Consider the following 72,089-nt stretch of genomic DNA (forward strand, 5'->3'; position numbering starts at 1 on the left):
CTCACACCTCGGAATCTCCCTCCTACATACTGCTACAACATGACCATGAACTTGGCACCTGAAGCACTGTAGTGGGTTCGGAACAAAAGCTCTCTCAAGGAACAACTTATATACCCTAGTATGACTTTATCCGTCAAACACTCAAAACTCAGAAAGACAGACAGGGTCTCCTCAATCATGCGCTCGCCATCAAACGGCGTGCATCATAGACGCCAGGGATCCCCAACTTCAGTTGATTCACCTTAACACATATCCCAGTTATCACTCATTTCAGCTGCACTCTGCACCTGAGAGCAAATTTTTGAAATATTTAGATTTTGTCAGTGGGGGGCAATCTATCCAGATCAATAATCATACAACGTATCCAGATACCATCAAAGATATTAGCTAGCAAATTTAAGTTTAGTAGTAATTTAAAAAGAGAACAGATCTTATTTTGTACTGGTAGGCATGTGTTTTCATTAAGCTAGATAAGTCTAACAATTGTCCTTTATTTTCTGTTTAAACAGAATTTAAATGTTTTTAGTACCCAAATATGATGAAAATGTGGAGGCAATTTAGGCAACAACAAAAAAATAGCACCATAGACTTGTAAAATAAATGCTAATGTAAAGGAAAGATCAACATTTACACGATAGTTACCCCAGAGGAAAATGGGAGAAGGTTTAGTATTTGTTTTATTTAGTCCAGGGTCATGTCATTTGTTATCCATGTAAATGTCATATTGCTCAGGGTTTGGAAATGAGTTGCTTATTATAGTACAGTATCTCATGTGTGCCTCATGATGCCCCTCATCCCTGATTCTCTGCTGGGCGCTCCATATCAAATGTGCCTAGTGTGATCTCAGTAAAATGATCCATAGCCTATAGACCTAGGCTATACTAAGAGCATGCTTGGAGAAGCACAGGGCAAACTGATATTTCTAAGAAAATGTACTTCCTTTTTTCACTGCTAGGCCTACTGATATCCTGATCTGTTTGAGATGGAGAGCGTGAAGATCAGGAGGACCGAAGGTATTTAAAAAATATATATATTATTCCCCATTAGCTGTTGCCAAGGCAGCTAATGAGGGGGCCCAAAGCTTGCTACTGATATAATTGATTTTTAATACAAATTAAATGGACCTGATTATATAAAACAATCTGACTGGAGCATGGAGCGAGATTCCCAAAGGCTGGAGCATCGGCCAAGGCCGCTCCAATTTCACTCCAATAGCACTCACTTCACCAGGTCAGGGCAAGCCCGTCCCAGAATGCTTTTGTAGTCTATTTGTGTGCTGCTATAGCCCCTTGCTTTAGCTACTGTCATGGAGTTCCCAAAATATTTTCATAAAGAAAACACACTCTTTGGCCCCTCTTTGGCACTGTGTTAACTAACCTCCAGACGAGCTTCAATGCCATACAACTCTCCTTCCGTGGCCTCCAACTGCTCTTAAACGCAAGTAAAACTAAATGCATGCTATTCAATCGATCACTGCCCGCACCTGCTCACCCGTCCAGCATCACTACTCTGGACGGCTCTGACTTAGAATACGTGGACAACTACAAATACCTGGGTGTCTGGTTAGACTGTAAACTCTCCTTCCAGACTCACATTAAGCATCTCCAATCCAAAATTAAATCTAGAATCGGCTTCCTATATCGCAACAAAGAATCCTTCACTCATGCTTCCAAGCATACCCTCGTAAAACTGACCATCCTACTGATCCTCTACTTCGGTGATGTCATCTATAAAATAGCCTCCAACACTCTACTCAACAAACTGGATGCAGTCTATCACAGTGCCATCCGTTTTGTCACCAAAGCCCCATACACTACCCACCATTGCGACCTGTATGCTCTCGTTGGTTGGCCCTCGCTTCATACTCGTCGCCAAACCCACTGGTTCCAGGTTATCTACAAGTCTCTGCTAGGTAAAGCCCCGCCTTATCTCAGCTCACTGGTCACCATAGCAGCACCCACTCGTAGCACGCGCCCCAGCAGGTATATCTCACTGGTCACCCCCAAAGCCAATTCCTCCTTTGGTCGCCTTTCCTTCCAGTTCTCTGCTGCCAATGACTGGAACGAACTGCAAAAATCTCTGAAGCTGGAGACTCATATCTCCCTCACTAGCTTTAAGCACCAGCTGTCAGAGCAGCTCACAGATCACTGCACCTGTACATAGCCCATCTGTAAACAACCCATCTATCTACCTACCTCATCCCCATACTATATTTATTTATTTATCTTGCTCCTTTCTACCCGAGTATCTCTACTTGCACATTCATCTTCTGCACATCCACCATTCCAGTGTTCAATTGCTATATTTTAATTACTTCACCACCATTGCCTATTTATTGCCTTAACTTACCTCATTTGCACTCACTGTATATATACTTTTTGTTTTCTTTTGTTCTACTGTATTATTGACTGTGTTTTGTTTATTCCATGTGTAACTCTGTGTTGTTGTATGTGTCGAATTGCTATGCTTTATCTTGGCCAGGTCGCAGTTGCAAATGAGAACTTGTTCTCAACTAGCCTAACTGGTTAAATAAAGGTGAAATTTAAAAATAATTTTTAAAAAACACAGAAGGTAACTTACAAAGACAAGGACCAAGAGCAAGAGAGGGAATGTAGTGATGAAGTGTCCACGACTAAAGAATAATTGTTGAATCTGAAAAGACACCTTTCATAAAAAGTATGTTGGTGTTGTTACATGCACATACAAAAGGAAGGAACTAGGTGGGTAGCTATCTAAGTCTGTCATTGTAGCAAATGATTTATAAACAAAAAAATCTGATCTCTTAAAAGTTATTCATTTTGTTCTATTATCTATACAATAGGTCAAAAATAGATTTTGGCCCAATATACCTGACATATTCCCACTTTCAAGGACCTTTCCGGTTTGAACGGGTTATTTTGCCTAAAAACCTTTAGGCCTACCTAAATGTTAAAAAAAAATTAACATTTGCATCTCTGCCCAACCTGGCAAGTGTGGCCAGAGAGATGTTTATCACCTGCTCTCCAGCTGTAGTAGGAACCCCTGGCTCCGTGCTGCTGACCCATCATACTCCCTGGGAAGGGAGAGACCCATCCCACTGGGACTGGATCCAGGAGGGACGGGTAGAGGTAACCCCGGTTGCACTGGTCGAGGCGCTGGAGAGACTTCCTGTCTCTCCCAGCGGTCCATGGTCTGGACAACACGATCCATCGTGGCACTGAGATGTTGCAACATTGCCGAGTGTTCCCGGATGCGCTCCTCGACTCCTCTGACCGGGGTACCTTCTCCTGCTTACTCCATGGATGGTGTGAAATTCTGTCAAGGTGTGCGCTACTGGTGGAGAAGTCAGGTGCAGGAGAGCAGAGAGTTGTGAACAGAGTTGTGAAGAGGCGCACACTTTATTCAGGCAGAGGCAATAAAACAGACAGACGCCACTGCGTCAAAACCTCCAGCCAAAGGTAAAAGTGCTATGCGCGAAACAGTCACAAAAAATTAGCAAATGTTGTACAATAAACATCCCTCGTGAAAAGCCACGGAATAACGGGGAAAAAACCCAGCCTGGCGCGTACACACGAACATGTAACAAAAACAATTTCACACAAAGACATGGAGGGGAACTGTAAGGGGTGTGTAACTGGTGGCAAGGAAGTCAAACGCAGGAGAGCAGAACTTGGAGAATAGCTGGAGCACTTTAATATATAAAACTAACTGCATACAAAACAAACACATGGGTACAAAACCCGTAGCGCACCAGTAACACATAGCACGTGTACTTACAAATAAACAATTCCCGACAAGGACATGGGGGAAACAGAGGGAAAATATACAACATGTAATTAGGGAATTGAAACCAGGTGTGTGTGAAAACAAGACAAAACAAATGGAACATGAAAAATGGATCGGCGATGGCTAGAAGACCGCCGAACACTGCCCGAACAAGGAGAGGAACCATGACAGTACCCCCCCCTCCCCCCCTTTTGACGCACAGCTCCAGCAGCGCGCCGACACCGGCCTGGGGGACGACCCGGAGGGCGAGGTGCAGGGCGATCAGGACGGAGACGGTGGAAATCCCGCAGCATAGAAGGGTCCAACATGTCCTCCTTCGGACCGTACCCCTCCCAGTCCACGAGGTACTGAAGGCCCCTCGCCCGAAATCTCGAATCCAGGATGGATCGAACGGAGTACGCCGGGGCCCCCTCGATGTCTAGAGGTGGCGGAGGAACCTCCCGCACCTCAGATTCCTGGAGCGGGCCAGCCACCACCGGCCTGAGGAGAGACACAAGAACGAGGGGTTAATGCGGTAATCGGGGGGAAGCTGTAACCTATAACATACCTCGTTCACTCTCCTCAGGACTTTAAATGGCCCCACAAACTGCGGACCCAGCTTCCGACAGGGCAGGCGGACAGGGCAGGCGGAGAGGCCCCAGTGCGAACACCGGGGCCTCACTGCGGTGACGGTCTGCGCCAACTTTCTGGCACAGCACGGCGCGCTGAAGATGGACATGTTTCCTCCGCGCGCCGGAGCCAGTCATCCACTGCAGGAGCCTCGGTCTGACTCTGATGCCAAGGAGCCAGAACCGGCTGATACCCCAATACACACTGGAAAGGAGAGAGGTTAGTGGAGGAGTGGCGGAGTGAGTTCTGGGCCATCTCTGCCCAGGGCACGGTCCTGGCAATAAGACCTCAGAATCCTACCCACATCCTGTTTAACTCTCTCCACCTACCCATTACTCTCGGGGTGAAAACCTGAGGTAAGGCTGACTGAGAACCCCAGACGTTCCATGAACGCCCTCCAGACCCTCAACGTGAACTGGGGACCCCAATCAGACACTATATCCTCAGGCACCCCATAGTGCCTGTAGACGTGAGTAAACAGGGCCTCCGTAGTCTGTAGGACCGTAAGAGACCGGGCAAAGGGAGGAGATGACAGGACTTAGAAAAGCAATCCACAATGACCAGGATCATGGTGTTACCTTGTGAAGGTGGAAGATCGGTTATGAAATCCACCGACAGGTGCGACCACGGCCGTTGTGAAACAGGTAAGGGTTGTAACTTACCTCTGGGCAGGTGCCTAGGAGCCTTACTGGGCGCACACCGAGCAGGAGGAAACATAAACCCTCACATCCTTAGCCAAAGTGGGCCACCAGTATTTCCCACTAAGACGGCGCACCGTCCGACCGATCCCAGGATGACCAGAGGAGGGTGACGTGTGGGCCCAATAGATCAGCCGATCGCGGACAGCAGATGGAACATACAGACGCCCAGCTGGACACTGAGGGGGAGCGGGCTCTGCACGTGATGCCCGCTCAATGTCCGCGTCCAGCTCCCATACTACCGGTGCCACCAAGCAAGAGGCGGGGAGTATGGGAGTGGGATCCATGGGCCGCTCCTCTGTGTCATACAGCCGGGACAGTGCGTCTGCCTTAATGTTCTGGGAACCTGGTCTGTACGAAAGGGTGAAACCAAACGGGTAAAAAACATGGCCCACCTTGCCTGGTGAGGGTTCAGTCTCCTCGCTGCCCGGATGGACTCCAGATTGCGATGGTCAGTCCAGATGAGAAAGGGGTGTTTATCCCCCTCAAGCCAATGTCTCCATGCTCTCAAGGCCTTGACGACAGCCAACAGCTCCTGTTCCCCCACGTCAAAGTTTTGCTCCACGGGCTGAGCTTCTTCGAGAAGAAGGCACAGGGGAGGAGCTTTGGTGGCGTACCCGAGCGCTTATAGAGCACCGCTCCAATCCCAGCCTCGGACGTGTCCACCTCCACTATGAACGCCAAAGAGGGATCCGGATGGGCCAGCACGGGCGCCGAGGTAAAGAGAACACTAAGTTGCCCAAAAGCCCTGTCCGCCTCAACTGACCACTGCCGACATACAGGACCCCCTTCAGCAGTGAGGTAATGGGAGCAGCCACCTGACCAAAACCCGGGAGTCGGTCAATTACGCACGGCTGAAATGCGGTCACTCTCCATCTCCACCCCTGATGTGGAAATGCGATACCCTAGGAAGGAGACGGCTTGCTGAAAGAACAGGCATTTCTCAGCCTTGATGTACAGGTCATGCTCCAACAGTCGTCCAAGTACCCTGCGCACCAAAGACACATGCTCGGCGCTTGTAGCGTAGTATATCAGAATGTCATCGATATACACCACTACACCTTGCCCGTGCAGGTCCCTGAAAATCTCGTCTACAAAGGATTGGAAGACTGATGGAGCATTCATCAACCCGTATGGCATGACGAGGTACTCATAATGCCCTGAGGTGGTACTAAACGCCGTCTTCCACTCGTCTCCCTCCTGGATACGCACCAGGTGGTATGCGCTCCTGAGATCCAGTTTTGTGAAGAAGCGCACCCCGTGCATTGACTCAATAGCCATGGCGATAAGAGGTAGTGGGTAACTGTACCTCACAGTGATTTTATTGAGACCTCGATAGTCAATGCACGGGCGCAGACCTCCATCCTTCTTCTTCACAAAAAAGAAACTCGAGGAGACGGGTGAAGTGGAGGACCAAATGTACCCCTGACGCAGGGTATTTGCACATCCCCCCCGTCGATGGGATGGTAATTGAGTCGCCTTCTTTTTACAGAAGGCGAGAGCCAAATCAGCATATTCGGGAGGATGCGCACAGTGGAGACCTGGTCTGGACTTTCTACCATAGTAGCACCAACGGAAACCCCTACACACCTCCCCGAGCACACTCGCGACCACCCCGTGAGAGCCCTCTGTTGCCATGAAATGGTGGGGTCATGACGAGCCAACCAGGGAAGGCCCAGTACCACGGGAAACGCAGGAGAGTCAATGAGAAAGAGACTAATTTTCTCCTCATGACTCCCCTGCGTCACCATGGCCAGGGAGATAGTGGCTTCCCTGATTAGCCCGGACCCCAATGGTCGACTATCCAGAGCGTGTACTGGGAAAGGTCTAACCACAGGAATAATGGGGATCACTAAACTAAGAGCGAGCGCTCTGTCAATAAAATTCCCAGCTGCGCCTGAATCGACGAGCGCCTTATGTTGGGAATGCGGGGAACAATCAGGAAAACAAACAGGTACAAACAGTTGGACAACAGAGGACTCTGGATGAGAGTGGTGCAGACTCACCTGGGGTGACGCCAGAGTGCCCTGCCTGCTGCCTCGACTCCCAGAGGGACCAACCCGGCACCGACCGGCAGTGTGCCCTCTGCAGCCACAGATGGTGCACGAACTGGAACCCCCTCCGGTCTCCCTATGCACCGCCCCTCCCAGCTCCATAGGTTCAGGAGAGGGGGTGCGAGGGGATGGAACCACCAGACCCCGATCTGAACGTCCGTGGGTAGCCAGCAGGTTGTCCAGCCGGATGGACAGGTCCACCAGCTGATCCAACGTGAGGGTGGTGGCTCTGCAGGCCAACTCCCGACGGACGTCCTCGCGCAGACTGCAACGGTAGTGGTCGATCAGGGCCCTGTCGTTCAATCCTGCGCCAGCAGCCAGGGTTCTAAACTCCAGGGCAAACTCCTGGGTGCTCCTCATCTCCTACCTCAGCTGGAAGAGGCGCTCACCCGCCGCTATACCTTCAGGCGGGTGGTCGGCAGGTGAACTCTGTGAAGTCCTCCAACGCTGCATCTCCTTCTCCCCACACGGCGTTGGCCCACTCCAGAGCTCTCCCTGGGAGGCACGAGATGAGGGCGGACACAGTCTCCCTTCCCGAGGGAGCCGGGTAAACGGTGCCCAGGTATAGGTCCAGCTGTAACAGGAAACCCTGGCGAATAGCCGAAGCAGTTTAATATATAAAACTAACTAACAAATAAACAATTCCCGACAAGGACATGGGGGAAACAGAGGGAAAATATACAACATGTAATTAGGGAATTGAAACCAGGTGTGTGTGAAAACAAGACAAAACAAATGGAACATAAAAAATGGATCGGCGATGGCTAGAAGACCGGTGACGTTGACCGCCGAACTCCACCCAAACAAGAAGAGGAACCGACTTCGGCAGAAGTCATGACAGGAACAGAGGAATAAATACATGCAGTGTGATTAGGGAATGAAAACCAGGTGTGCAGGGAACAAGACAAAACAAATGGAACAATGGAAAAATGGAGCGGCGATGGCTAGAAAGCCGGTGACGTCGACCGTCGAACGCCGCCCGAACAAGGAGAGGAGCCGACTTCGGCGGAAGTCGTGACAGTGGAGTGCTGGATGGGGTGCGCAAGCACTACTCCTGAGGTATGAGCGGGATTTCTGACCACGCAACTCGCTCACATTATCTTACTCATTATCTGCATATGGAATATCTTTGGTTTGTCTCTATGACGTTGTGCTACAACCTACAGCTGAGGAGCAGTGGTGAAGTGCTATTCTATTTAGGTGAGGGAGTCCCCAAAAAATATTAAATTACATCATCATTTCTCAATCAAAGTTTGTACAGACATATTGAATATAATTATAGAAAAGGTGCATAAAATGCATCCTCCAATTGCAACGTCTGCCTATATGCCCACACATCTTCTCTCAAGAAAATGTTATGTTTTTAATACCCTCAAACACCAAGTTAGGCATACCAAATTTCAAAACAGGCCATTATCACTGTGAATATTCTTGAAGGATAATTATTCACATTTTACTGGTAAAATGTCCAAACTGCCACGCCAATCATTTGATCTCAATCAATTTCATGGGAAGGAATTAGGTCTATAACAACTGTTTTGCTGGTGAATTAAAGCAGATGGTGTTTACAAACGATTTGCCTTTTCTTATCGGGCCTATTTTGTTTCAGTCAAAGCATATCCTGCGGCGCACGCTGTATAATTTTGACTATTCAGCTTCAGATAAGAAATGCCTGAGGAGGTGTTTTTGATGTAACACATTACACAAAAAAAAAATGCTGTGTTGTTTAAATGAACTCAACTGCTGGGTTGCAGGCATTGGGTCACTTAAAAGCGCTTGACGGCCAATCCGACGTCTGCATTTGGCCGTGCAGCATTTATGGTGATTATGGCCTCTGCAGAAGTCAAGGCATTCATACTTCTTGTGCTTCGTTGCCAAACGGCGCAGATCTGTTTTGAAGGAAATTGTCAAGGAAGTGAGTTTGTGTTTATACAGGACCTCCCGCCCTCACTTACTGTCAACCAATCAGGTCAACGCAGAGCTATACAGGGCCCTGTTACAACATTTGATAGGCCAATTTGCCCTCCGCATGCATCCAGAGGCCCCGCAATTGCATCACACCATCCAAATGGTGCCTCCAACCCAGTGAATGGGTAAAGTAACTGGGGAAACCACAACCTACACCGTATGTATTGTGATAATTGCGTTGTTTTCTGTTAATTCATATTCCTTGCGTCCGTAATATATAGGCCGAGACAATAAGAAGACAATGGCAGAATAAATTTAACTATCCGGTTTTATCACAAAAAACGGATAGCAACCTCTGCCTGGTGAAGTCCACCATGCATATTGCATGAAACAGACAGTTACATGACCTACAGCATGGTTTAAGCAAGTTCATGTTTCAGACATTTTCGGACCACTGAACTACTATTGATTTAGAACCACAGAGAGTTATACTGCAAGTCGCAAAGAAAACAGGAGCTGCCTCCATTATTCCAGCACCATTTCAACATCATCAAATTACATCTGCTTAGTCTATTTTAAAAAAATGTTTTATTTACCTTCATTTAACTAGGCAAATCAGTAAAGAACAAATTATTACTTTCAATGACAGCCTAGGAACAGTGGGTTAACTGCTTTGTTGAGGGGCAGAACGAGAGATTTTTACCTTGTCGGCTCAGGATTCAATCTTGCAACCTTGCGGTTACTAGTCCAACGCTCTAACCACCTGCAGCCCCAATTCTGTCAAATACAGTGACAACTAAAATATACCAAAAACGATTTAGTCCAATCAACATAAGCTAAATATGATGTGGCTGTCCATGGTTCTGTGTGTGTGTGTGTGTGTGTGTGTGTGTGTGTGTGTGTGTGTGTGTGTGTGTGCAAGTAGAAAAACATAGAGAAACAGAGAAATACCAATGCCTTCCTCCTGTCTTTCATATCTATGAAATAGTCTCTCACTCTGTCATACAGTACAAGCTTCTATATTTTGTTGTCCTAGGCTACCTGGCTAAAATGATTACTCGCTAGCCTAACTTCCATTCATGGGCAACGTTAGCTAGTTAACATTAGCCTTCTACATCTAGCTACCGTACATATTGAACTTCCATCCTCTTAGGCCAGGGGCACAACAATGTAGGAATTCATTGTTGGATCAGAATTGGCGTTATAATCATTGTCCAGTACGGAGAATTAAGTAAAACCACAAGTCCAAATCCCTATCTCCATCCATGGCTAATTTAGGAAAGGGACAATTTTAGCTCGTTAGCTAGCCACCGGAGGACAACAACACAACGAGATGCAACAATTCAAGTTGTTTCTGTTAAACATTTGATAGAAGAGACGCCAAATCCAAGATGGCTTCCCTTGACACATCATCGTCTAGAATGTCATTGTATGATGTCTAGCCCGAACCATGAAAAATAGCCCCAGACCATTATTCCTCCTCCACCAAACTTTACAGTTCGCACTATGCATTCCAGTAGGTAGCGTTCTCCTGGTATCTGCCTAACCCATATTAATACACTGGACAGCCAGATGGTGAAGCGTGATTCATCACTCCAGAAAATGTGTTTCTACTACTCCAGAAAACCAATTTCATGAAACTCCTGACAAAAAGTTATTGTGCTGACGTTGCTTCCAGAGGCAGTTTGGAACTTGGTAGTGATTGTTGCAACCGAGGACAGACGATTTTTACGCGCTGCGTGCTTCAGCACTTGGCAGTCCGGTTCTGTGAGCTTGTGTGGCTTCCAGGCTGAGCCATTGTTGCTCCTAGATGTTTCCACTTCACAATAACAGCACTTACAGTTGACCCCATCCCCCCCCCCCCCCGTCCGTCCGTCCGTCCGTCCGTCCGTGGTGGTCTGCGAATCAACAAACCTTCTGGCTAATTTGCCATGTCATGCTTACAAAAAGAAGAACATTTTCTAAAACTGCATATCTAAGGCTCTGGTCTGTCCTATGAGTGAGGGTAAATGGTAGGCATGTTCTCTGCTATCCAGTTATGTTTTAATTATTATTTTGGGTAGAGTGGAGTTTTTTTGGGGGTGGGGGTTGCGTTCTGGGTGGATCAGGTAAAATATATACACTAGTCATTTAGAAATGTTCTTGTTTTTGAAAGAAAAGCAGATTTTTTGTCCATTAAAATATCAACAAATTAATCAGAAATACAGTTTAGACATTGTTAATGTTTAAATGACTATTGTAGCTGGAAACTGCTTATCTTTTTATGGAATATCTACATAGGCGTACAGAGGCCCATTATCAGCAACCATCACTTCTGTGTTCCAATGGCACGTTGTGTTAGCTAATCCAAGTTTCTCATTTTAAAAGGCTAATTGATCATTAGAAAACCCTTTTGCAATTATGTTAGCACAGCTGAAAACTGTTGTTTTGATTAAAGAAGCAATACAACTGGCCTTCTTTAGACTAGTTGAGTATTTGGAGCATCAGCATTTGTGGATTCGATTACAGGCTCAAAATGGCCAGAAACAAAGAACTTTCTTCTGAAACTCGTCAGTCTATTCTTGTTGCTAAAGATCTCGTACAACACTTTGTCCTACTCCCTTCACAGAACAGCGCAAACTGGCTCTAACCAGAATAGAAAGAGGAGTGGGAGGCCCCAGTGCACAACTGAGCAAGAGGACAAGTACATTAGAGTGTCTAGTTTGAGAAACAGATGCCTCACAAGTCCTCAACTGGCAGCTTCATTAAATTGTACCCGCAAAACACCAGTCTCAACGTCAACAGTGAAGAGGTGACTCCGGGATGCTGGCCTTCTAGGCAGAGTTGCAAAGAAAAAGCCATATCTCAGACTGGCCAATAAAAATAAAAGATTAAGATGAGCAAAAGAACACAGACACTGGACAAAGTAAGAAAAGCGTTATTGACAGACAAATCTAAGTTTGAGGTGTTCGGATCACAAAGAAGAACATTCGTGAGACGTAGAAAAAATTGAAAGATGCTGGAGGAGTGCTTGACGCCATCTGTCAAGCATGGTGGAGGCAATGTGATGGTCTGGGGGTGATTTGGTGGTGGTAAAGTGGGAGATTTGTACAGGGTCAAAGGGATATTGAAGAAGGAAGGCTATAACTCCATTTTGTAACGCCATGCCATACCCTGTGGACGGCGCTTAATTGGAGCCAATTTCCTCCTACAGCAGGACAACGACCCAAAGCACAGCTTCAAACTATGCAAGAACTATTTAGGGAAGAAGCAGTCAGCTGGTATTCTGTCTATAATGGAGTGACCAGCACAGTCACCTGATCTTAACCCTTTTGAGCTGTTGTGGGAGCAGCTTGACCATATGGTACGTATGAAGTGGCCATCAAGCCAATCCAATTTGTGGGAGGTGCTTCAGGAAGCATGGGGTGAAATCTCTTCAGATTACCTCAACAAATTGACAACTAGAATGCCAAAGGTCTGCAAGGCTGTAATTGCTGCAAATGGAGGATTCTTTGATGAAGGCAAAGGACACAATTATTATGTCAATTAAAAATTAATTATTTATAACCTTGTCAACATCTTGGCTATATTTCCTAATCATTTTGCAGCTCATTTCATGTATGTTTTCATGGAAAACAAGGACATTTCTAAGTGACCCCAAACTTTTGAATGGTAGTGTATTTTACTGAAGGGAGGGCCATCCATTTTCATTTCTGAGAGATCCGATTTTCTCCATGTATCACTCATTATAAATAACGTGGATTCCCTAAAATGTGACAGGGTGTGCTCTTATAATCCATAGGATTAAGTGAAGTTGTTTTAAATTCCTTGCAATTTAACCTTTATTCTAAATCAAAATTGTGAGAAGCGGCCGATTTACACCCCAAAAAATCTCTCCTATTAAAAGCGTTTCCTGATGACACAGTAGTCACTTGTGGTTTTCTACCTCATCAGACTTCTGCGCGCTTTTTACGCGCACAAGCTACAGTAGATATCTGACTCCTTCAATCTCGCAGGGGGGTCCAACGTCAGAGTAGTGTTTAAAACGCAGATTATTCCTTGGGCATGGGGGTCAGTGTAATGCATTTTGACTTGAGTTATTGGTTTTATCCAGCGCTCTGTCTTGTATTCTGCACCATGGCGAACTCTTAAATGCTGTACTTTTGGCTACTACGGTGTATTTATTCCGCCTGCCCCAAATCTGACAAAGATCTAACCCTTCGAAGGGTTTCAAACTCTATTTTTTTTAAGTCAACGAAAACCTACAGAAACTCGCGCTTTGGAACTCTGTGGAGACGCCATTTGGCAATGACATCGCTCCCGTGCGCTCTGTGCATAATATGGATATGTCTGGTCTGTCATTCTACGGGAACGGGATTTATTTACCAGTTTCCCGGAGTGACTGGTCAAAGCGTCAACTCGGAGCAGAGGGCGACCACAGGTTCACCAGGCAGCGGATCAAACATTCACCTCAGGTGAGCACACCATGACGCACTGAGACAATCCATTGTGAGGATGGACAGAATTTGCCAAAATGAAACATAATTTATTTACAATGTCACCATTGATAGAGAAATGTTTGACTAAAACTATTGATTATCAGCCCTGGTATCAGATTTCTGGGGGGAAAAGGTTAAGAGCTGATGCTTGCTGTTATTGTAGGGTTTACATCTTCTATAGTGGATGAAGGGATGAATAAAATAAATACAGGAGACGTTTTTAGAGTATTTAACAACCTTACATTGTGACCTGTGTTAGATGTTATGATAACAAGGTACATATGGTCTGTCTGTGATTACAGGAACTGGTGCCAGTACAATGTGTTGAGGACCGTGAAGTGCCAGGTGCACAATGGGACAGAGACCATGGTACAGAGAGTGTTCCAAGGCTGCCGCTGGCCAGGACCCTGCACCAAACTCATCAGGTAGGACTTGACCAGACGACCCCAGAGTACTGTTTTGATATAAATGCCATCTTATAGTGTATATAGTAGCAATAGTCCACATGAAGATGTTCCTGTGTTGACCCTGTCCGTCCGTCAGCTACAGGACCGTGGTCAGGCCGTCTTATAAGGTGGCCTATCGGCAGGTCACAGCTCGGGAGTGGAGGTGTTGTCCTGGGTTTGTAGGAGATGAATGTCGAGAAGGTGAGAATTCACACTCATAATCATGCCCTCTGTCTTTCTTCACCCTAATGTAAACCCCTATAACCCTCTATCTTTCCACGTCATAATGTAAAACCATATAATCAGTGCTGAAGTGGTAAATAAAATAGGTGGGTAAACTCTGATCGCCGGTCACAGTGAAAAAAAGTAACGCTTCCTATACTTTCAATGCATTTTCTTTTCTCTCAAACGCCTTATAAACTGTTGGGAAAATAAATAACGAGGGAAAACTGTGTTTACTTGGCGTTTATCCTCCACTACACCACTGGTTATAATCCTCTACCTTTTCTCCATTTCCTCAGGCGATAATCTTAGTTTGGCAAAGCAAACATTCTTAAATGCTGTATGTATTTGGTCAGAGTAATGTTTAATATACCGAGGGAAGGTCTTTTTAAAGGTGTTAGCCAGTTGCTGTTCAATGGAGACTGTAACAGACTGTAACGGACTGTAACGGACTGTAACGGACTGTAACGGACTGTAACGGACTGTAACAGACTGTAACGGACTGTAACAGGAATACGTACATAGTTAGAGACGTTACCTGCTACGTGAGTGAGAAAAGTAACTATTGAAAGTACTGTAGCTATGGTCAACTGTTGATTGATATACTACTACATTACTGTAGGTTTGGGAACTTAAGGTGTGTTGAATTAAAGGTTGGGACTAAGGAGCCTGTTTTTGATTACATTTAGGAACATGTTCCACAATAAAAAAAAAAGGGGGGGAGTTGAAAGGGCTGCTGAGGCTCTGCGGTTGTGTACATGCTCCTCAGGCCTTTAATCAAGATGCTTTTGTGTCTGAGCGAGAAAGAGAGATGAGGTTGTCAGCTATTGTAGGCGCAGTAGATTAGCCAAAATGAAACATCATTTATTTACAATGTCACCATTGATAGAGAAATGTTTAATGTATGACTAAAACTATTGATTATCAGCCCTGGTATCAGATTTCTGGGGGGAAAAGGGTAAGAGCTGATGCTTGCTGTTATTGTAGGATTTACATCTTCTATAGTGGATGAAGGGATGAATAAAATAAATACAGGAGACGTTTTTAGAGTATTTAACAACCTTACATTGTGACCTGTGTTAGATGTTATGATAACAAGGTCCATATGGTCTGTCTGTGATTACAGGAACTGGTCAGGAGGAGCGAGAGATGTTTCTCTTACTCTCCCCCCTCCCCCTCCCCCTCCCCCACCCCCATATTTCCCCATTATAGTGAAAGGGTTGAAAAATAGGCTCTATGAAACATATAAAAACGAGGTAGAGAGTATTGTAAAGCGTGAGGCCATAGGGAGGCAGGGCACCACAAACCTCAGGCTCCCAGTCCAGTAAAGAGAGGTTGGACTGGGGGGAATGACTAGACTCCCTGCCCAGTAAAGAGAGAGGTTGGACTGGGGGGAACGACTAGACTCCCTGCCCAGTAAAGAGAGAGGTTGGACTGGGGGGAACGACTAGACTCCCTGCCCAGTAAAGAGAGAGGTTGGACTGGGGGGGACCACTAGACTCCCAGTCCAGTAAAGAGAGGTTGGACTGGGGGGAACCACTAGAGAATCCCTGCCCAGTAAAGAGAGAGGTTGGACTGGGGGGAACCACTAGACTCCCTGCCCAGTAAAGAGAGGTTGGACTGGGGGGAACCACTAGACTCCCAGTCCAGTAAAGAGAGAGTTTGGACTGGGGGGAATCACTAGACTCCCTGCCCAGTAAAGAGAGGTTGGACTGGGGGAACGACTAGACTCCCTGCCCAGTAAAGAGAGGTTGGACTGGGGGGAACCACTAGACTCCCAGTCCAGTAAAGAGAGGTTGGACTGGGGGGAACCACTAGACTCCCTGCACAGTAAAGAGAGAGGTTGGACTGGGGGGAACGACTAGACTCCCTGCCCAGTAAAGAGAGGTTGGACTGGGGGAACGACTAGACTCCCTGCCCAGTAAAGAGAGAGGTTGGACTGGGGGGAACCACTAGACTGCCTGCCCGGTAAAGAGAGAGGTTGGACTGGGGGGAACCACTAGACTGCCTGCCCAGTAAAGAGAGAGGTTGGACTGGGGGGAACCACTAGACTCCCTGCCCAGTAAAGAGAGGTTGGACTGGGGGAAACGGCTAGACTCCCTGCCCAGTAAAGAGAGGTTGGACTGGGGGGAACCACTAGACTCCCTGCCCAGTAAAGAGAGGTTGGACTGGGGGGAACGACTAGACTCCCTGCCCAGTAAAGAGAGGTTGGACTGGGGGGAACGACTAGACTGCCTGCCCAGTAAAGAGAGAGGTTGGACTGGGGGGAACCACTAGACTGCCTGCCCAGTTAAGAGAGAGGTTGGACTGGGGGGAACGACTAGACTCCCTGCCCAGTAAAGAGAGGTTGGACTGGGGGGAACCACTAGACTCCCTGCCCAGTAAAGAGAGAGGTTGGACTGGGGGAAACCACTAGACTCCCTGCCCAGTAAAGAGAGGTTGGACTGGGGGGAACGACTAGACTCCCTGCCCAGTAAAGAGAGGTTGGACTGGGGGGAACCACTAGACTCCCTGCCCAGTAAAGAGAGGTTGGACTGGGGGGAACGACTAGACTCCCTGCCCAGTAAAGAGAGGTTGGACTGGGGGGAACGACTAGACTCCCTGCCCAGTAAAGAGAGGTTGGACTGGGGGGAACGACTAGACTCCCTGCCCAGTAAAGAGAGAGTTTGGACTGGGGGGAACCACTAGACTGCCTGCCCAGTAAAGAGAGAGTTTGGACTGGGGGGAACCACTAGACTGCCTGCCCAGTAAAGAGAGAGTTTGGACTGGGGGGAACCACTAGACTCCCTGCCCAGTAAAGAGAGGTTGGACTGGGGGGAACGACTAGACTGCCTGCCCAGTAAAGAGAGAGGTTGGACTGGGGGGAACGACTAGACTCCCTGCCCAGTAAAGAGAGAGGTTGGACTGGGGGGAACCACTAGAAGCGGTCAGCCTGACTGAAAACAGAGTGGGAGGATGTGGAATGTAAGCCCCAGCTCTCTGGTCTCCAGAGTTTAGTCTACTAAATATACCTTCACACTTTGGCAAGCACCACACTCACTTACTGCACACACAGAGCCTTCAGAAAGTATACATACCCCTTGATTTATTCCACATTTTGTTGTGTTACCAGCCTAAATTCTAAATTGATTAAAAAAAAAACATTCACTCATCTACACACAATACCCCATAATGACAAAGTAAAAACATGTTTTTAGACATTTGAGTTAATTTATTGAAAATTGAATACAAAAAATATCTAATTATATAAGTATTCACACCCCTGAGTCAATACACGTTAGAATCACCTTTGGCAGCGATTACAGCTGTGAGTCTTTCTGGGTAAGTCTCTAAGAGCTTTGCTTTGTACAATATTTGCACATTATTCTTTAAAGAATTCTTCAAGTTCTGTTAAGTTTATTGTTGATCATTGCCATAGATTTTCAAGCCGATTTAAGTCAAAGTGTTACTTGGCCAGTCAAGAACATTCAATGCTTCCGAGTGGCGCAACGGTCTAAGGCACTGCATCTCAGTGCTAGAGGCGTCACTACAGACCCTGGTTCCATTCCAGGCTGTATCACAGCGGTCTAATGCACTGCATCTCAGTGCTAGAGGCGTCACTACAGACCCTGGTTCCATTCCAGGCTGTATCACAGCAGTCTAAGGCACTGCATCTCAGTGCTAGAGGCGTCACTACAGACCCTGGTTCCATTCCAGGCTGTATCACAGCGGTCTAAGGCACTGCATCTCAGTGCTAGAGGCGTCACTACAGACCCTGGTTCCATTCCAGGCTGTATCAGAGCGGTCTAAGGCACTGCATCTCAGTGCTAGAGGCGTCAATACAGACACCTTGGTTCCATTCCAGGCTGTATCACAGCGGTCTAAGGCACTGCATCTCAGTGCTAGAGGCGTCACTACAGACCCTGGTTCCATTCCAGGCTGTATCACAGCGGTCTAATGCACTGCATCTCAGTGCTAGAGGCGTCACTACAGACCCTGGTTCCATTCCAGGCTGTATCACAGCGGTCTAAGGCACTGCATCTCAGTGCTAGAGGCGTCACTACAGACCCTGGTTCCATTCCAGGCTGTATCACAGCGGTCTAATGCACTGCATCTCAGTGCTAGAGGCGTCACTACAGACCCTGGTTCCATTCCAGGCTGTGTCACAGCGGTCTAATGCACTGCATCTCAGTGCTAGAGGCGTCACTACAGACCCTGGTTCCATTCCAGGCTGTGTCACAGCGGTCTAATGCACTGCATCTCAGTGCTAGAGGCGTCACTACAGACCCGGGTTCGGTTCCAGGCTGTGTCACAGCGGTCTAAGGCACTGCATCTCAGTGCTAGAGGCGTCACTACAGACCCTGGTTCCATTCCAGGCTGTATCACAGCGGTCTAAGGCACTGCATCTCAGTGCTAGAGGCGTCACTACAGACCCTGGTTCCATTCCAGGCTGTATCACAGCGGTCTAAGGCACTGCATCTCAGTGCTAGAGGCGTCACTACAGACCCTGGTTCCATTCCAGGCTGTATCACAGCGGTCTAAGGCACTGCATCTCAGTGCTAGAGGCGTCACTACAGACCCTGGTTCCATTCCAGGCTGTATCACAGCGGTCTAATGCACTGCATCGAAGTGCTTGAGGCGTCACTACAGACCCGGGTTCGGTTCCAGGCTGTGTCACAGCGGTCTAAGGTACTGCATCGAAGTGCTTGAGGCGTCACTACAGACCCGGGTTCGGTTCCAGGCTGTGTCACAGCGGTCTAAGGTACTGCATCTCAGTGCTAGAGGCGTCACTACAGACCCTGGTTCCATTCCAGGCTGTATCACAGCGGTCTAATGCACTGCATCTCAGTGCTAGAGGCGTCACTACAGACCCTGGTTCCATTCCAGGCTGTATCACAGCGGTCTAAGGCACTGCATCTCAGTGCTAGAGGCGTCACTACAGACCCTGGTTCCATTCCAGGCTGTATCACAGCGGTCTAAGGCACTGCATCTCAGTGCTAGAGGCGTCACTACAGACCCTGGTTCCATTCCAGGCTGTATCACAGCGGTCTAAGGCACTGCATCTCAGTGCTAGAGGCGTCACTACAGACACCCTGGTTCCATTCCAGGCTGTATCACAGCGGTCTAAGGCACTGCATCTCAGTGCTAGAGGCGTCACTACAGACACCCTGGTTCCATTCCAGGCTGTATCACAGCGGTCTAAGGCACTGCATCTCAGTGCTAGAGGCGTCACTACAGACACCCTGGTTCCATTCCAGGCTGTATCACAGCCGGCTGTAATTGTGAGTCTCATAGGGCGGCGCACATTTGGCCAGCGTCGTCCGGGTAGGCCGTCATTAAAAATAATAATTTGTTCTGAACTGACTTTCCTAGTTAAATAAAGGTTAAATAATACAAACTTTAAAAAATGTAATCTTGGTAAGCAACTCCAGTGTATATTTGGACTTGTGTTTTAGGTTATTGTCCTGTTGAAGGGTGAATTTGTCTCCCAAAGTCTGTTGGAAAGCAGACTGAACCAGGTTTTCCTCTAGAATTTTGACTGTGCTTAGCTCTATCCTGTTTCTTTCTTATCCTAAAAAACTCCCTAGTCCTTGCCGATGACAAACATACCCATAACATGATGCAGCCACCACCATGCTTGAAAATATGAAGAATGGTACTCATTGATGTGTTGTGTTGGATTTGCCCCAAACATAACACTTCATATTCAGGACATAAGGCTAATTTCTTTACCACATTTTTTGCAGTTTTACTTTAGTGCCGTATTGCAAACAGGATGAATGTTTTCACTCGTCATTTAGGTTAGTATTGTGGAGTAACTACAATGTTGATCCATCCTCAGTTTTCTCCTATCACAGTCATTAAACTCTGTAACTATTTTAAAGTCATCATTGGTCTCATGGTGAAATCCCTGACCGGTTTCCTTCCTCTCTGGCAACTGAGTTAGGAACGACACCTGTATCTCTGTAGTGACTGGGTGTATTGATACACCATCCAAAGTGTGATTAATAACTTCACCATGCTCAAAGGGATATTCAACGTCTGCTTATAGTAATTTTTACCCATCTACCAATACATGTCCTTCTTTGCGAGGCATTGGGAGACCTCTCTGGTCTTTGTGGTTGAATCTGTGTTTGAAATTCACTGCTCGACTGAGGGACCTTAGAGACAATTGATAATAAGGTAGTAATTCAAAACTTATTTTAAACACTATTATTTCACACAGAGTTCATGTAACGTATTATGTGACTTGTTAAGCAAATGTTTACTCCTGAACTGATGTAGGCTTGCCATAACTTATTGACTCAAGACATTTCTGCTTTACGTTTTTTATTTAATTTGAAAGCATTTCTAAAAACATAATTCGTCTATGACATTATAGGGTATTGTTTTTGTGACAAAACATCTCAATTTAATCCATTTTAAATTCAGGCTGTAAAACAACAAAATGTGGGAAAAGTCAAGCGGTGTGAATACTTTCTGAAGGCAGTGTACATACATCATCATACAATGAACATGAACGTAATGCTCCAGGGGTACCTTGCATCTTAGATACGCATGCACGTGCACACACACACACACACTCACACACTCACACACTCACACTCACACACACACAATCACACACACACACACACACACACACACACACACACACACACACACACACACACACACACACACACACACACACACACACACACACACTCTCACACACACACTCTCACACACACAATCACACACACACACAATCACACACACAATCTCACACACACACACACACACAATCACACACACACACAATCTCACACACACACACACACACACACACACCTTAACTGCATGGTGGCCCATTTCAAGGCAGGGCAGTGTCCATTTTGTCAGGCCTCTCTGTCCACCTCTCTCCAAGACCAACAGCCTCGTGAATGAGAGAGGTGTGTTTTGAAGTCATAATAACCAATAGTGATTGTGTCATTTAGCAACGTTAGACATTAAACATCTCACTGGGCCAAAAACTGGTTGAATCAACTTTGTTTCCACGTCATCACATTGCATTTTGATGTTGAAATGACGTAGAAACAACATTGATTCAACCAGTTTTTGGTCCAGTGGGATGTCTAACGTTGCTATGTTTTACAGCTACATTTCCTGCAAATCTACACATTTTGCCATAGGGTGGAGGCAATTTTTTGCACTTTTTTGTATGATAACTTATTATCATGCTTACTACAGGTTTAGACAGTTGCCGGCTAGTCTAACTTAACAATCTAAAATAAAATAGCTAACTAGGGCTAATTCAGTGACTGCTGATGAACAACCAAATGTCTAAATTCCACCTTGTGTATTCTACTATTCTAACTCTCAACAGTAAGTTGAGATCCAGACTGAGTTCCTAAAACAATACGTTATTAATATTTCGTTTTTTTTGTGAATTTGGTCAGTGGGTCTACAAAAGGGGGGGGGGGGGGCAGGCTGTCAGTTGCCTAGACGATGGTTCATTGGAAAACAAAATGGTTTCAGGAGTGTAAGGAAGTAGTTGAGTTGTATAACCTTTGTTGAAATGTGTTTTCATCTACGAGGACAATCCTATCCATATGTAGAGAACTGGCCAATTCTCCTCTTCCCTGAGATGAGGTGTAAACCTGCCAGGACTGAGGGAGGGATTTCACTCACAGTCTGTTCCGCATTCAGGAGAGATGGGGTGTGAAGGAGAGATGGGGTGAGACTGATTAAAGAGGGAGTTTGGAGCGTGGGGTGATAGAGACAACGATGTCTTTCTCTATCGGTACTCGGCTCCATCATGGCTCATTCATCAAAAAGCCCACTGATATTGCCAACTACTTAATGACTTTTTCATTGGCAAGATAAGAAAACTTAGGCATGACATGCCAGCAACAAATGCTGACACTACACATCCAAGTATATCGGACCAAATTATGAAAGACAAGAATTGTAATTCCATAAAGTCAGTGTGGAAGAGGTGAAAAACGTATTGTTGTCTATCAACAATGACAAGCCACCGGGGTCTGACAACTTGGATGGAAAATTACTGAGGATAATAGTGGATGATATTGCCACTCCTATTTGCCACATCTTCAATTTAATCCTACTAGAAAGTGTGTGCCCTCAGGCCTCGAGGGAAGCAAAAGTAATTCAGCTACCCAAGAATAGTAAAGCCCCCTTTACTGGCTCAAATAGCCGACCAATCAGCCTGTTACCAACCCTTATTACACTTCTGGAAAAAATTCTGTTTCCTTTTGTAGTCCTTTTTGGTTGTCTGTAGTCCTTTTGGTTGTCTGTAGTCCTTTTGGTTGTCTGTAGTCCTTTTTGGTTGTCTGTAGTCCTTTTGGTTGTCTGTAGTCCTTTTTGGTTGTCTGTAGTCCTTTTGGTTGTCTGTAGTCCTTTTTGGTTGTCTGTAGTCCTTTTTGGTTGTCTGTAGTCCTTTTGGTTGTCTGTAGTCCTTTTTGGTTGTCTGTAGTCCTTTTTGGTTGTCTGTAGTCCTTTTGGTTGTCTGTAGTCCTTTTTGGTTGTCTGTAGTCCTTTTGGTTGTCTGTAGTCCTTTTTGGTTGTCTGTAGTCCTTTTGGTTGTCTCTGTAGTCTTTTTGGTTGTGTCTGTAGTCCTTTTGGTTGTCTGTAGTCCTTTTTGGTTGTCTGTAGTCCTTTTGGTTGGCTGTAGTCCTTTTTGGTTGTCTGTAGTCCTTTTGGTTGTCTCTGTAGTCCTTTTGGTTGTGTCTGTAGTCCTTTTGGTTGTCTGTAGTCCTTTTGGTTGTCTGTAGTCCTTTTTGGTTGTCTGTAGTCCTTTTGGTTGTCTGTAGTCCTTTTGGTTGTCTCTGTAGTCCTTTTGGTTGTCTCTGTAGTCCTTTTGGTTGTCTCTGTAGTCCTTTTGGTTGTCTCTGTAGTCATTTTTGGTTGTGTCTGTAGTCCTGTTGGTTGTCTGTAGTCCTTTTGGTTGTGTCTGTAGTCCTGTTGGTTGTCTCTGTAGTCATTTTTGGTTGTGTCTGTAGTCCTGTTGGTTGTCTCTGTAGTCATTTTTGGTTGTCTCTGTAGTCTTTTTGGTTGTGTCTGTAGTCCTTTTGGTTGTGTCTGTAGTCCTGTTGGTTGTGTCTGTAGTCATTTTTGGTTGTCTCTGTAGTCTTTTTGGTTGTGTCTGTAGTCCTTTTGGTTGTGTCTGTAGTCCTTTTGGTTGTGTCTGTAGTCCTGTTGGTTGTGTCTGTAGTCCTGTTGGTTGTGTCTGTAGTCCTGTTGGTTGTGTCTGTAGTCCTTTTGGTTGTGTCTGTAGTCCTGTTGGTTGTCTGTAGTCCTTTTGGTTGTGTCTGTAGTCCTGTTGGTTGTGTCTGTAGTCCTGTTGGTTGTGTCTGTAGTCCTGTTGGTTGTGTCTGTAGTCCTTTTGGTTGTGTCTGTAGTCCTGTTGGTTGTCTGTAGTCTTTTTGGTTGTGTCTGTAGTCCTTTTGGTTGTCTCTATAGTCCAGAAGTAATCCAAAATGGTTTTGGTTCGATGTCATTCTCTATGGATTAACTTTACAGACCAGCCACCTTCCTTAGTTGCATAGGAGGATTAGGTAGTCCCAACACATTGATTTAAAGCGGCAATCAGCAGTAGAAACAATAACAAAGAGGTACTGCCCGCCCCTGTTTCGGTAAACAGCTGATTGTGTTGGAGAGAGTGATTGTGTTGGAGAAATGTAACCACTTGAGGCTATAGTGTTTGTTTACATTTACTTTGTTTACAAACATTGGGCACCAACTTTAATGGATGGAGCAACTGAACATTTCCCCTGTAGGGTCAGTCTGGCATATCCCCACCCTAATGGTTACGTAAAGGTTTTGGGAAGGTAAGGTGATCCTAGATCAGTGCCATCGATGAGACACGTTCTGTTGAGCCCCACTAATAAACTCTGAAGGCCAATACATCGTTTTCTCAGCCCTGTCTGTGTTGTCCTCTGGCGGCTGGGTCATGGTGGATATTTGAGAAGTCTGCTTATACATCAATCAAACTGCCGACTTGTTGTCCTCTCTCCTCTTCTCTCCTTCTCTCCTCCTCTCTCCTCTGCTCTCCTCCTCTCTCCCCTTCTCTCCTCCTCTTCTCTCCTCCTCTCTGCTCTCTCCCCCTCTCTCTTCTCTCCTCCTCTCTCCTCCTCTTTCTCCTCTCTCCTTCTCTCTCCTCCTCTCTCTCCTCTCTCCTCCTCTCTCCTCCTCTTCTCTCCTCCTCTCTGCTCTCTCCCCCTCTCTCTTCTCTCCTCCTCTCTCCTCCTCTTTCTCCTCTCTCCTTCTCTCTCCTCCTCTCTCCTCCTCTCTCTCCTCTCTCCTCCTCTCTCCTCCTCTCTCCTCTCTCCTCTCTCCTCCTCTCTCCTCTCTCTCCTCTCTCCTCCTCTCTCCTCCACTCTCCTCCTCTCTCCTCTCTCCTCCTCTCTCCTCTCTCCTCTCTCCTCCTCTCTCCTCCTCTCTCCTCCTCTCTCTCCTCTCTCCTCCTCTCTCCTCTCTCTCCTCTCTCCTCCACTCTCCTCCACTCTCCTCCTCTCTCCTCCTCTCTCCTCCTCTCTCCTCTCTCCTCCTCTCTCCTCCTCCTCTCTCCTCTCTCTCCTCTCTCCTCCTCTCTCCTCCTCTCTCTCCTCTCCTCCTCTCTCCTCCTCTCCTCCTCCTCTCTCCTCTCTCCTCCTCTCTCCTCCTCTCCTCCTCTCTCCTCCTCTCCTCCTCTCCTCCTCTCTCTCCTCTCTCCTCTCTCTCTCCTCTCTCCTCCTCTCTCCTCTCTCCTCCTCCTCTCCTCTCTCCTCTCTCCTCTCTCCTCCTCTCTCCTCTCTCCTCCTCTCTCCTCCTCTCTCCTCTCTCCTCCTCTCTTCTGTCGTTCCTCTTTTCTTCTCTTCTCTATATAATAAACTCATCTTCCTCTCTATATAAAAAACTCATCTTCCTCTATAAAATAAACATCTTCCTCTCTAGAAAATAAACCACCATATATAATTTTGTTCTCAATCAATGTTTCTACAATGGATTTTTGCTGAGGCAGGAAAAATGTGTGTATGTGTGTGTGTTTCCTGCTTGTGTGTACATGGGTCAGTGTGCGTAGTGCAGACACATGACAGCATGGAAAACATTTGGGAGAAATGTGGAAGTAATTTAGCTGCCGTTGGCCCCTGTCTCTTCTCCACTCTGTCGTAGCGGCACCTTGATGCCTATCTCACACTTTAACAAGGTAATGGGGCTGTGTGAGGAGGAAGTTATGTAGCAACACTGCCAGGACCTAACCCGGAGTCGCCTTACTGGCAACTCAATAAAACTCCCACATACTCTACCAACACTTCAGCAACACTTACTGAATAGACAACCTCTAAACTCCTGCATATTTGACCAAAACTTCAGTAACGCTTACTGTGGAGATAATCTTTCTATTCCCAAATCCTGTCAAGAGAAGGGAATATATTCCCATGTACTCTGCTAATCTGCAGGTTAACCTGAATCATTTCCACAGTTTAACACCCAGGATGAGCTTCATGCAAATGAGGGAGGAAGATCCATTTAGGAGGAATTATTCGGCTGTCAATCATTTATTCCTGTAACACTATGGGTGACCTTTGCTCTGCACGTTTACGAGTTTTGTAGGGTTTAATATTGGCAGCGCTTCATAGTTCATTTAGTCATTCAACACCTCTCCTCTCTGGCTCTCATTGTCTCTCCAGCTCTCCCTTCCTTTCCTCCTCCCTCAGCTCTCCCTTCCTTTCCTCCTCCCTCAGCTCTCCCTTCCTCTCTTCCTCCCTTAGCTCTCCCTTCCTTTCCTCCTCCCTCAGCTCTCCCTTCCTTTCCTCCTCCCTCAGCTCTCCCTTCCTTTCCTCCTCCCTCAGCTCTCCCTTCCTTTCCTCCTCCCTCAGCTCTCCCTTCCTCTCCTCCTCCCTCAGCTCTCCCTTCCTCTCCTCCTCCCTCAGCTCTCCCTTCCTCTCCTCCTCCCTCAGCTCTCCCTTCCTCTCCTCCTCCCTCAGCTCTCCCTTCCTCTCCTCCTCCCTCAGCTCTCCCTTCCTTTCCTCCTCCCTCAGCTCTCCCTTCCTTTCCTCCTCCCTCAGCTCTCCCTTCCTCTCCTCCATCCTTCACTCTCCCTTCCTCTCCTCCCTCAGCTCTCCCTTCCTCTCCTCCATCCTTAGCTGTCCCTTCCTCTCCTCCATCCTTCACTCTCCCTTCCTCTTCTCCCTCAGCTCTCCCTTCCTCTCGTCCCTCAGCTCTCCCTATTCTCTCTTTCCCTGAGTTCTCTTTTCCATATCTCTCTCCCTGTCCATCTCTACCTACCCTCTCTCTCTCCTCCGTTCAGTCTTTCCTCTCTTCTCAGTTAAAGTGATAAAAGCACCATATCCCCCATGTGAGAGGGCATGATAAGTAATGTCTCTGTCTCTGGCTGTTCTGAGAGCAGACATTAGCTAGACAGTTACCATTGACCCCTAGGTGTTTGGGGAGAGCCATACCTGGTCCTGGACCTGTCAGTCTGTCTGTGTCCTAAGGGCATCTATCTGAGCAGTCTGTAGTTGTAGTGTCCTGGACCAGATGAGGTGTGGATCAACAGTCTGTAGTTGTAGTGTCCTGGGCCAGATGAGGTGTGGATCAACAGTCTGTAGTTGTAGTGTCCTGGACCAGATGAGGTGTGGATCAGCAGTCTGTAGTTGTAGTGTCCTGGACCAGATGAGGATGTTTTGGTTGTGAAGCAGTCTGGATGGTGAACTGATGAACCATTGCATTCTGAGAGCATGAGAGAATGACAGTGTGTGTGTGTGTGTGTGTGTGTGTGTGTGTGTGTGTGTGTGTGTGTGTGTGTGTGTGTGTGTGTGTGTGTGTGTGTGTGTGTGTGTGTGTGTGTGTGTGTGTGTGTGTGTGTGTGTTAGGGTTGAATGGGGGGGACCCGGTGACTGAGATTTATTGGGATTTACCGCCCAAAACCTCTCCCTTTTCCCGGGATAAATAACTGCGAGAAACTGGTAAGTTATAATAAGTTATTTATATAAGCAGCATTTCGTGAAATAGAACTGTTAAATGATATGCAATGTCTAAATCGGACTTCTCTACGGCCTCTGCATGAGGAATCAACGCTCAGGGTGGGGACAGACAGCCCATCTCAGGGTGGGGACAGACAGCCCATCTCAGGGTGGGGACAGACAGCCCATCTCAAGGTGGGGACAGACAGCCCATCTCAGGGTGGGGACAGACAGCCCATCTCAGGGTGGGGACAGACAGCCCATCTCAGGGTGGGGGACAGACAGCCCATCTCAGGGTGGGGGACAGACAGCCCATCTCAAGGTGGGGACAGACAGCCCATCTCAGGGTGGGGACAGACAGCCCATCTCAGGGTGGGGGACAGACAGCCCATCTCAGGGTGGGGGACAGACAGCCCATCTCAGGGTGGGGACAGACAGCCCATCTCAGGGTGGGGACAGACAGCCCATCTCAGGGTGGGGACAGACAGCCCATCTCAGGGTGGGGACAGACAGCCCATCTCAGGGTGGGGACAGACAGCCCATCTCAGGGTGGGGACAGACAGCCCATCTCAGGGTGGGGGACAGACAGCCCATCTCAGGGTGGGGACAGACAGCCCATCTCAGGGTGGGGACAGACAGCCCATCTCAGGGTGGGGACAGACAGCCCATCTCAGGGTGGGGACAGACAGCCCATCTCAGGGTGGAGTGTGGTTCACATTGTATGTAGACCTATCATCTCATCATGGTAACTTTTCTCCTTGTGACAGGTAGGTCTGCATTAGCCTATGCCATAGTAATATAAAGACGGAAAGTGCATCTAGTTTACCAATCTCCATCTGGCTTTCAGGGGTCACCTTGTTTTTTAATTGTATAGATAAAATATATATATATATATATGTGTAACAGTGTAGGTTCCGTCCCTCTCTTCGCCCCAACCTGGGCTCGAACCATCAATGACTGACACCCACGAAGCATCGTTACCCATCGCGCCACAAAAGCCGCGGCCCTTGCAACGTTGCAAGGGGAAACCCTACTTCAAGTCTCAGAGCGAGTGACGTCACTGATTGAAACGCTATTAGCGCGCACCACCGCTAACTAACTAGCCATTTCACATCGGTTACATATATATATATTACAAGAATGGCGCCGGAGGGGATGGCTGCCGTTTTACGGGCTCCTAACCAATTGTGCTATTTTGTGATTTTTTTTCAAATTGTAACTTATTTTGTACATAATGTTGATGCTACCGTCTCTTATGACCGAAAAGAGCTTCTGGACATCAGAACAGCGATTACTCACCTCGTACTGGACGAAGATTTTCTCTTTAATGAGTCGGACGTGAAGCATACAGTGTTGCTCTCGGACAAGGCCCAAATCCCTGTCATTCACATGAAGAAAAGAAGGAAATACAGGGGGAAGAGATCAGGGTGCCTTGTGAGAATTTGTCGGCGAGTGGGTAATCCACCTTTACCATCCGTTCTATCAGCAAACGTGGAATCACTGGAGAATTAACTAGTTGAGCTCCGTTCGAGACTATCCTACCAACGGGACATTAAAAACTGTAATATCTTATGTTTCACCGAGTCCTGGCTGAAGGACGACATGGATAATATACAGTTGGCTGGGTTTTCCGTGCATCGGCAGGATAGAACAGCTACATCTGGTAAGACGAGGGCTGGGGGTGTGTGTCTATTTGTCAATAACAGCTGGTACGCGATGTCTAATATTAGGGTAGTCTCGAGGTTTTGCGCGCCTGAGGTAGAGTACCTCATGATAAGCTGTAGACCACACTATCTACCAAGAGAGTTCTCATCTATATTTTTGTAGCCGTCTATTTACCAGCACAAACCGATGCTGGCAATAAGACCGCACTCAACGAGCTGTATAAGGCCATAAGCAAACAAGAAAATGCTCATCCAGAAGCGGCTCTCCTAGTGGCCGGGGACTTTAATGCAGGGAAACTTAAATCTGTTTTACCTCATTTCTACCGGTATGTCACATGTGTAACCAGAGGAGGGGAAAAAAACTCTAGAGCACCTTTACTCCACACACAGAGATGCTCTCCCTCGCCCTTCATTTGGCAAATCTGACCATAATTCTATCCTCCTGATTCCTGCTTATAAGCAAAAACTTAAGCAGGAAGTATCAGTGACTTGCTCAATACGGACGTGGTCAGATGATGTGGATGCTACGCTACAGGACTGTTTTGTTAGCACAGACTGGAATATGTTCTGGGATTCATCCAATGGCATTGAGGAGTATACCACCTCAGTCAATGGCTTCATCAATAAGGGCGTCAACCACGTCGTCCCCACAGTGACCATACATACATATCCCAACCAGAAGCCATGGATTACAGGCAACATCTGCATCGAGCTAAAGGCTCGAGCTGCTGCTTTCAAGGAGTGGGACACGAATCCGGACATTTGTAGAAATCCAGTTATTCCGTCAGATGAACCATCAAACAGGCAAAGCATCAAGATTGAATCCTACTACACCAGTTCTGATGCTCGTCGGATGTGGCATGGCTTGCAAACTATTACGGACAAACTACAAAGGGAAACCCAGCCGTGAGCTGCCCAGTGATGCAAGCCTACCAACACCATTCAAATTACAATCTAAAATAGATACTTCTGTTCTAGATTGATATATAGCCCTATAAATAGATGTCCTAGCCTACCTCTTTCAGGTAATACATTCAATGCAGTATTATCCTTATATTTAGCTAATGATGGGGTTATGCATAATAAGCTTCTAACTTATAGCCTCTGTCTTTTGCGCAATAAGCAATCACCTGTGCTCCGCTGGCCTCTCTCCTTAAAAAACACTCCTTCGCTCTTGTAGTCCCATGCAGGAAAAACTAGACTAGAACAGCTTGCTGGATATAATTTGGTTTAGCATTTCTTATACAAATAGACTTCGAAGAGGGACGCAAGCTCTTTTTTTCCTCTACGTTAAATACGTCAGACAATAGAAAGGATGGTTTGTAAGAAGAGCGAATGCCGATAACGGTAGGCTATAGCAGATATTTATTCAGACCCATAATAATTCAAAAATGAAGAGAAGTGAAAGCATTCTGCATCTAATTCTAGTCCTATATTATTCAAAGATGTCATTGGAATGACGAAGATAAGGACAATGAAACGTATTTCATTTAACGTTTGAAGTCGAGTAAGGAATGAAACAACAATAGAGAGATAAAGAGAAGGTAGGCTAATAACATGATTATTTCCCCATCAATCTACACACAATACCCCATAATGACATCACAATACCCCATAATGACATCCCAATACCCCATAATGACAACGTAAAAACTGGTTTTAACAATCTTTTGCTCATTTATTAAACATTTCAAACTGAAATATGACATTTACATAAGTATTCAGACCCTTCACTCAGTACTTTGTTGAAGCCCCTTTGACAGTGATTACAGCCTCCATTCTTCTTGGGTATGACGCTACAAACTTGTCAAACCTGTATTTGGGGAGTTTCTCCAATTCTTCCCTGTAGATCCTCTCAAGCTCTGTCAGGTTGGATGGGGAGTGTCTCTGCACAGCTATTTTCAGGTCTCCAGAGATGTTCGATTGTGTTCAAGTCCGGACTCTGGCTGGGCCACTAAAGGACATTCAGAGACTTGTCCCGAAGCCACTCTTGTGTTGTCTTGGCTGTGTGCTTAGGGTCATTATCCTGTTGGAAGGTGAAACTTTGCCCCAATCTGAGGTCTTGAGCGCTCTGGAGCAGGTTTTCATCAAGGATCTCTCTGTACTTTGCTCCATTCATCTTTCCCTCGATCCTGACTAGTCTCTCAGCCCCTGCCGCTGAAAAACATCCCCACAGCATGATGCTGCCACCACCATGCTTCATGGTAAGGATGGTGCCAGGTTTCCTCCAGATGTGATGCTTAGCAATCAGGCCAAAGAGTTCAATCTTGGTTTCATCAGACCAGAGAATCTTGTTTCTCATGGTCTGAGAGTCTTTAGGTGCCTTTTGGCAAACTCCAAGTGGGCTGTCATGTGCCTTTTACTGAGGAGTGGCTTCCGTCTGGCCACTCTACCATAAAGGCCTTATTGGTGGAGTACTGCTCCCATCTCCACAGAGGAACTCTAGAGGTCTGTCAGAGTTACCATTGGGTTCTTGGTCACCTTCCTGACCAAGGCCCTTCTCCTCCGATTGCTCAGTTTGGCCGGGTGGCCAGCTCTAGGAGGAGTCTTGGTGGTTCCAAACTTCTTCCATTCAAGAATTATGGAGGCCACTGTGTTCTTGGGGACCTTCAATGCTTCAGAAATGTTTTGGTACCCTTCCCCAGATCTGTGTATCGACACAATCCTGTCTTGGAGCTCTACGGACAGTTCCTTCGACCTCATGGCTTGGTTTTTGCTCTGACATGCACTGTCAACTGTGGGACCTTATATAGACAGGTGTGTGCCTTTCCAAATCATGTCCAATCAATTAAATCAATTAAATTTACCACAGGTGAACTCCAATCAAGTTGTAGAAACATCTCAAGAATGATCAATGGAAACAGAATGCACCTGAGCTGAATTTCGAGTCTCATAGCAAAGGTGCTCATAGGTTCTGAATTCTGGTAAATAAGGTATTTTTTCCGCTTAGTCATTAGTCATTATGTGGTATTGTTTGATTGCTGAGGATTCTTTTTAAAAATCCATTTTAGAATAAGGCTGTAACCTAACAAAATTTGGAAAAAGTCAAGGGGTCTGAATACTTTCCGAATGCACTGTATATGCGTCAGCCTACTAACTATACAAATAGACCCTATTATATTTCAAAATTAAAATCAAATTTGCTAGCCTAAACTTTGTAGGCCGTATGTGCTGCACCAAAATTGCATGTTCTCTTAGCTAACCCCTGACTTGAACGAGGTACATAATTCCAGTCCATATAATACAGTATAATACAATACAGTACAGTAATACAGTTCACACTCCAAAACTATTAGCCTATTGGAGCTAGTTTCATTTATTTACCCGAGAGTGTCACGTCCTGACCAGCAGAGGGAGTAAGTGTATAAGTTTTGGTCAGGGCGTGGCAGAGGGAGTTATGTTTTGTATGTGTGTCTGTTCAGTCTAGGTTGGGTTGTTCTATGTATAGTTAATTGGGGTAGACTCCCAATTAAAGGCAGGTGTGTTGTGTTGCCTTTGATTGGGAGTCCTATATTAGTTGGGTGTGTTTGGCTGTGTGTTTGTGGGTAATTGTTTGTGAGCACTGCATTTATTGAGCCTGCTACACTGTCTAGTCGTGAGTACTGTTTATTGTTTTGTTTTTCCTGTGGATGCTTTTTGTTTTTGCCATTAAAAGAATGAGTATCCACATACCCGCTGCATTTTGGTCTTCCCTTCAACACCACGACGAAATCCGTGACAGAGAGAGAATATAGCTAGCTACATCTATTATAACGACAGAAGGCAAGACCCAGATGCAGACATGGGAGGCAGATGGTTTGAGCTCTGATATATATTATAGTCCAAGGGGTAGGAAAAAGGCAGGTCGGGGACAGGCAAGGGTTCATAACCAGTTCAGAGTCCAAAACGGTGCAGGGTAGCAGGCAGGCTAGAGGTCAGGGACAGGCAGAATGGTCAGGCAGGTGGGCTCAGAGTCAGGACAGGCAAGGGTCAGGCAGGCGGGCTCAGAGTCAGGACAGGCAAGGGTCAGGCAGGCGGGCTCAGAGTCAGGACAGGCAAGGGTCAGGCAGGATGAGGGAAAAACAGAGACTAGGAAAACCAGGAGCTAGGAGAAAACCGCTTGTTGACTTGGCAAACAAGACAAACTGGCACAGACAGACAGAATACACAAGTATAAATACACAGGGGATAATTGGGAAGATGGGCGACACCCGGAGGGGGGTGGAGACAAGCACAAGGACAGGTGAAACAGATCAGGGTGTGACGTCTATGGACTTTATGTGTTCTGTGGTGCATAATGTGTAGTAGCGTTTATCATATTGGGCTCCCGAGCGGTCTAAGGCACTGCATTATCGGCGCTAGAGGCGTCACTACAGACCCTGGTTCGATTCCAGGCTGTATCACAACCGGCCGTGATTGGGAGACCCATAGGGTGGCGCACAATTGGCCCAGTGTCGTCAGGGTTTGGCCGGGGAAGACCGTCATTGTAAATAAGAATTTGTTCTTAACTGACTTGCCTAGTTAAATAAAGGTTACATTTAAAATAGAATATACTATATGCATTGGATGACGGCACAATCATTTGGGCTTGGGCTCATTAAATGTCGTTAATGTAGGGCTCATTAAATGTCGTTAATGTAGGGCTCATTAAATGTCGTTAATGTAGGGCTCATTAAATGTCGTTAATGTAGGGCTCATTAAATATTATTATGTAGGGCTCATTAAATGTTAATATGTATGGCTCATTAAATGTCGTTAATGTAGGGCTCATTAAATGTTAATATGTATGGCTCATTAAATGTTGTTAATGTAGGGCTCATTAAATGTCGTTAATCTAGGGCTCATTAAATGTTATTAATACATGGCTCATCAGGTTCAGGTATAATTAGGTTTGAATTTTCATGCGCTAATCAAATCCAGACATATTTATATAGTTTATAATGCTTTATAATGCTTTATAATGCTTCCGGTTTTGGTGGGAAAAGTGATTTTTCTCAGAATGGAACATTTGTAAAATACTGGTAAAATATTCAGCCCCTGTGTGTGTGTGTGTGTGTGTGTGTGTGTGTGTGTGTGTGTGTGTGTGTGTGTGTGTGTGTGTGTGTGTGTGTGTGTGTGTAGTGCATAGTGCATTCCATTACAGACTCTCTCTGTTGTCTGACTCAACCAGTTAGGTATTTGAGGACCTATGATGATCTGTTACAGTCTGACCCTTCAACTATCTGTCTTTAAACTCATTTACATCAAATTGAATAATAGACATGTTTAGTAATTCAGTAATTATATACAGACGTAGGATCTTAATTTGCCGTTTTTTAAAGTTGGGCAGGGACTCCTGTCTGACTTCAGGGGGAAGCTTGTTCCACCATTGTGGTGTCAGAACAGAGAAGGGCTTTGACTGAGCTGAGTGGGAGCTGCCCTCCTGTAGGGGTAGGAGGGCCAAGGGACCAGAGGTGGCAGAACAGAGTGCATAGGTTGGGGTGTAGGGTTTGACCTCAGGTTGGGGTGTAGGGTTTGACCTCAGGTTGGGGTGTAGGGTTTGACCTCAGGTTGGGGTGTAGGGTTTGACCTCAGGTTGGGGTGTAGGGTTTGACCTCAGGTTGGGGTGTAGGGTTTGACCTCAGGTTGGGGTGTAGGGTTTGACCTCAGGTTGGGGTGTAGGGTTTGACCTCAGGTTGAGGTGTAGGGTTTGACCTCAGGTTGGGGTGTAGGGTTTGACCTCAGGTTGAGGTGTAGGGTTTGACCTCAGGTTGAGGTGTAGGGTTTGACCTCAGGTTGGGGTGTAGGGTTTGACCTCAGGTTGGGGTGTAGGGTTTGACCTCAGGTTGAGGTGTAGGGTTTGACCTCAGGTTGGGGTGTAGGGTTTGACCTCAGGTTGGGGTGTAGGGTTTGACCTCAGGTTGGGGTGTTGAGTTTGACCTCAGGTTGAGGTGTAGGGTTTGACCTCAGGTTGGGGTGTAGGGTTTGACCTCAGGTTGGGGTGTAGGGTTTGACCTCAGGTTGGGGTGTAGGGTTTGACCTCAGGTTGGGGTGTAGGGTTTGACCTCAGGTTGGGGTGTAGGGTTTGACCTCAGGTTGGGGTGTAGGGTTTGACCTCAGGTTGAGGTGTTGAGTTTGACCTCAGGTTGGGGTGTAGGGTGTCATTATGAGACTCCATATCTTTATGTTGTCATGGTATCATTATGAGACTCCATATCTTTATGTTGTCATGGTATCATTATGAGACTCCATATCTTTATGTTGTCATAGTATCATTATGAGACTCCATATCTTCATGTTGTCATGGTGTCATTATGAGACTCCATATCTTTATGTTGTCATGGTATCATTATGAGACTCCATATCTTTATGTTGTCATGGTGTCATTATGAGACTCCATATCTTTATGTTGTCATAGTATCATTATGAGACTCCATATCTTTATGTTGTCATAGTATCATTATGAGACTCCATATCTTTATGTTGTCATGGTGTCATTATGAGACTCCATATCTTTATGTTGTCATAGTGTCATTATGAGACTCCATATCTTCATGTTGTCATGGTATCATTATGAGACTCCATATCTTTAAGTTGTCATGGTATCATGGTATACGTCTCCTGTAGATTGTAGTTCCATTGTAAGTACCGTGTTAGCTTTCGTACAACGTAACCTTACATTCCCTCCCAAACAGAACCCTGCCACCTCCGCACATTGGGGTTGGTGTAGATTACTCCAGGCTCATGTTTATGACATATTGACTCGTCTCTGTGGCGCATGTTTATGATACAGTAATGACTCTAGATCCCAAACCTCTCATTGGGAACAGAGAGGGATAGAGGGTAATTTCAGTTCAGTGCTGAAACCAAACCCCACATCGCTCTGTACATACATCACCCCCTACTGTACTGATTCTCAGTGATATTACTCTTATCACAAGGAGATCATTTGGTTAATTTTGGTCTCACTGAAGTGGCTTGATAAACAGTACTGAGTGTGTGGGCAGATAACAGTACTGAGTATGTAGGCAGATAACAGTACTGAGTGTGTGGGCTGATGAATTACAGAGGAATGTGTTTGGTTGAGCCCTTGGTCTTTGCTTCTGTTTGTGGATGCATGCATGTACGCTTATACTAATGGTAAATAAATACTTTGGAGGGAAACAACACACACCAACTAACTCTACCCCACCCAAACCCTGTCTGTCCTATTTTAATACAGAAACCTCAATGGCTGCCAGTGTACCGTGGTTAAACCATGATACAAGGAAGCCAGAACCATTTAGCTCATTTTGTTGTTGCAATGACTAGTTATTTATAACTGCTAGTTGTCCATGGCTATGGCATTCTACATCATTAGGTTTGTGTGGCCAGTGTGGCCAGATGTGTCTGTGGAATGGGGAACATTCCGGAACACTTGTGTTATTGACTTTTCTAGAACATAACTTTCTATTTGAAACGTTCTATTTACTGGACCAATGTTCTTCTGCTCATATCATTTCGTTTACCCAGAGGTGACCAGATTCTTATACAAGTGCTGCCTTGTGGCAACCAGTAGATTAGTTGATATGATCTTGACTTGGGTTTTCTTTGTTAAACCATTGGATGCCAATTAAACCTATTGGATTAATTCATACCCCTTCATGTTGCTGGAGAAAGTCTGTCATACCCCTTCATGTTGCTGGAGAATGCCTGTCATACCCCTTCATGTTGCTGGAGAAAGTCTGTCATACCCCTTCATGTTGCTGGAGAAAGTCTGTCATACCCCTTCATGTTGCTGGAGAAAGTCTGTCATACCCCTTCATGTTGCTGGAGACAGTCTGTCATACCCCTTCATGTTGCTGGAGAAAGTCTGTCATACCCCTTCATGTTGCTGGAGAAAGTCTGTCATACCCCTTCATGTTGCTGGAGACAGTCTGTCATACCCCTTCATGTTGCTGGAGAAAGTCTGTCATACCCCTTCATGTTGCTGGAAAAATGTCTGTCATACCCCTTCATGTTGCTGGAGAAAGTCTGTCATACCACTTCATGTTGCTGGAGAAAGGCTGGCCATACAGAGGGGCACTGCAAATGGGTAGGGAGAAAACAATCTGAGCTGTGTGCGTGTGCGTGTGTGTGTGTGTGTGTGTGCGTACGTGTGAGTGTGTGTGTGTGTGTGTGTGTGTGTGTGTGTGTGTGTGTGTGTGTGTGTGTGTGTGTGTGTGTGTGTGTGTGTGTGTTGGAGAGACAGAGAGAAAGATGACAAGAGGTCACTGTTTAGTATGTCTGAGTGTCTGACATGATTTAATGAAGGAAATGTTTAAGAATAGCTAATAAATTATTGGATATTGTTTTACGGCTATTGTTCTTTTGTATGTCTTTGGGCTTCCCAGGAGAGGGCGTGTGTATGTGTGTGTGTCTCTCCTCTCTCTCTCGTCTCTCCTCTCTCGTCTCTCCTCTCTCTCTCGTCTCTCTCTCTCTCTCTCTCTCTCTCGTCTCTCCTCTCTCTCTCGTCTCTCCTCTCTCTCTCGTCTCTCTTCTCTCTCTCTCTCTCGTCTCTCCTCTCTCTCTCGTCTCTCCTCTCGTCTCTCCTCTCTCTCTCTCGTCTCTCCTCTCTCTCTCTCGTCTCTCCTCTCGTCTCTCCTCTCTCTCTCTCATCTCTCGTCTCTCTCTTGTCTCTCATCTCTCCTCTCCCTCTCATTGCAGAGTGTATGAACTGCACTGGCTTCACTGACATAAACAACAGACTGAACTTCATCGAGTCCAAGGTGAGAATGAAGGACAGGAGGAATGGAGTCACAGGAAGATGGGTGTTACCTGTCACATCAGAATATCTAATAATATAATAACATATTAATAATGCCATTTAGCAGAACTTTTATCCAAAGCGACGTACAGTCGTGTGTGCTTACAGTTTACATACGGATGGTCCTGGGAATCGAACCCACAATCCTGGCAAGAGCCATGTTCAACTAACTGAGCTACGGAGAACCACATAAAATTAATTATATTTAATCTGACCCTGGGTCTTTGTTATTCCAGATTAAGCTGCTAGAGGGAGCAGGTTCACCATCACCGTCCTTCAACAACTCAACAGAGGGCTCCAACGACAACGTGATGTACACCCCCACCCTCACCCCTATAGGCCTTCCATCTAACCTGCACCCAGGTAACACCCCCAACCCCACCCCTATAGGCTCTCCATCTAACCTGCACCCAGGTAACACCCCCAACCACACCTCTATAGGCTCTCCATCTAACCTGCACCCAGGTAACACCCCCAACCCCCACCCCTATAGGCCCTCCATCTAACCTTCACCCAGGTAACACCCCCAACCCCACCCCTATAGGCTCTCCATCTAACCTGCACCCAGGTAACACCCCCAACCCCACCTCTATAGGCTCTCCATCTCACCTGCACCCAGGTAACACCCCCAACCCCCACCCCTATAGGCTCTCCATCTAACCTGCACCCAGGTAACACCCCCAACCCCACCTCTATAGGCCCTCCATCTAACCTGCACCCAGGTAACACCCCCCACCCCACCCCTATAGGCTCTCCATCTAACCTGCACCCAGGTAACACCCCCAACCACACCTCTATAGGCTCTCCATCTAACCTGCACCCAGGTAACACCCCCAACCCCCACCCCTATAGGCCCTCCATCTAACCTTCACCCAGGTAACACCCCCAACCCCCACCCCTATAGGCTCTCCATCTAACCTGCACCCAGGTAACACCCCCCACCCCACCCCTATAGGCTCTCCATCTAACCTGCACCCAGGTAACACCCCCACCCCCACCTCTATAGGCCCTCCATCTAACCTGCACCCAGGTAACACCCCCCACCCCACCCCTATAGGCTCTCCATCTAACCTGCACCCAGGTAACACCGCCAACCCCACCCCTATAGGCCTTCCATCTAACCTGCACCCAGGTAACACCCCCAACCCCACCCCTATAGGCTCTCCATCTAACCTGCACCCAGGTAACACCGCCAACCCCACCCCTATAGGCCTTCCATCTAACCTGCACCCAGGTAACACCCCCAACCCCACCCCTATAGGCTCTCCATCTAACCTGCACCCAGGTAACACCCCCAACCCCACCCCTATAGGCTCTCCATCTAACCTGCACCCAGGTAACACCCCCAACCCCACCTCTATAGGCTCTCCATCTAACCTGCACCCAGGTAACACCCCCCACCCCACCCCTATAGGCTCTCCATCTAACCTGCACCCAGGTAACACCCCCAACCCCACCCCTATAGGCTCTCCATCTAACCTGCACCCAGGTAACACCCCCCACCCCCACCCCTATAGGCTCTCCATCTAACCTGCACCCAGGTAACACCCCCAACCCCACCCCTATAGGCTCTCCATCTAACCTGCACCCAGGTAACACCCCCAACCCCCACCCCTATAGGCTCTCCATCTAACCTGCACCCAGGTAACACCCCCAACCCCACCCCTATAGGCTCTCCATCTAACCTGCACCCAGGTAACACCCCCACCCCACCCCTATAGGCTCTCCATCTAACCTGCACCCAGGTAACACCCCCAACCCCCACCCCTATAGGCTCTCCATCTAACCTGCACCCAGGTAACACCCCCAACCCCACCCCTATAGGCTCTCCATCTAACCTGCACCCAGGTAACACCCCCAACCCCCACCCCTATAGGCTCTCCATCTAACCTGCACCCAGGTAACACCCCCAACCCCACCTCTATAGGCTCTCCATCTAACCTGCACCCAGGTAACACCCCCCACCCCCACCCCTATAGGCTCTCCATCTAACCTGCACCCAGGTAACACCCCCAACCCCACCCCTATAGGCTCTCCATCTAACCTGCACCCAGGTAACACCCCCAACCCCACCTCTATAGGCTCTCCATCTCACCTGCACCCAGGTAACACCCCCAACCCCACCCCTATAGGCTCTCCATCTAACCTGCATCCAGGTAACACCCCCAACCCCACCTCTATAGGCTCTCCATCTAACCTGCACCCAGGTAACACCCCCCACCCCACCCCTATAGGCTCTCCATCTAACCTGCACCCAGGTAACACCCCCCCACCCCACCCCTATAGGCTCTCCATCTAACCTGCACCCAGGTAACACCCCCAACCACACCTCTATAGGCTCTCCATCTAACCTGCACCCAGGTAACACCCCCAACCCCCACCCCTATAGGCCCTCCATCTAACCTTCACCCAGGTAACACCCCCAACCCCACCCCTATAGGCTCTCCATCTAACCTGCACCCAGGTAACACCCCCAACCCCACCTCTATAGGCTCTCCATCTCACCTGCACCCAGGTAACACCCCCAACCCCCACCCCTATAGGCTCTCCATCTAACCTGCACCCAGGTAACACCCCCAACCCCACCTCTATAGGCCCTCCATCTAACCTGCACCCAGGTAACACCCCCCACCCCACCCCTATAGGCTCTCCATCTAACCTGCACCCAGGTAACACCCCCAACCACACCTCTATAGGCTCTCCATCTAACCTGCACCCAGGTAACACCCCCAACCCCCACCCCTATAGGCCCTCCATCTAACCTTCACCCAGGTAACACCCCCAACCCCCACCCCTATAGGCTCTCCATCTAACCTGCACCCAGGTAACACCCCCCACCCCACCCCTATAGGCTCTCCATCTAACCTGCACCCAGGTAACACCCCCACCCCCACCTCTATAGGCCCTCCATCTAACCTGCACCCAGGTAACACCCCCCACCCCACCCCTATAGGCTCTCCATCTAACCTGCACCCAGGTAACACCGCCAACCCCACCCCTATAGGCCTTCCATCTAACCTGCACCCAGGTAACACCCCCAACCCCACCCCTATAGGCTCTCCATCTAACCTGCACCCAGGTAACACCGCCAACCCCACCCCTATAGGCCTTCCATCTAACCTGCACCCAGGTAACACCCCCAACCCCACCCCTATAGGCTCTCCATCTAACCTGCACCCAGGTAACACCCCCAACCCCACCCCTATAGGCTCTCCATCTAACCTGCACCCAGGTAACACCCCCAACCCCACCTCTATAGGCTCTCCATCTAACCTGCACCCAGGTAACACCCCCCACCCCACCCCTATAGGCTCTCCATCTAACCTGCACCCAGGTAACACCCCCAACCCCACCCCTATAGGCTCTCCATCTAACCTGCACCCAGGTAACACCCCCCACCCCCACCCCTATAGGCTCTCCATCTAACCTGCACCCAGGTAACACCCCCAACCCCACCCCTATAGGCTCTCCATCTAACCTGCACCCAGGTAACACCCCCAACCCCCACCCCTATAGGCTCTCCATCTAACCTGCACCCAGGTAACACCCCCAACCCCACCCCTATAGGCTCTCCATCTAACCTGCACCCAGGTAACACCCCCACCCCACCCCTATAGGCTCTCCATCTAACCTGCACCCAGGTAACACCCCCAACCCCCACCCCTATAGGCTCTCCATCTAACCTGCACCCAGGTAACACCCCCAACCCCACCCCTATAGGCTCTCCATCTAACCTGCACCCAGGTAACACCCCCAACCCCCACCCCTATAGGCTCTCCATCTAACCTGCACCCAGGTAACACCCCCAACCCCACCTCTATAGGCTCTCCATCTAACCTGCACCCAGGTAACACCCCCCACCCCCACCCCTATAGGCTCTCCATCTAACCTGCACCCAGGTAACACCCCCAACCCCACCCCTATAGGCTCTCCATCTAACCTGCACCCAGGTAACACCCCCAACCCCACCTCTATAGGCTCTCCATCTCACCTGCACCCAGGTAACACCCCCAACCCCACCCCTATAGGCTCTCCATCTAACCTGCATCCAGGTAACACCCCCAACCCCACCTCTATAGGCTCTCCATCTAACCTGCACCCAGGTAACACCCCCCACCCCACCCCTATAGGCTCTCCATCTAACCTGCACCCAGGTAACACCCCCCACCCCACCCCTATAGGCTCTCCATCTAACCTGCACCCAGGTAACACAACCAACCCCCACCCCTATAGGCTCTCCATCTAACCTGCACCCAGGTAACACCCCCAACCCCACCCCTATAGGCTCTCCATCTAACCTGCACCCAGGTAACACCCCCAACCCCACCCCTATAGGCTCTCCATCTAACCTGCACCCAGGTAACACCCCCAACCCCACCCCTATAGGCTCTCCATCTAACCTGCACCCAGGTAACACCCCCAACCCCACCTCTATAGGCCCTCCATCTAACCTGCACCCAGGTAACACCCCCAACCCCACCCCTATAGGCTCTCCATCTAACCTGCACCCAGGTAACACCCCCAACCCCACCCCTATAGGCTCTCCATCTAACCTGCACCCAGGTAACACCCCCAACCCCACCCCTATAGGCTCTCCATCTAACCTGCACCCAGGTAACACCCCCAACCCCACCCCTATAGGCTCTCCATCTAACCTGCACCCAAGTAACACCCCCAACCCCACCCCTATAGGCTCTCCATCTAACCTGCACCCAGGTAACACCCCCCACCCCACCCCTATAGGCTCTCCATCTAACCTGCACCCAGGTAACACCCCCCACCCCACCCCTATAGGCTCTCCATCTAACCTGCACCCAGGTAACACCCCCCACCCCACCCCTATAGGCTCTCCATCTAACCTGCACCCAGGTAACACCCCCAACCCCACCCCTATAGGCTCTCCATCTAACCTGCACCCAGGTAACACCCCCAACCCCACCTCTATAGGCTCTCCATCTAACCTGCACCCAGGTAACACCCCCAACCCCACCCCTATAGGCTCTCCATCTAACCTGCACCCAGGTAACACCCCCCACCCCACCTCTATAGGCTCTCCATCTAACCTGCACCCAGGTAACACCCCCAACCCCACCCCTATAGGCTCTCCATCTAACCTGCACCCAGGTAACACCCCCAACCCCACCCCTATAGGCTCTCCATCTAACCTGCACCCAGGTAACACCCCCCACCCCACCCCTATAGGCTCTCCATCTAACCTGCACCCAGGTAACACCCCCAACCCCACCCCTATAGGCTCTCCATCTAACCTGCACCCAGGTAACACCCCCCACCCCACCCCTATAGGCTCTCCATCTAACCTGCACCCAGGTAACACCCCCAACCCCACCCCTATAGGCTCTCCATCTCACCTGCACCCAGGTAACACCCCCAACCCCACCCCTATAGGCTCTCCATCTAACCTGCACCCAGGTAACACCCCCAACCCCACCCCTATAGGCTCTCCATCTAACCTGCACCCAGGTAACACCCCCAACCCCACCCCTATAGGCTCTCCATCTAACCTGCACCCAGGTAACACAACCAACCCCACCCCTATAGGCTCTCCATCTAACCTGCACCCAGGTAACACCGCCAACCCCACCCCTATAGGCTCACCATCTAACCTGCACCCAGGTAACACCCCCAACCCCACCCCTATAGGCTCACCATCTCACCTGCACCCAGGTAACACCCCCCACCCCACCCCTATAGGCCCTCCATCTAACCTTCACCCAGGTAACACCCCCCACCCCCACCTCTATAGGCTCTCCATCTAACCTGCACCCAGGTAACACCCCCAACCCCACCCCTATAGGCTCACCATCTAACCTGCACCCAGGTAACACCCCCGACCCCACCCCTATAGGCTCTCCATCTAACCTGCACCCAGGTAACACCCCCAACCCCACCCCTATAGGCTCTCCATCTAACCTGCACCCAGGTAACACCCCCAACCCCACCCCTATAGGCTCACCATCTCACCTGCACCCAGGTAACACCCCCGACCCCACCCCTATAGGCTCTCCATCTAACCTGCACCCAGGTAACACCCCCAACCCCACCCCTATAGGCTCACCATCTCACCTGCACCCAGGTAACACCCCCGACCCCACCCCTATAGGCTCTCCATCTAACCTGCACCCAGGTAACACCCCCGACCCCACCCCTATAGGCTCTCCATCTAACCTGCACCCAGGTAACACCCCCAACCCCACCTCTATAGGCCCTCCATCTAACCTGCACCCAGGTAACACCCCCAACCCCACCCCTATAGGCTCTCCATCTAACCTGCACCCAGGTAACACCGCCAACCACACCTCTATAGGCCTTCCATCTAACCTGCACCCAGGTAACACCCCCAACCCCACCTCTATAGGCTCTCCATCTAACCTGCACCCAGGTAACACCCCCAACCCCACCCCTATAGGCTCACCATCTCACCTGCACCCAGGTAACACCCCCGACCCCACCCCTATAGGCTCTCCATCTAACCTGCACCCAGGTAACACCCCCGACCCCACCCCTATAGGCTCTCCATCTAACCTGCACCCAGGTAACACCCCCAACCCCACCTCTATAGGCCCTCCATCTAACCTGCACCCAGGTAACACCCCCAACCCCACCCCTATAGGCTCTCCATCTAACCTGCACCCAGGTAACACCGCCAACCACACCTCTATAGGCCTTCCATCTAACCTGCACCCAGGTAACACCCCCAACCCCACCCCTATAGGCTCACCATCTCACCTGCACCCAGGTAACACCCCCCACCCCACCCCTATAGGCCCTCCATCTAACCTGCACCCAGGTAACACCCCCAACCCCACCCCTATAGGCTCTCCATCTAACCTGCACCCAGGTAACACCCCCACCCCCACCCCTATACAGTGTCTCACACACACACACACACACACACACACACACACACACACACACACACACACACACACAGCCATATATCACCTCTGGGGAGGTTTCCTCTCAACATGTTAAACAAATGGTTCTGGTTCTGGTCAATAGGAGGAAGAGGACCACCAGGGCCAATCGGATCACCAGGAATTCCCGGCCCAGCTGGCGAGGCAGGGGTTCCAGGACAGACCGGCCCAGCTGGCCAGGCAGGGGTTCCAGGACAGACCGGCCCCACAGGTGATCCATCCTGATATTCCACATGTAACTCTGATGGGAATGTATGAGATTCATTCTGTTTTTTTTCAATATGTTGTGGATTGTCTTACGTCAGACGATTCCGCCTGCAAGGATCGCGTAGGAGTGACGCCACCTGACGACAATACATGCCTATTGTTGTGAGATGATATGCCCCCTCTGATTCCCAGGGCCAATGGGAGAGAGAGGGAGACCAGGAGAGATCGGTCTTCCAGGCCTCCCCGGACCTCCAGGCCCTCCAGGGCCACCCTCCTCCTCTACCCGGCCGAGAGGTGACATGTTTGGGTTCGACGAGCAGGGTGAGTGGACCCCCCAACCACCCTCATTACCATCTCAGCCTCAGTAGTATTGTTTCTAAGAGCTCTTCCTGTCAGCCATGATTGGAACACTGGCCAAGGACCAACGAATGCAGAACAAGGTGAAGACAGGGGCACAAGTGGAAATGCAAGCTCTGTTACTGAATATGTTAATTTCCATGAAGGAGAAACAATTCATTATAACCACTGAAAGGGCCCTCAGACTATCTGTCCTCCTCAACATAGCATTGTTTGCTTCAGCCTGTAGTAAAGGCTTTACACTAGTAGTTCATGTAATTTAAAAGGGCATCAGGTTGCTATTTACCAGGATCAAAATGTTAGAATTACTACAACAGGAAATACTGGGTTGAATGAAGTTGATTGTTTCCTTGTGTTCACATTCACACTGCAGCTGCTAACAGCTACCATGGGTCTTTATCTCCACTGGCCACTGCAGCTGCTAACAGCTACCATGGGTCTTTATCTCCACTGGCCACTGCAGCTGCTAACAGCTACCATGGGTCTTTATCTCCACTGGCCACTGCAGCTGCTAACAGCTACCATGGGTCTTTATCTCCACTGGCCACTGCAGCTGCTAACAGCTACCATGGGTCTTTATCTCCACTGGCCACTGCAGCTGCTAACAGCTACCATGGGTCTTTATCTCCACTGGCCACTGCAGCTGCTAACAGCTACCATGGGTCTTTATCTCCACTGGCCACTGCAGCTGCTAACAGCTACCATGGGTCTTTATCTCCACTGGCCACTGCAGCTGCTAACAGCTACCATGGGTCTTTATCTCCACTGGCCACTGCAGCTGCTAACAGCTACCATGGGTCTTTATCTCCACTGGCCACTGCAGCTGCTAACAGCTACCATGGGTCTTTATCTCCACTGGCCACTGCAATTTAACTTCATTTCACAAAAAAAATACATATTCTAGAATTCAAACTGAAATATTCTGTGATTAATTAATAACAGGACCAGTATCCAAATACATACAGTAGCTGTTTTCTATGGATGAGATAGTGTTGGTGACTAGAATGGTCCGGACAAGACAAACACAGGTTTAACACCAGAGGGCAGTACAGGCTGACAGGCTGAGGCTCAGGGGTTACCAGTGTTTGGCCAAGCTGCAAAATCAAAAGGTTAAGATTAGGGTTAGGTATAAGGTTAGCAGTGTGTTTAAGGTTAGGGTAAAGTTTAAGTTTATGTTAAGGTTAGGATTAAGGTTAGCAGTGTGTTTAAGGTTAGGGTAAAGTTTAAGTTTATGTTAAGGTTAGGATTAAGATTAGGTTTAAGTTTTTTGGGGGGGTTATATTTCAAATCAAATATCAGAGAAAATGTAGATCAAATCAAATGTTATTAGTCACATGCGCCGAACAGTTGTAGACCTTACAGTGAAATGCTTACTTACGAGCCCCTAACCAACAATGCAGTTTAAAAAAATATACGGATGAGAATAAGAAATAAAAGTAACAAGTAATTAAAGAGCAGCAGTGAAATAACAATACTGAGGCTATATACAGGGTATTACGGTACAGAGTCAATGTGGAGGCTATATACAGGGTATTACGGTACAGAGTCAATGTGGAGGCTATATACAGGGAGGTACCGGTACAGAGTCAATGTGGAGGCTATATACAGGGAGGTACCGGTACAGAGTCAATGTGGAGGCTATATACAGGGTATTACGGTACAGAGTCAATGTGGAGGCTATATACAGGGAGGTACCGGTACAGAGTCAATGTGGAGGCTATATACAGGGTATTACGGTACAGAGTCAATGTGGAGGCTATATACAGGGAGGTACCGGTACAGAGTCAATGTGGAGGCTATATACAGGGTATTACGGTACAGAGTCAATGTGGAGGCTATATACAGGGAGGTACCGGTACAGAGTCAATGTGGAGGCTATATACAGGGTATTACGGTACAGAGTCAATGTGGAGGCTATATACAGGGAGGTACCGGTACAGAGTCAATGTGGAGGCTATATACAGGGTATTACGGTACAGAGTCAATGTGGAGGCTATATACAGGGAGGTACCGGTACAGAGTCTATGTGGAGGCTATATACAGGGGGTACCAGTACAGAGTCAATGTGGAGGCTATATACAGGGGGGTACCGGTACAGAGTCAATGTGGAGACTATATACAGGGGGGTACCGGTACAGAGTCAATGTGGAGGCTATATACAGGGGGGTACCGGTACAGAGTCAATGTGCGGGGGCACCGGTTAGCTGAGCTAATATGTACATGTAAGTAGAGTTATTAAAGTGACTATGCATAGATGATGACAACAGAGAGTAGCAGTGGTGTAAAAGGGGGGGGGGAGGGGGGGGGCAATACAAATAGTCTGGGTAGACATTTGATTAGATGTTCAGGAGTCTTATGGCTTGGGGGTAGAAGCTGTTTAGAAGCCTCTTGGACCTAGACTTGGCGTTCCGGTACCGCTTGCCTTGCGGTAGCAGCGAGACCAGTCTATGACTAGGGTGGCTGGAGCCTTTGACAATTTTTAGGGCCTTCCTCTGACACCGCCTGGTATAGAGGCACTGGATGGCAGGAAGCTTGGCGCCAGTGATGTACTGGGCTGTTCACACTACCCTCTGTAGTGCCTTGCAGTTGGGGGCCGAGCAGTTGCCATTCCAGGCAGTGATGCAACCAACCGTGATGCTCTCGATGGTGCAGCTGTAGAACCTTTTGACGATCTGAGGACCCATGCAAAACCTTTTCAGTCTCTTGAGGAGGAATAGATTTTGTCGTGCCCTCTTCACAGCTGTCTTTGTGTCCTTGGACCATGTTAGTTTGTTGGTGATGTGGACACCAAGGAACTTGAAGCTCTCAACCTACTCCACTGCAGCGCCGTCGATGAGAATGGGGGCGTGCTCGGTCCTCTTTTTTCTGTAGTCCACAATCATCTCCTTTGTCTAGGCGAGGCTTCTGACTTTGCAACTTGGCTAGATAGTGACAGCCCTGAGCTGCTTATTAGTAGTCTGGCTCTAAATCTGGGTCTGTGGGTCTAGATCTGGGTCTGTGGGTCTAGATCTGGGTCTGTGGGTCTAGATCTGGGTCTGGCTCTAGATCTGGGTCTGTGGGTCTAGATCTGGGTCTGTGGCTCTAGATCTGGGTCTGTGGCTCTAGATCTGGGTCTGTGGCTCTTGATCTGGGTCTGTGGGTCTAGATGTGGGTCTAGATCTGGGTCTGTGGAGAGCAGAGGAGAGGAGAGGCTTGTGGCTGTGTTGGCTGCTGGAGCCAGCTGGCTGTAAATCACAGCTCATTTGTAAGCTGTCAGCACAGCAGTCTGCAATTGAAAATGCAGGGCCGGCCATGAGCCAAATCCCAGGCCCATGTAGAGAAGGGATGGAGGGAGACTGCATGAGCAGCTGTAATTAGTTCCAGTGGGACGGATGCTTCCACTCAGTGGCGGGGATTCATGTACGCCAAGGGAAACCAGGCTTCCCCCCCCCAAAAAATTACATTTATAATTTATCTTTCGCCTCTCTGTGTCTGTAGCTAAAATTGTCCCTTTCCTAAATTAGCCATGAATGGAGATAAGGATTTGGACTTGGGGTTTTACTTAATTCTCCGTACTGGACAATGATTATAACGGCGATTTTGATCCAACCATTAATTCCTACATTGTTGTGCCCCTGGCCTGAGAGGAAGGAAGTTCAATATATACGGTAGCTAGATGTAGAAGGCTAATGTTAACTAGCTAACGTTGCCCATGAATGGAAGTTAGGCTAGCGAGTAATCATTTTAGCCAGGTAACCTAGGACAACAAAATATAGAAGTGTGTACTGTATGACAGAGTGAGAGACTATTTCATCAATATGAAAGAGAGGAAGGCATTGGTATTTCTCTACAAGTAGAGTGAGTCAATATGTTCTTCCACTTGTACCAACGTGCGTGCATGCGCACACACACACACACACACACACACACACACACACACACACACGCGCACACACAGAAATCAGAACCATGGACATCCACATCATATGTAGCTTATGTTGATTGGACTAAATCATTTTTTTGGTATATTTTAGTTGTCACTGTATTAGACTAAGCGGGGGGGGGGTTAGCCACGCATCGCTACTGCTTCCACCAGACCCTCTACGCTTCCACCAGACTGTCTATGCTTCCACCAGACCCTCTATGCTTCCACCAGACCCTCTATGCTTCCACTAGACCCTCTATGCTTCCACCAGACCCTCTACGCTTCCACCAGACCCTCTATGCTTCCACCAGACCCGCTATGCTTCCACTAGACCCTCTATGCTTCCACCAGACCCTCTATGCTTCCACCAGACCCTCTATGCTTCCACCAGACCCTCTATGCTTCCACTAGACCCTCTATGCTTCCACTAGACCCTATATGCTTCCACTAGACCCTCTACGCTTCCACCAGACCCTCTATGCTTCCACCAGACCCTCTATGCTTCCACCAGACCATCTATGCTTCCAATAGACCCTCTATGCTTCCACTAGACCCTCTATGCTTCCACCAGACCCTCTATGCTTCCACTAGACCCTCTATGCTTCCACTAGACCCTCTATGCTTCCACCAGACCCTCTACGCTTCAACTAGACCCTCTACGCTTCCACCAGACCCTCTACGCTTCCACCAGACCCTCTATGCTTCCACCAGACCCTCTATGCTTCCACTAGACCCTCTATGCTTCCACTAGACCCTCTATGCTTCCACCAGACCCTCTACGCTTCCACCAGACCCTCTATGCTTCCACCAGACCCTCTATGCTTCCACTAGACCCTCTATGCTTCCACCAGACCCTCTATGCTTCCACCAGACCCTCTATGCTTCCACCAGACCCTCTATGCTTCCACTAGACCCTCTATGCTTCCACTAGACCCTATATGCTTCCACTAGACCCTCTACGCTTCCACCAGACCCTCTATGCTTCCACTAGACCCTCTATGCTTCCACCAGACCCTCTATGCTTCCACCAGACCCTCTATGCTTCCACCAGACCCTCTATGCTTCCACTAGACCCTCTATGCTTCCACTAGACCCTATATGCTTCCACTAGACCCTCTACGCTTCCACCAGACCCTCTATGCTTCCACCAGACCCTCTATGCTTCCACCAGACCATCTATGCTTCCAATAGACCCTCTATGCTTCCACTAGACCCTCTATGCTTCCACCAGACCCTCTATGCTTCCACTAGACCCTCTATGCTTCCACTAGACCCTCTATGCTTCCACCAGACCCTCTACGCTTCCACTAGACCCTCTACGCTTCCACCAGACCCTCTACGCTTCCACCAGACCCTCTATGCTTCCACCAGACCCTCTATGCTTCCACCAGACACTCTATGCTTCCACTAGACCCTCTATGCTTCCACTAGACCCTCTATGCTTCCACCAGACCTTCTACGCTTCCACCAGACCCTCTATGCTTCCACCAGACCCTCTACGCTTCCACCAGACCCTCTATGCTTCCACCAGACCCTCTATGCTTCCACCAGACCCTCTATGCTTCCACCAGACCCTCTATGCTTCCACCAGACCCTCTATGCTTCCACTAGACCCTCTATGCTTCCACCAGTGCACTTGAATTGGTTTTAGTTCAGTGTGCTGGCTGGGTTTGGAGAACGTTACGGTAAAAGCTCAGGGGTTAAGAGGAAGGAGAAGAGACTAGGGGTTTAGACTAACACAGAAACAATCACACAGGGACCAACACATACTAGACAGATGCATGTATTCACACAGGGACCAACACATACTAGACAGATGCATGTATTCACACAGGGACCAACACATACTAGACAGATGCATGTATTCACACAGGGACCAACACATACTAGACGGATGCATGTATTCACACAGGGACCAACACATACTAGACAGATGCATGTATTCACACAGAGACCAACACATACTAGACAGATGCATGTATTCACACAGGAACCAACACATTCTAGACAGATGCATGTATTCACACAGGGACTAACACATACTAGACAGATGCATGTATTCACACAGGGACTAACACATACTAGACAGATGCATGTATTCACACAGGGACCAACACATCCAAGACAGATGCATGTATTCACACAGGGACCAACACATACTAGACAGATGCATGTATTCACACAGGGACCAACACATACTAGGCAGATGCATGTATTCACACAGGGACCAACACATACTAGACAGATGCATGTATTCACACAGGGACCAACACATCCAAGACAGATGCATGTATTCACACAGGGACCAACACATACTAGACAGATGCATGCATTCACACAGGGACCAACACATACTAGACAGATGCATGTATTCATATAAATGCACATCCCATTTGGTAAAAGTAATTTTACCCTAGCAGTTTACCCTAACAACAGACACCACTACAGAATGTTGACAGCCGGCATGTCTAGGCTCTGATCCAGCACACTGAGCTCAGAGACGGACTAACCCTGTCCTGAACCCACATCTCTGGCACACAGTGATCCGTAAAAGCCCAGCTGTAGTCATCGCATAAGGAGTTCCTTACAGTATTCAGACTGTATGATGACACACACACACACACACACACACACACACACACATGTTTGATGACAAACCAAGGGGGAAGTGTTGGGTCAGAGGTCCGACAAGCCTTAATGAAACACCATTGAGTATTTTACAGCACTGGTACAACTACAGTAACCACTGTATTTTTTGTTGTTTGTGTTTTAAGCAGAGGAGACCCCTCTTACTCCAACTCTTCCTGAGTTGGTAGCTGGCCCTCTCGGTCCATCTGGTCCCTCTGGTCCCTCTGGACCTCCAGGTACCACTTCAGTTCTGTGTGTGTGTGTGTGTGTGTGTGTGTGTGTGTGTGTGTGTGTGTGTGTGTGTGTGTGTGTGTGTGTGTGTGTGTGTGTGTGTGTGTGTGTTTCTCCAAGAATCAGGACTGAACTACAATTAGTGTGAACATGAATATTTTCTGGAACTGTTTCTGTGACATCACAGGTCCCCGTGGACCAATCGGACCAGCAGGAGTCCCAGGTCTCCCAGGGCGAGACGTGAGTACCAAATAGTCTAGTATAATGTCAGAGCAACATTACATAGTAGAGATGTTACTATGGTCACGGTCAACATTACATAGTAGAGATGTTACTATGGTCACGGTCAACATTACATAGTAGAGATGTTACTATGGTCACGGTCAACATTACATAGTAGAGATGTTACTATGGTCACGGTCAACATTACATAGTAGAGATGTTACTATGGTCACGGTCAACATTACATAGTAGAGATGTTACTATGGTCACGGTCAACATTACATAGTAGAGATGTTACTATGGTCACGGTCAACATTACATAGTAGAGATGTTACTATGGTCACGGTCAACATTACATAGTAGAGATGTTACTATGGTCACGGTCAACATTACATAGTAGAGATGTTACTATGGTCACGGTCAACATTACATAGTAGAGATGTTACTATGGTCACGGTCAACATTACATAGTAGAGATGTTACTATGGTTATGGTCAACATTACATAGTAGAGATGTTACTATGGTCACGGTCAACATTACATAGTAGAGATGTTACTATGGTCACGGTCAACATTACATAGTAGAGATGTTACTATGGTCACGGTCAACATTACATAGTAGAGATGTTACTATGGTCACGGTCAACATTACATAGTAGAGATGTTACTATGGTCAGGGTCAGGGCAGTGTGAGCCTGGCTATGTCAGGGAAGTGTCAGAAATGTTGCCCTTTTTGTGTTTTCAGGCAGCGGGAGGCCTCCAAGGCAAGGCTGGGAATCCCGGTCCTAAAGGAGACGCAGGGGAGAGGGTGAGGAAAAATGTTACCCCTAATGTTCTCATACGAAAACACTGGACTGCTTTGTAATTCAGTCGCTATGACAGGTTCAGAGGGTTTATTTCAACAGTATCTTTGTTCCAATGTGCACAAGACATCTGTTTGATCAGGAGGTAGACAGGCACTCTTCAAAGACGTGCTGTTCAAACACTAAGGTATCCTCCCAAATGGAACCCTGTCCCTTACAGAGTGCACTATTTTTAATCAGGGCCTGGTCAACATTAGTGGACTATATAGGGAATAGTCTGCAATTTAGGAGTCATGCCGTACAGTCTGTGCTGCTGTGCTGACCCATAATTAATCAGCCTATGGCCCTGGTCAGACCCCATTGATCACAACAGTAAAGTCTCTCTCTCTCTCTCTCTCTCTCTGTCTCTCTCTCTCTCTCTCTCTCTGTGTGTCTCGCACTCTCTCTCTCTCTCTCTATCTATCTCACCAGGGCCCTTCAGGATTACCAGGGGAGCACGGCCAGCCTGTGAGTACGGCAAGGCTGTTCACTCATTGCACGCAACACGTGTGTGAACACAGGCACACTCGCACACACACACACACACACACACACACACACACACACACACACACACACACACACACACACACACATAAACACACACACACATAAACACACACATGTATTTGACCTCCTAGTCTTGCACATAGTATTTCACACCACACTCAGACGTTCTGTGTATTCTAGGTAGTCTGTGTGTGTTGCCTCTGTGTTGATAATGTATGTGTCATTGTGTTTACAGGGGCAGTCTGGGCAGAAGGGGGAGCCAGGAGAGGGTTTACCTGAGGTATGCACAGTATTGGACATCAGTAGGGGGGAGCTGAGGGAGTGTCTGTATCTGTCTGTCTTTCCGAGGGGAGCTGAAGGAGTGTCTGTCTCTGTCTGTATATGTCTGTCTCTCAGAGGGGAGCTGAGGGAGTATGTCTGTCTCTGTCTGTCTCTGTCTGTCTCTCAGGGTGGAGCTGAAGGAGTGTCTGTCTCTGTCTGTCTCTGTCTGTCTCTCAGGGGGGCGCTGAAGGAGTGTCTGTCTCTGTCTGTCTCTGTCTGTATATGTCTGTCTCTCAGAGGGGAGCTGAGGGAGTATGTCTGTCTCTGTCTGTCTCTGTCTGTCTCTCAGGGGGGCGCTGAAGGAGTGCAGCAGCTGAGGGAAGCTCTCAAGATCCTGGCAGAGAGAGTTCTGATTCTGGAACACATGATTGGCCTCCACGGTAAAGGGGGAGGGGTTTCTCATTCTGGAACACATGATTGGCATCCACGGTAAAGGGGGAGGGGTTTCTGATTCTGGAACACATGATTGGCTTCCACGGAAAAGGGGGAGGGGTTTCTGATTCTGGAACACATGATTGGCATCCACGGTAAAGGGGGAGGGGTTTCTGATTCTGGAACACATGATTGGCTTCCATGGAAAAGGGGGAGGGGTTTCTGATTCTGGAACAAATGATTGGCATCCACGGTAAAGGGGGAAGGGTTTCTGATTCTGGAACACATGATTGGCTTCCACGGAAAAGGGGGAGGGGTTTCTGATTCTGGAACACATGATTGGCATCCACGGTAAAGGGGGAGGGGTTTCTGATTCTGGAACACATGATTGGCATCCACGGTAAAGGGGGAGGGGTTTCTGATTCTGCAAGACATGATTTCCATAATAGTATTACTTGGGTCCAGAGTATAGAGTGAGACTCCAATGTTTGTTCTCATGGTTTCTACCATTGTCCTTTTCTGTATGCAGAGAGTCCAGTGGAATCAGGCTCTGGACTGGAGAGCCTACCAGACTCCTTTTCCTTCCCCGCCGTCAAGACCAGACTGGCCGAGTCCACCATCAAGACCAGGCGACTCCAGCCTCTCCAACTCTCCTCCCGTCCATCCTCAAGGAAACAATCTGGTGGCCAGACAGAGACAATGTATTTTTTAAGACACCAATGAGTGTTTAGTGTGTGTGCGTGTGCGTGTGTGTGATAGTAATGGCTATGGAAAGATGTAGTATCAAAAACCCTGCAGAAAGTATTCATTTACATAATGCATGACTGGATATATTTTCAGAAATATACTCATATGTATTCTCTCTTCTGTGTAGTATTTGTACACAATTTAATTAACATGCTGTTCTGAGAGCTGAAACCAGACCATGTTCTGTTCTGTTCTGAGAGCTGAAACCAGACCATGTTCTGTTCTGTTCTGAGAGCTGAAACCAGACCATGTTCTGTTCTGTTCTGAGAGCTGAAACCAGACCATGTTCTGTTCTGTGCTGTTCTGAGAGCTGAAACCAGACCATGTTCTGTTCTGTTCTGAGAGCTGAAACCAGACCATGTTCTGTTCTGTTCTGTTCTGAGAGCTGAAACCAGACCATGTTCTGTTCTGTTCTGTTCTGAAAGCTGAAACCAGACCATGTTCTGTTCTGTTCTGTTCTGCTCTGAGAGCTGAAACCAGACCATGTTCTGTTCTGTTCTGCTCTGAGAGCTGAAACCAGACCATGTTCTGTTCTGTTCTGAGAGCTGAAACCAGACCATGTTCTGTTCTGTTCCGAGAGCTGAAACCAGACCATGTTCTGTTCTGAGAGCTGAAACCAGACCATGTTCTGTTCTGTTCTGAGAGCTGAAACCAGACCATGTTCTGCTCTGTTCTGAGAGCTGAAACCAGACCATGTTCTGCTCTGTTTTGTTCTGAGAGCTGAAACCAGACCATGTTCTGTTCTGTTCTGTTCTGTTCTGAGAGCTGAAACCAGACCATGTTCTGTTCTGTTCTGAGAACTGAAACCAGACCATGTTCTGTTCTGTTCTGAGAGCTGAAACCAGACCATGTTCTGTTATGTTCTGAGAGCTGAAACCAGACCATGTTCTGTTCTGTTCTGAGAGCTGAAACCAGACCATGTTCTGCTCTGTTTTGTTCTGAGAGCTGAAACCAGACCATGTTCTGTTCTGTTCTGTTCTGTTCTGTTCTGAGAGCTGAAACCAGACCATGTTCTGTTCTGAGAACTGAAACCAGACCATGTTCTGTTCTGTTCTGTTCTGAGAGCTGAAACCAGACCATGTTCTGTTCTGTTCTGAGAGCTGAAACCAGACCATGTTCTGTTATGTTCTGAGAGCTGAAACCAGACCATGTTCTGTTCTGTTCTGAGAGCTGAAACCAGACCATGTTCTGTTCTGTTCTGAGAGCTGAAACCAGACCATGTTCTGTTCTGTTCTGTTCTGCTCTGAGAGCTGAAACCAGACCATGTTCTGTTCTGTTCTGAGAGCTGAAACCAGACCATGTTCTGTTATGTTCTGAGAGCTGAAACCAGACCATGTTCTGTTCTGTTCTTTTGGACAACTTTCCTGCTTATGTTATTAAAAATAAGTGGAATGAAATGAATAACATCTGGTGCACAAAACGAAAATAAGTAAAAAATAATAATAATAATTTTGGCTTGGCTGAAACCATCTGGCTCAAACTCTGAGGTTCTGTTAGATGTCCTGCTGCTGTGGCTATGTTCTGATCTGTTCTGGCTGGGTTCTGATCTGCTCTGATCTGTCGTTCTGTCTCTCTTGTCATGTCATGTTTCTGATATTGGCTAGAAATAAGTGTGTCTCTGTTATTGGCCATTCATCCTATATGGTCTCATTTAAGAGTGTATTTTCAAGTTCTTATATACGTTTTCAGTGTAATACCTAATATGTATAATGTATGGAATACATTTGTCCATGGAGTTTGGAGAACCCTCCAGGTGCAACCTGTAAGTGTGATTTAGTAGATTGAAACGGGAGCGTGTCATTTTATTGTTATGTGTCCTCTTGCTGTTAGTGTGTTTATTCATGTTTCATTCTCTTTTGAATTTGATTGTGAGGGCTCTGTGAGGGCTCTGTGAGGGCTATGGTTGTGGTTGTACTGTCTGTAAGCCATTGCACTCAGTGGATGTGTACTGTATCTATCGCTCAATTAAACCCGTTCACACAGTTCACACATATGGAGCAAGTTACTGTCTGGCATACAGTTCTGTTTGACACACACACACACCACACACACACACACACACACACCACACACACACACACACACACACACACACACACACACACACACACACACACACACACACACACACCACACACACACACCACACACACACACCACACACACACACACACACCACACACACACACACCACACACACACACCACACAAACACACAAACACACACACCACACACATACAGTCGTGGCCAAAGGTTTTGAGAATGACACAAATATTAATTTCCACAAAGTTCTTTCTTTATTCATGGCTGTGTTCTTAGGCAAAATTGTGAGTGAGCCCACTCCCTTGGCTGAGAAGCAACCCCACACATGAATGGTCTCAGGATGCTTTACTGTTGGCATGACACAGGACTGATGGTAGCGCTCACCTTGTCTTCTCAGGACAAGCTTTTTTCATCAGAGAAACTCTTCATAACATTCTGGACTATATGAAAATTGCCATCATACAAACTGAGGCAGCAGACTTTGTGAAAATGAATATTTGTGTCATTCTCAAAACTTTTGGCCACGACTGTACACACACACATACACACACACATACACCACACACATACACATCCACACACACACATACACACACACATACACCACACACACACACATACACACACACACACACACACACACACACACACACACACACACACACACACACACACACACACACACACACACACACTGTGGTCCACCTAGTGTTGGTTTGGCTATGTGATAATTTCACAGCATTCAACATCTTATTAATTCAGTCAGTGAACATGAGCAAATGCTACAGCAATGCATTTACAATGCATAACATTACTTTCCATATTGTGTTGTAATAATCAATGTCTTATCATCATAAAATCAATTTCAACAGCTTGGCAATTCACACACAACACTATTAGTAACTTTGCTGTACATTGCAGAACCCCTTACATTTTGGACATTGGTTCTAAACCCCCTAGTCACTACCTGTTGTTATAAACCCCTAGTCACTGTTGTTATAACTCCCTAGTCACTACCTGTTGTTATAAACCCCCTAGTCACTACCTGTTGTTATAACTCCCTAGTCACTACCTGTTGTTATAAACCCCTAGTCACTGTTGTTATAACTCCCTAGTCACTACCTGTTGTTATAAACCCCCTAGTCACTACCTGTTGTTATAAACCCCTAGTCACTGTTGTTATAACTCCCTAGTCACTACCTGTTGTTATAAACCCCCTAGTCACTACCTGTTGTTATAAACCCCTAGTCACTGTTGTTATAACTCCCTAGTCACTACCTGTTGTTATAAACCCCCTAGTCACTACCTGTTGTTATAAACCCCTAGTCACTGTTGTTATAACTCCCTAGTCACTACCTGTTGTTATAAACCCCCTAGTCACTACCTGTTGTTATAAACCCCTAGTCACTGTTGTTATAACTCCCTAGTCACTACCTGTTGTTATAAACCCCCTAGTCACTACCTGTTGTTATAAACCCCTAGTCACTGTTGTTATAACTCCCTAGTCACTACCTGTTGTTATAAACCCCTAGTCACTGTTGTTATAACTCCCTAGTCACTACCTGTTGTTATAAACCCCTAGTCACTGTTGTTATAACCCCCTAGTCACTACCTGTTGTTATAAACCCCCTAGTCACTACCTGTTGTTATAAACCCCTAGTCACTGTTGTTATAACCTCCTAGTCACTACCTGTTGTTATAAACCTCTAGTCACTGTTGTTATAACTCCCTAGTCACTACCTGTTGTTATAAACCCCGTAGTCATTACCTGTTGTTATAATCCCCTAGTCACTGTTGTTATAAACCCCTAGTCACTGTTGTTATAACTCCCTAGTCACTACCTGTTGTTATAAACCCCTAGTCAATGTTGTTATAACTCCCTAGCCACTACCTGTTGTTATAAACCCCTAGTCACTACCTGTTGTTATAAACCCCTAGTCACTGTTGTTATAACTCCCTAGCCACTACCTGTTGTTATAAACCCCCTAGTCACTTTTGTTATAACCCCCTAGTCACTACCTGCTGTTATAACCCCCTAGTCACTGTTGTTATAACCCCCTAGCCACTACCTGTTGTTATAACCCCCTAGTCACTACCTGTTGTTATAAACCCCTAGTCACTACCTGTTGTTATAAACCCCTAGTCACTGTTGTTATAACCCCCTAGCCACTACCTGTTGTTATAAACCCCCTAGTCACTGTTGTTATAACCCCCTAGTCACTACCTGCTGTTATAACCCCCTAGTCACTGTTGTTATAACCCCCTAGCCACTACCTGTTGTTTTAAACCCCCTAGTCACTGTTGTTATAACCCCTTAGCCACTACCTGTTGTTATAACCCCCTAGTCACTACCTGTTGTTATAAACCCCCTAGTCACTGTTGTTATAAATCCCTAGTCACTACCTGTTCTTATAAACCCCCTAGTCACTGTTGTTATAAACCCCCTAGTCACTGTTGTTATAACCCCCTAGCCACTACCTGTTGTTATTGCCCCCTAGTCACTGTTGTTATAACCCCCTAGCCACTACCTGTTGTTATAACCCCTAGTCACTGTTGTTATAAAACCCTAGTCAATACCTGTTGTTATAAACCCCTAGTCACTACCTGTTGTTATAACCCCTAGTCACTGTTGTTATAAAACCCTAGTCAATACCTGTTGTTATAAACCACTAGTCACTATCTGTTGTTATAACCCCCTAGTCACTACCTCTGTTGTAGTAGTACAGTAGTCTAGGAAATCCTAGACGTAGTGTATGTTGGAACTTTGTTAATGTAGGAGGCAACCCGTCTGCCTAGGGTGACTAGTAGAGTAGTTATCTGGTTATGAGCTATTTACAAAATCCCCCCTCATCCCTTCCCTCCTCCGTTTAACGTCTTGCTCCTCTCCCTGGCAGCGCCCCCCTATAGAGATAGATAGAGGACTCATCTTTGTGGGATTCCTCAATGGAAATACCCATGTTAAAAAAAGGTAATATCCATCTAGTCCTCTACCTCTATGTGTGCCCTCTTACTCACACTTCCTTGTCGTCTCCGTGGGTGATGATGTAACACAGGTTCTTGTAGTCAAGGTTACCGGCCACATCCAGGTGAAAGTTTTGGAGCATCTGGTTGACGAACGCACACACATCTCTGCTGTTTTATCCCCAATACTACCTTTAGGGGGAGCTGTCTTCTAGGCAGTTGTTCCTGTAGCCACTGTGCTTCTGCCTCTGCATTGCTGGCTCTTCGGGGTTCTAGGCTGGGTTGCTGATGTAAAAAGGGCTTTATGAAATACATTTGATTTGAATTTGAGCTGAATTTGAGCTGTCAATAAACAGCTAAACATTAGGTTAACTAAGCTGTCTACTGGGTCATAAACATTAGGTTAACTGAGCTGTCTACTGGGTCATAAACAACAAAACATTAGGTTAACTGAGCTTTCTGCTGGGTCATAAACAGCTAAACATTAGGTTAACTGAGCTGTCTACTGGGTCATAAACATTAGGTTAACTGAGCTGTCTACTGGGTCATAAATAGCTAAACATTAGGTTAACTGAGCTGTCTACTGGGTCATAAACATTAGGTTAACTGAGCTGTCTACTGGGTCATAAATAACAAAACATTAGGTTAACCGCACAAAGACATACTACATAATACATTCTCACCCCCTTCCATAGACTTACACAGTAAACATGACAACTTCCGGAGGACGCCCTCCATTGCGGGTGTAGCAAAATGCTTGTGTTTCTAGCTCCAACAGTGCAGTAATATGTAATGCTTGCAACATTCAAATTGTATTGGTCAGGTACACATGTTTAGAAGATGTAACTGTGGGTGTAGCAAAATGCTTCTGTTCCTAGCTCCAACAGTGCAGTAGTATCTAACAATTTACAACAATACACCCAAATCTAAAAGTAAAAGAATGGAATTAAGAGATATATAAATATTAGGACGAACAATGTCGCAGTGGCATTGACAAAAATACAGTAGAATAGAATACAGTACATGCATATAAAATGAGTAAAGCAGTATGTAAACATTATTAACCTGTTGGGGATAGGGGGCAGTATTTGCACGGCCGGATAAAAAACTTACCCGATTTAATCTGGTTACTACTCCTGCCCAGTAACTAGAATATGCATAGATTTGGATAGAAAACACTCTAAAGTTTCTAAAACTGTTTGAATGGTGTCTGTGAGTATAACAGAACTCATATGGCAGTCAAAACCCTGAGACAAATCCTAACAGGAAGTGGAAATCTGATGTGTGGAATCACTTTCAAGCCTTTGCCATTAAAACACACAGGGACTTATTAATCATTTAGCACTTCCTAAGGCTTCCACTAGATGTCAACAGTCTTTACAAAGTGGTTTGAGTCTTCTATGGTAGAAACTGACCCAAAGAGAGGCTTGGGAAGTTGGTCACAGGGGGAGGGCCATTACTACTATGACGCGGGCGCCCATGGGAACCCTTTTGTTCCGAAACGTTTAGGAAGACAATGCAATTGTCCGCCTTGAATATTATTGAAGCTCTGGTTGAAAAAGGCCCTAAAGATTTATGTTATACAACGTTTGACATGTTTGAACGAACGTAAATATATATTTTTTGCACATTCGTGACGACAAGTCCAGCGCGCCTCGTACATTATGAGTAGCCTTCGGGAACGCGCTAACAAGAAGGAACTATTGGGACATAAATTATTAACTTTTTCGAACAAAATTACATTTGTTGTGGACCTGAGATTCCTGGAAGTGCCTTCTGATGAAGATAATCAAAGGTAAGGGAATATTTACAATAGTATATTTGATTTTAGATGGTTCCAAGATGGCGCTAACATGTATCGCCTAGCCTATTTTTCTGAGCATAGCACATCGTTTATTGCAAAGTGTGATTTCCCAGTAAAGTTATTTTTAAATCTGGCTATGCGGTTGCATTCACGAGGTGTTAATCTATAATTCTTTGAATGACAATATTACATTTTAACAATGTTTTCGAATAGTAATTCTGTAAATTGTAGCGCTGATTCACCGGAAGCATTTGAGGGTAAATATTTTCTGAACGTCACGCGCCGATGTAAAATTGTCACGTCCTGGCCAGTATAAGGGTTAATTGGTATTGTAGTTTGGTCAGGACGTGGAAGAGGGTATTTGTTTTATGTGGTTAGGGGTGGTGGTTTTTTCTAAAAGGGCATTTGATTTATGTATTCCGGGGTTTTTGGGCACTGTTCCTTGTTTATGTAATTCTATGTTTAGTCTAGGTATCTATTTCTATGTTGAGTTAATTGGGGTGGACTTCCAATTGAAGGCAGCTGTTTGGTGTTGCCTTTGATTGGAAGTCCTATATTAGTTGGGTGTGTTTGTCTGTGTATTTGTGGGAGATTGTTCTGAGTTTAGCCTTGTGCCTTGCCAGACTGTCTGTTGATCGTTCGTTCTCTTTTTGTTATTTTGGTGTTCATTTTGGAGTTAATAAACATCAAGATGAGCTTACACCTGCTGCGTTTTGGTCCTCCTTAACCAACGACGACCATGACAAAAATTTATCGAACAAAAAATGCATCTATTGTGTAACATGATGTCCTAGGAGTGTCATCTGATCAAGATTGTCAAAGGTTAGTGCTGCATTTAGCTGTGTTTTGGGTATTTGTGATGCATGCTAGTTGCTTTGAAAATGGCAGTGTGATTTTTTTTTGGCAGGGTACTCTCCTAACATAATCTAACGTTTTGCTTTTGCTGTAAAGCCTTTTTGAAATCGGACAACGTGGTTCGATTCAGGAGAGGTGTATCTATAAAATGGTGTAAAATAGTCATATGTTTGAGAAATTGAAGTCATAGCATTTATGAGGTATTTGTATTTCGCGCGACGCGATTCCACTGGCTGTTGACTAGGGTGGCAAGCGTCCCACGTTCCCAGACAGGTTAAAGTGACCAGTGATTCCATGTCTATGTATATAGGTAAGTAGTCTCTAAGGTGCAGGGTTGAGTAACCGGGTGCTAGCCGGCTAGTGATGGCTTTTTAACAGTCTGGGCCTTGATATAGAAGCTGTTTTTCAATCTCTCAGTCCCAGCAGATGGTCTGCAAAAACTCTGAGGACGCGGCTAGGGATGCCATCTGTGCCAGCAGCCTTGTGAGGGTTAACAAGCTTAAATATCTTACTCACGTCGGCCACGGAGAACGAGAGCCGACAGTCCTTGGGTGCGGGCTACGTCAGTGGCACTGTGTTATCCTCAAAGTGGGAGAAGGTGTTTAACTTCTCTGGGAGAAGGACGGTGTCCGTGACATGGCTGGTTTTCCCAGTTGTTTTTTGCGAATGCTGGCATCTATCCACGGTTTCTGGTTTGGGTAGGTTTAATAGTCACAGTGGGAACAACGTCCTCTATACACTTCCTGATGAACTCAGTCACTGTGTCCGTGTATACATCAATGTTATTCTCAAAGTCTACCCGGAACATATCCCAGTCCGTGTGATCAAAACAATCTTGAAGCATGGATTTTGATTTGTCAGACCAGCATTGAATAGACCTTAGCACGGGTACTTCCTGTTTGAGTTTCTGCCTATAGGAAGGAAGCAAAATGGAGGTGTGATCTGATTTGCCAAAGGGAGGACGGTGGAGGGCCTTGTAGGCATCCCGGAAGGGGGAGTAGCAGTGGTCGACCGTTTTAGCAGCACATTTACTACAGTCAATGTGTTGATAGAACTTCGGTAGCGTTTTCCTCAAATTTGCTTTGTTAAAATCCCCAGCTACAATAAATACAGTCTCAGGATATGTGGTTTCCAGTTTGCACAGTATAGTTCCTTGAGGGCCGTCGTGGTATCGGCTTGAGGGGGAACATACACGGCTGTGACTGTAAACGAAGAGAATTCTCTTGGGAGGTAATACGGTCGTCATTTGATTGTGAGGTATTCTAAGTCGGCTGAACAAAAGCAATGGGGTAAAGTACTTTAAAGTACTACTTAAGTCGTTTTTTGGGGTATCTGTCCTTAACTTTACTATTCATATTTTTTACTACTTTTACTTTTACTCCACTACATTCCTAAATAAAATATTGTACTGTTTACTTCATATGTGTTCCCTGACACCCAAAAATATTTATTACATTTTGAATGGTTAGCAGGACAGAAAAAGTGTCTAATTCACATACGAGAACATCCCTGATAATCCCTACTGCCTCTGATCTGGCGGACTCACCAAACACATGCTTCCTTTGTAAATGATGTCGGAGTGTTGGAGCATGCCCCTGGCTTTCTGTAAATAAATAAAATAATAAAAAATAAAATTGTGCCACCTGGTTTGCTTCATAGAAGGAATTAGAAAATATTTATACTTTACCTTTAACTTTTGATACTTATGTATAATTTAGCAATTACATGCACTTTTGATACTTAAGTATATTTAAAACCAAATACTTTTTTACTTTTACTCAAGTAGTATTTTACTGGGTGACTTTCATTTTTACTTGAGTCATTTTCTATTAAGATATCTTTACTTTTACTCAAATATGACAATTGGGTACTTTTTCCACCACTGAACAAAAGGACTTGAGTTTCTGTATGTTATCACAATAACATCATGAGTTGTTAATCATGAAACATTCACCACCGCCTTTCTTCTTCCAGGAGAGTTCTTTATTCCTGTCTGCGCGATGAACTGAGAACCCAGCTGGCTGTATGGATGGGGACAGTATATCCGGAGAGAGCCATGATTCCGTGAAACAGAGTATGTTACAGTCCCTGATGTCTCTCTGGAAGGAGATCCTCTTCCTGAGTCTTCTTTATTGTCCAGAAAGTGAACATTAGCGTGTAATATACTTGGAAGCGGTGGATGGTGTGCACGTCTCCTGAGTCAGACTAGAATTCCACTCCGAATACTTGGAGCAGCCTCTGGAATAAGTTCAATTGCCCTGGGGTGTACGAACAAAGGATCCAATTCTGGAAAGTCATATTCCTAGTCGTAATACTAGTGAGTTACCACCGCTCCGATATCCAAAAGTTATTTCCGTCTCTATGTCAAAACACACAAAAAAAACGTTCAGGGCACATAATGTAAGAAATAACACACAAAAAAAATCTAAATACTGCCAAGTTGCTTTGGAGCTAGAAGCAGAGCTGCCATGTCTGCTGGCGTCATCTTGCTACATGTGTCAACGATGTAGGATGTGTGGAGACGGTTAGTGGTTATGGTATGAAGGTTTGGCTTGGAAAGGTTTTTTAGCCTGGTCACAGATAGTTGATGTGTTGTGCACTGAAGTCTACAAGCAAAGGGAAAAGGTGAGAGGAGGAGAGCGCGTAGATAGTTGCGAGAAGGAATTATGTATATACAACAATCAAAGTGATTATGCTGTTTTTATGTGGCAGCTATAAACGTGAACTTTGTTTGTGTATGATCAGGGGAGTATTCATTCTGCCAATTCTGTTGAAAAACATTTCTTAAATGGAAGCAAACGGAACGAAACAGGGATAAACATACCTGAATTTGTCCAATAGAAACTCTTGTTTGCTACTGTTGGACTAATGTGTTGATCATCTCTGTCAGTGTATGACACTGGCACTATGTGTTGATCATCTCTGTCAGTGTATGACACTGGCACTATGTGTTTATCATCTCTGTCAGTGTATGACACTGGGACTATGTGTTAATCATCTTTGTCAGTGTATGGCAATGGGACTAATGTGTTGATCATCTCTGTCAGTGTATGATACTGGCACTATGTGTTGATCATCTGTCAGTGTATTGCACAGGGACTATGTGTTGATCATCTCTGTCAGTGTATGACACTGGCACTATGTGTTGATCATCTCTGTCAGTGTATGACACTGGGACTATGTGTTGATCATCTCTGTCAGTGTATGACACTGGGACTATGTGTTGATCATCTCTGTCAGTGTATGACACTGGGACTATGTGTTTATCATCTCTGTCAGTGTATGACACTGGGACTATGTGTTGATCATCTCTGTCAGTGTATGGCAATGGGACTAATGTGTTGATCATCTCTGTCAGTGTATGATACTGGCACTATGTGTTGATCATCTGTCAGTGTATTGCACAGGGACTATGTGTTGATCATCTCTGTCAGTGTATGACACTGGGACTATGTGTTGATCATCTCTGTCAGTGTATGACACTGGGACTATGTGTTGATCATCTCTGTCAGTGTATGACACTGGGACTATGTGTTGATCATCTCTGTCAGTGTATGACACTGGGACTATGTGTTGATCATCTCTGTCAGTGTATGGCAATGGGACTAATGTGTTGATCATCTCTGTCAGTGTATGATACTGGCACTATGTGTTGATCATCTGTCAGTGTATTGCACAGGGACTATGTGTTGATCATCTCTGTCAGTGTATGACACTGGGACTATGTGTTGATCATCTCTGTCAGTGTATGACACTGGGACTATGTGTTGATCATCTCTGTCAGTGTATGACACTGGGACTATGTGTTGATCATCTCTGTCAGTGTATGACACTGGGACTATGTGTTTATTATTCTCTCCCTCCTTTCATGTCCCATCTATCTCTCTTGTGGTTCCTCTCTAGTGAACTGAGGCATGTTGATATGAAACTAGCAGGCAGGCCACTGGGGAAATGCTGCAGTCCATTTAATCATTCATGAGATCAGACGTGTCTACAGATCTCCCTGTGTATACCAAAGTGACTAATAATGCACTGCACTGCACACACACACACACACACACACACACACACACACACACACACACACAGTGGGCCTGTAGTCCATGTGTTGGCTCAGTACACAACATGGTAGCTTGTTTGGTGGACACATGGGAGTGAGGGAGGGAGACTGTGTGTGATTTTCTCTTTCTTTTCATCTGACAGCAAGATGGATTATTCCAATCACAGGAGCCATCAGAGGTCCAGAGTGGAGGTCCATGAGGCAGCGGGATACAGCCATGGGAAACCAGCTCTCAGATTACTGCTCCCCGCCCGCTGCCATGGGAAACCAGCTCTCAGATTACTGCTCCCCGCCCGCTGCCATGGGAAACCAGCTCTGTTGATTTGTCTCGGGTTCTGTTGTTTATTACACATTCATTATTGTTATTTTCTCATTCCTTTGATGTACGAAACATGTAAGTTTCAATAGAAATGTGCGTAGGCATTTTGTGTGTGTGTTCAACAGAGGAAATGAAGGAGACAGGGAGGCAACTAAAGAAGAAGAGAGGGAGACAGGGAGACAACTAAAGAAGGAGAGAGGGAGACAACTAAAGAAGGAGAGAGGGAGACAGGGAGACAACTAAAGAAGGAGAGAGGGAGACAACTAAAGAAGGAGAGAGGGAGAGAGGGAGACAACTAAAGAAGGAGAGAGGGAGACAACTAGAGAAGGAGAGAGGGAGACAACTAGAGAAGGAGAGAGGGAGACAACTAAAGAAGGAGAGAGGGAGACAACTAAAGAAGGAGAGAGGGAGACAGGGAGACAACTAAAGAAGGAGAGAGGGAGACAACTAAAGAAGGAGAGAGGGAGACAACTAAAGAAGGAGAGAGGGAGACAACTAAAGAAGGAGAGAGGGAGACAACTAGAGAAGGAGAGAGGGAGAGAGGGAGACAACTAGAGAAGGAGAGAGGGAGAGAGGGAGACAACTAAAGAAGGAGAGAGGGAGACAACTAGAGAAGGAGAGAGGGAGACAACTAAAGAAGGAGAGAGGGAGGCAACTAAAGAAGAAGAGAGGGAGACAACTAGAGAGGGAGACAACTAAAGAAGGAGAGAGGGAGACAGGGAGACAACTAAAGAAGGAGAGAGGGAGACAACTAGAGAGGGAGAGAGGGAGACAACTAGAGAGGGAGAGAGGGAGACAACTAGAGAAGGAGAGAGGGAGACAACTAAAGAAGGAGAGAGGGAGACAACTAAAGAAGGAGAGAGGGAGACAACTAAAGAAGGAGAGAGGGAGACAACTAAAGAAGGAGAGAGGGAGAGAGGGAGACAACTAAAGAAGGAGAGAGGGAGAGAGGGAGACAACTAAAGAAGGAGAGAGGGAGACAACTAAAGAAGGAGAGAGGGAGAGAGGGAGACAACTAAAGAAGGAGAGAGGGAGACAACTAGAGAAGGAGAGAGGGAGAGAGGGAGACAACTAAAGAAGGAGAGAGGGAGACAACTAAAGAAGGAGAGAGGGAGACAACTAGAGAAGGAGAGAGGGAGAGAGGGAGACAACTAAAGAAGGAGAGAGGGAGACAACTAAAGAAGGAGAGAGGGAGAGAGGGAGACAACTAAAGAAGGAGAGAGGGAGACAACTAGAGAAGGAGAGAGGGAGACAACTAAAGAAGGAGAGAGGGAGACAACTAAAGAAGGAGAGAGGGAGAGAGGGAGACAACTAAAGAAGGAGACAGGGAGGCAACTAAAGAAGGAGAGAGGGAGAGAGGGAGACAACTAAAGAAGGAGAGAGGGAGAGAGGGAGACAACTAAAGAAGGAGAGAGGGAGACAACTAAAGAAGAAGAGAGGGAGACAACTAAAGAAGGAGAGAGGGAGAGAGGGAGACAACTAAAGAAGGAGAGAGGGAGAGAGGGAGACAACTAAAGAAGGAGAGAGGGAGAGAGGGAGACAACTAAAGAAGGAGAGAGGGAGGCAACTAAAGAAGGAGACAACTAAAGAAGGAGAGAGGGAGACAACTAGAGAAGGAGAGAGGGAGACAACTAAAGAAGGAGAGAGGGAGACAACTAGAGAAGGAGAGAGGGAGACAACTAGAGAGGGAGACAACTAAAGAAGGAGACAACTAAAGATGTCACATCTTCTCCTGCTACGCCCTCTGGTGTTCATCCGGTGTCTTCTTGACCTGCAGTTACTCCCCATGTACACTCTCTCTCTCTCTCCCTCTCCCTCTCTGTGTGATTGTGTGGTTGGAGACAGGTGTGCTGGAGTCAGAGCAGATCCCTACCAGCTGCAACTCGTTCCATAATCAAGACCTCTACAAATACTCAGTCCTGCCACTTCCACTCTGCCAGATCATAATCTCTGCTCAGTCAGTTCATGATTCTAGCCATTTATGATTATTCAAGATCCTGTTACTCTGCTGTTCCTGTTTCCCTGCCTGACACCGTTTATCCTCTCATTGCAGTTACCTCTCTGGCTCCTGTTCCACATCTCACTACCCAACTACCTTGCTCTGGATTTTACTCACCACCACTTCCTTGGATTCCCCTCAGGACCTGTTTACCCTGTCCTACTCAGCTGACTCCAACCTCCGTCTCCACATCTGGTTTTTCTGCAACTCATCCGAGCTTCCCCGGATCTGCACTCCATATCTCCCTGTGTAACAATAAATATTTTGGTTCATTCATCCCTGTTTCCTCATCTGAGTCTGCTCTTTGGTTCCCCTGTGTCGCTCCGCTTAACAAAAGGAGAGGAGAGAGGGAGACAACTGAAGAAGGAGAGAGGGAGACAACTAAAGAGATCACGAAAGAGTTTTGTGTGTTGTTGTTCACTGTAAGTCAATATGGTGCTAAAAATGATCAATTTCACAGTTATTGTGTTAACCTCTTTGATCAATCAATCAAATGTATTTATAAAGCCCTTTCTACATCAGCCGATGTCACAAAGTGCTATACAGAAACCCATCCTAAAACCCCAAACAGCAAGCAATGCAGATGTAGAAGCACAGTGGCTAGGAAAAACTCCCTAGAAAGGCAGGAACCTAGGAAGAAACCTAGAGAGGAACCAGGCTCTGAGGGGTGGCCAGTCCTCTTCTGGCTGTGCTGAGTGGAGATTATAACAGTACATGACCAAGATGTTCAAATGTTCATAGATGACCAGCAAGGTCAAATAATAATCATCACAGTGGTTGTAGAGGGTGCAACAGGTCAGCACCTCAGGAGTAAATGTCAGTTGGCTTTTCATAGCCGATCATTGAGTATCTATACCGCTCCTGCTGTCTCTAGAGAGTTGAAAACAGCAGGTCTGGGACAAAGTAGCACGTCCGGTGAACAGGTCAGGGTTCCATAGCCGCATGCAGAACAGTTAAAACTGGAGCAGGAACACGACCAGGTGGACTGGGGACAGCAAGGAGTCATCAGGCCAGGTAGTCCCGAGGCATGGTCCTAGGGCTCAGGTCCTCCGAGAGAAGAGAAAGAGAGAGCGAGAAAGAGATAAGTATGCTCCCTCTAATTCTAAATTCACACAGGACACTGGATGAGACAAGAAAAATACTCCAGATATAACAGACTGACCCTAGCCCCCCGACACAAACTATTGCAGCATAATTACTGGCGGCTGAGACAGGACGGGTCGGGAGACACTGTAGCCCGTCCGACTATACCCCCGGACAGGGCCAAATAGGCAGGATATAACCCCACTCACTTTGCCAAAGCAGAGCCCCCACACCACTAGAGGGATATCTTCAACCACCAACTTACTACCCTGAGACTAGGCCGAGTATAGCCCACAAAGACCTCCCCCACGGCACCAACCCGAGAGGGGCACCAACCCGGACATGAAGATCACATCAGAGACTCAACACACTCAAGTGGGTCCCGTCCCCTCCTAGGGACGGCATGGAAGACCACCAGTAAGCCAGTGACTCAGCCCCTGTAATAGGGTTAGAAGCAGAGAATCCCAGTGGAGAGAGGGGAACCGGCCAGGCAGAGACAGCAAGGGTAGTTCGTCGCTCCAGTGCCTTTCCGTTCACCTTCACATCAATGGGCCAGACTACACTCAATGATAGGACCTACTGAAGTAGGTCTGCGTCTCTCACATGGATAGGCAGACCATTCCATAAAAATTGAACTCTATAGGAAAAAGCCCTGCCTCCAGCTGTTTACTTAGAAATTCTAGGGACAATAAGGAGGCCTGCGTCTTGTGACCGTAGCATACATGTAGGTATGTACGGGAGGACCAAATCGGAAAGATAGGTAGGAGCAAGCCCATGTAATGATTTGTAGGTTAGCAGTAAAACCTTGAAATCAGCCCTAGCCTTAACAGGAAGCCAGTGTAGAGAGGCTAGCACTGGAGTAATATGATCACATTTTTTGGTTCAAGATTTTAGCAGCCGTGTTTAGCGCTAACTGAAGTTTATTTAGTGCTTTATCCGGGTAACCGGAAAGTAGAGCATTGCAGTAGTCTAATCTCGAAGTGACAAAAGCATGGACAAATTTTTCTGCATCATTTTTGGACAGAAAGTTTTGTCAAAAGAGAGATCAGGGTCCAGAGTAACGCCAAGGTCCTTCACAGTTTTATTTGAGACCAGGGGCGAAAATCTGATATCAACTTTGGGGGGGACAATTACATGAAATTTTCTCAAGAGCAATTCCTGAGGGGGACACCAAAAGTCGTGCTGTAACACATAGCCTACATTGTAATATGGTAAATGTATATTGAGGAACCAAAGAAATAAGGTGTTTGCCGTACTCCTAACTACCGGTACCCAAAACTACACAACTACTCACAACAGCAATACCATTGCCTTTAACAAATCTTAGTTCAGTCACCAGTTTAAGTTGAGAGTGGGGGTATCCATGGCATTTTCCAATTATGTTCCTATTTTACAAGTAAAAAAAATGGAGAACCTTTCCTAATGTTGCCAAACAAAGACTCAACAAACTTACCTGAGACTCCCTGTCTCTGCCAGTCTGTCCCTGCATATCTGTCCCCAACTCTGCTGTCTGTGTGCCATCTGTTGCCTGCTCTGCCTAATGACATCATTGTTTAACATTTCCATTAGAATTTCATTTCTTTCTTATGAACATTTTATCAACTAGTCTTTGAGATATTAGGCTACTAGGGTTCTTACTTTGCGTTTTGGTGTACTGAAAAATACTCTGATGTCCGTCTTTTATTTTTCTGCCATTTTTCTATCTGGCTGGCTGGCTACACACACACAGTGTGTAGGTTATTTACAGTAGGAGATGGGCTTCTATCATCTTATCTTTTATCATTCTATTTGGGCTTCGATCTAAAAGGTAGCTAGCAAATGTGAAACGGATTAAAACGACAAGAGTTGACAGCTGTATGAGTTCACCATTTACACAACATATGCTGCAACCTTTTGTAATTTTAATAGTTTGTTTCATATTGGCTGGCTTCCAACAATAGCTGAATTTGCAAAGCAAGCGAGCACCAATTCAGTTTCAGTGGTGTTTGCTATAATCTTTGCTACCCGGGTTAAATAAAATAAATAAATAAAAGTTCCCTTGCGACAATTTAGCTTTTGCAACGAGACCATTAAATATACACTGCTCAAAAAAATAAAGGGAACACTTAAACAACACAATGTAACTCCAAGTCAATCACACTTCTGTGAAATCAAACTGTCCACTTAGGAAGC

At 46.9% G+C, this 72,089-nt stretch overlaps 1 protein-coding gene across 3 annotated transcripts; it reads left to right on the plus strand.

Annotated features, from left to right (window-relative positions):
* The first annotated feature begins 12,992 nt into the window (after nucleotides 1–12,992).
* LOC115163797 (collagen alpha-1(XXVI) chain) lies at nucleotides 12,993–55,221 on the plus strand. 3 transcript variants are annotated; one of them, XM_029715975.1, is made up of 14 exons: nucleotides 12,993–13,488; nucleotides 13,815–13,937; nucleotides 14,062–14,159; nucleotides 37,417–37,478; nucleotides 37,753–37,879; nucleotides 44,537–44,662; nucleotides 44,851–44,979; nucleotides 51,694–51,783; nucleotides 51,966–52,018; nucleotides 52,746–52,808; nucleotides 53,275–53,310; nucleotides 53,588–53,632; nucleotides 53,963–54,053; nucleotides 54,575–55,221. In XM_029715975.1, the coding sequence occupies exons 1-14, from the start codon at nucleotides 13,166–13,168 to the stop codon at nucleotides 54,766–54,768; spliced, it is 1,560 nt and encodes a 519-aa protein (XP_029571835.1). In that variant the 5' UTR covers nucleotides 12,993–13,165; the 3' UTR covers nucleotides 54,769–55,221. The 3 variants fall into 3 exon arrangements, with proteins under 3 accessions (XP_029571835.1, XP_029571833.1, XP_029571834.1); XM_029715973.1 differs by having other exon boundaries at nucleotides 12,994–13,488; nucleotides 14,056–14,159; XM_029715974.1 differs by having other exon boundaries at nucleotides 12,995–13,488; nucleotides 14,056–14,159; nucleotides 51,697–51,783.
* Nucleotides 55,222–72,089: the final 16,868 nt, after the last annotated feature.

The sequence above is a fragment of the Salmo trutta genome, chromosome 26 (genome assembly GCF_901001165.1).
Source record: "Salmo trutta chromosome 26, fSalTru1.1, whole genome shotgun sequence".
Classification (NCBI taxonomy): Eukaryota; Metazoa; Chordata; class Actinopteri; order Salmoniformes; family Salmonidae; genus Salmo; species Salmo trutta.

What these genes read in the sequence shown, in the direction of transcription:
- LOC115163797 (XM_029715973.1), top strand. Translation starts at nt 13,166, where the DNA reads ATGCTGTACTTTTGGCTACTACGGTGTATTTATTCCGCCTGCCCCAAA. An exon ending in TCCATCTAACCTGCACCCAG is followed by an intron (nt 37,880 to 44,536) that starts GTAACACCCCCA and finishes TCTGGTCAATAG; the next exon opens with GAGGAAGAGGACCACCAGGG. An exon ending in CAGGTCTCCCAGGGCGAGAC is followed by an intron (nt 52,019 to 52,745) that starts GTGAGTACCAAA and finishes TTGTGTTTTCAG; the next exon opens with GCAGCGGGAGGCCTCCAAGG.